We start from the raw sequence: 72,089 nt of genomic DNA, 5'->3' as shown, positions 1-72,089 counted from the left end.
TGAGGAAATCATGAGCCAATGAAAGAATAAGGAATGATCTAAATTTTGAAAGACAAATCAATGAAAGAATAAGAAATGATCTAAGATTTGAAAAGTAAATTAGTGAAAGATTGAGAAATGACCTAAACATTGAGAAGCAAATTAGTGAAAGATTGAGAAATGATTTAAACATTAAGAAGCAAATCAATGAAAGAATGATGAAATCTGAAGTAGACATGGATCAACTAAATCAAAAAAACCTCTATAGCAAAAAAGGAAATGCAAGAATTGGATACAAGGAAGAAGGTGAATCCTCCAAACAAGGTGCTCAAAAGAATCAAATGCCTACTTGAAATCACTATGGTAAGATAGGCCATACATCAAACAAATTTTGGAGTGATGGAAAAGAAAAATTCAATGGAAAATGCTACAATTGTAGTCAAGATGGTCACAAGGCTAATGAATGCAAAGAGAAACCAAAAGTTGAAGGCAACTGTCATAAATGTAAGAAACATGGACACAAGGCATTAGAATGCAAAACAAAGACATTGAATCCTATAGAATGAATTGTGAAAGCAATATTTGGATGGGACTACAATACCTGCTATAGATGTCATTAATATGGAGAATTTGGACACATTAGTATGAATTGTGTTAAACATTATATGAGGAAAAGAGATACCACTATAAGATGTTTTGTTTTTACAAAACTTAGTCATCTTGCCAAGAATTGTATGAATACTAGTGAAATTGAAGATGAAAAGAAGACAAAGGGTGATAGCATTCAAAAATAGATGAAACAACAATGGATTCCTAAGTCTACTAAGGATACTGGTTTGGGTAATGATGGTCAAGTCACTCAAGAATTGGTTGACACTACCATTTCTAATTAAGTTCTTAAAGAAGAACTGGAACTAGGCTATCAAAGAAAACATCAAAATCAGTTCTGGTTGAAAAGGTGACAAAGATCCAAATCTGCATGCAAGATATAAAGGGATCACTAAACAAGATCAATATCAGTTATTATTAAGTTACCTCCTCTACTGAGTAAGGTCAATTCATAGACTCTATTGAGCAAGGATGGGAGTAACAAGGCACTTATGGTTACCAAATCATGAAAGCATCACCGCGTGATCATTAGAAAAGTGGATGATAGACTGTCAAGCATAATGTCATCTCATCTACCTCCATATCAAGAATCAATGGTGAAATTTTAACAAAAGGCATGTAAGTAAATTCATTTTTCACTGTGAATTTTTTACTGCTATTGCGAAGAGCTATTTTCTATCCAATAAGGTGACTTGGGCAAATTTTCTCCAAATGTTTTAAAAGTTCTCTCAAGCTACCAAACGAAAATGACATCAAGGAATAGAAAAAAGGTCAAGAAATGTTTTGATATGTTGGTCCGAGGTGTTGAATGGAAGGCACCAAATTTCAAGCTTGTGCCTGCGGTTGCTAACACCCTAGACTCTAGCAAAGCTCAATCATAAATCCCTCCCAAGGTGCTTCTTGTTAATGACATTTGAACTCATTTTAAATGTGTAATTCAAGAAATTGGTACTCTAGAGATGGATGATGCCCTAGGTCAGTTATGTGTTGATGGAACCTTGAAACCCGAGCATCAACATTTCGAAACAAAAGGTTTGACATACATTTCCCATATGCCCCAAGAGTTTCAAATAAAATGAATTAGATATATCCTTAGCCAGGTGCATAATGAATAACTGTGGTTAGAACAACCAATATTAATAAACAAGAAAATGATTCATCGAATCACTAGCCTTCCCATGCTCACCAAAGTCAAAACAACTAAAACTCTAGGTTGAGTATAGATAGAGAAGAAAATCCTAGCCAAGTAGGATGACAGAGGCATCAAAATAAGTACTGTCATAGATGTAAAGTTGAAGTTTGGTATTCATGTTATAGCTCATAAAATATATAGTTCAGCCATGTTACAATGTATCATGTGAAGCAGTGGACTTGGCATATAAAGTGGTGAAAAACAACTTGTCATATGACCTCGTGAAGTTATTATTGAGGAAATTCAATAAGAATATGGAAATTATTAGAACTTCCAAGAATAACCCATGCAAATTTGGATCTTTGTTAACATATTTATTTTTTTATGTCTAGAAGTTCTTCCCTTCCAAAGGCATAGTAATCTAGAGAAAAGATGTGCATGTACTATACCAAATAAATGAATATATTTTAGAAATGAGAGAGAATTATGGCAGCATCATGGACAACTACTTCAATGTATTCAAAGATAAAATGAAAAATAGGTTCAAGATACCTAAGAACTTAGTTGAAGATTACAAGGATGATGTGTATTTCATGGTTGACTATAACAAGGTATATATCCAAGCAGTCAAGCCTAGGGTTGTATGGGTCAAACCTCTTGGCTATGAGGTGAACATTGATGAAACCAAGGATATCATTCAAGCCCTTTCCAATGAACTTGTTGATCCCAAGGCCCCTTTATTTTGGTACTTATGATGAGACAAAGACAAGAATAGAGCTAGAGATAAAGCTCCCACATGCGGTTAACAAAGGGAAGAGGAGGATAGCCAAACTAAAATCTAGTGCACCTCTCATGTTAACCAAGGGAAAAGATGAGGATGAAGAGGAATCTAAGAAAGAAAAAGGGCAAGGTGATCATCACCAAGCCTACAAAGGAATCCACTACAATCTTCATGAGGAGATCATGAAAGAAAGGAAGTGACATTATTTTTAGTAAACCTCTGCCCACCTTTTAGAAAGGATTGAAGCAAATGGAAGGAGCTAGAATAATAAATTCCAAATCTTTGAAATATGAGACTAGGATAGAGGTTGAGTAGAAACAAGTTGAAGAACTAGTGCTAAACAAAATGGGTAAATGGAAGTACTCACCAGACCAAATTGCCTCTCGAATCTTTAATGAATTGCTAGAGAAAATAAAGCCAAGATGGGATTTTTCCACGCAAACAGTAAATGACATATATGAACAAACCCTAAGGTAGTTACTACCGAGCATATTAGATGCTGAGTTAAAAGAGTCTTTAAAGAAAAATGAAGAGAAAATGACTCTAAGTTTTAATACTTGTTTAATTTTGATTAAGTATATAGAGCATGTAGTTAAGAATGCTACAAACACTTGGAAAAATGTTTGTCATCTTCATAAACCAAGTGATTATCCAATTGAAGTAAAGGATGTTGATGAAGAAGAAGATAAGGAGAAAGATGAGGAAGAAAATGTTGAAGAAGTGACTCATTTTGATAACAAGGAAGATGAAGAGGAGCAAGGTGTAGCAACTACTGAGGAAGATAAGGAAGATGATGAGGAGATTGACCTAGTCAAGAAAACTATTGTAGCCATCGCTTCACTTCATCACTCCCCAATGAAACTTTTGATCAAATCAAGTTTGCAAACAACTTCAAAAAGTTTGGTTGTGACTACAATTGATACATCAAATGTCCAATCACTCTTTGCCCCAACTCAGCTCAGAATGTCATTGATAGAAGTGACTTTCACTTCATCAACTGAGCTGCAGACTTCCTTTTCATCTGCCTAGTTGAGTTTTTTAGTCATCACCTCTCCAATTTTGACTCCTTTAGTTTAGAGCTCATCCATGGTAAGCACTCCAATTTTGTCTACTTCAGTTTTATATTCTATAGTTTTGACTTCATTAATTTTTGATTCTTCAAGCATTTCTATAAGTATTCCATTAGTCAGTGTGTTATCAATTTTTACTACAAGCCCAAGTATGTCTACTATTGTTTCCATTCTAGGTACTAAGGCAATAAGTGCAAGGATAGTTGAGCCTAAGGCTCAACCGAGTACACAATTTTTGAAAGGTAAGGAGATATAAGAAGATATAGATTTAGATGAGGAAATAGAAATTCCCAAATGGGATATCTATAATTTTTCTACAAACAAATGCACATATTTAGTGAACTCATCAGCTGAAAAGAAGTTCAATAATAAAGTGATGGAGCACATTGCTCAGGAAATTGCTATTCATCAAGTTGAGTTATCAAAAAAATTTGTCAATCTTGAGTCATCCTATTCCAATCTGCCATCACTTTTTGCAAAGCTATGTGATGTCACCAAGTATACCAAGGAAGTTAAGGAAAAATTGTCCAAAATTGATACTAATCTTAAAACAAGTACTCAACAGTTGCAACTTGACCCCAGTTCAAGCTCTGGAAATTTTCAAAAGCTCATATTTCTATCAGATATGCAATAAGAGTTAATAAGAGAAGAAGCAAGGATCTGTTCAACATTGGTTGACATACAAAATATGATCCTTCTAGTCATGGATTCTATGCAAAAATACATTGTATATTCAAAGACCATGATTCATGATAACAACTTCTCTGTGGCTGACCATGTGATTGAACTATCAATAGAAGTGCAAATTGTCATTCATACATGTAAGGTACTACAAGAAAATTAGGATAAAACTTTGGCAGTTACCCTCAATGTACACTCTAAATTCTTATCGCATTTGTGTGTCTCCATATAAATATGTTGAATAAATCTTTGGCATTACTATCAAAAAGGGGGAGATGAAATACGAGAAGAGATGAGATATGGAAGAAAAGTTAAAGGGGGAGAAGAGAAGAGTTATGGGGGGAAATATGTATATAAGAGAAAAGTTACATGTACATAGTGGATCACATGTATGGGGAAGAATTATGCTATTCTGAAGAAATACTCTATATATACTTTACAAAGATCAATTTTGAAAAATCTCAAAAATAAGACCGAGCTAGTATCACATGGTATTGAATAAAAGGTATTCATTTTTGGGCTAATAAATATTTTTGTCACTAATGAGAAAGGGGGATATTGTTGACATATTAGTCAAGTTTTTTATTAGTGACACACACTTATTTAGACTCTGTATAGCTACCTAGCTCATTTAATAGATTACAATGTTTTCCATGTAATTCAGTAGCCAATGAGCTTTACAGTTGCTATCAAGTCTTTTGGACTAATTCCAATGGTTCTCAAGAAGATTTAGTTAGTGTGAAGTTTAGTAATACAAACCATGTACTTCAATGTATACCAAGTTTATCAGTGGTTACTGAGTTCACATTTCATGTGATGCAAAGCTAGTGGTTACTAAGCATTGTAGTATCTACCAAGTTCTTAGTTCAAGTGGTAAGAAGCTAGTGTTAACCAAGCCACTTCATGGTAACCAATTGATTCAATGTTTTCCGAGTTGGAGAATATCTACTGAGTCACCAGTGTAGACTGTGTTCAAGACTACTTGTAAGTGATCAGTATGGACTGAGTTTCTACATCTACCAAGAGCATGACAATGCAAACTAGTGACAGTGGATGCCGAATATCAAAACCTCACCAAGTTAGTCTTTAGAACTCAGGTATCTTCATGTGGGTTGACTTTGTAATATTTGTGTTAACTTGTGTCATGGCCGACTTTGCAATTTTAGAAGTTTTATTGGTATATATATTTGATGTATTTTATCATATCCAATTAATGAAATGTAAGCAAGAGCAAGAAGGTGCAAGAACATGAATGTAAAGCATATACAAAAAATAGAGAATTGTAAAGGCCATATCAGCATAAGGAGTAACATTAACAAATATATCACAGAAAGGTGATTAGTACACCAAGGAATCTCTATGAGAAAACCTAGTTGCAAGTCAGAGATCTACTACTTCATCCTAATAGGTGAACCAATCAAAATCCTTTAACAAGGTAAACCTAATAGTCTCTTCTATAAATCTCTTAATAGAGTGCATACTTCATTATATGTTTGTAAATCCTCTCACAAGGTGGACCTAGTAGTCCTAATTGCTCATAACAGGGTAGATCATTAGAAGTGATCAATGTAAGCCTTAACTGGCCAACTTTATACTATGATACTAAAGTTTGTGGGTATCATCCCCACCCCAATTTTATTTTCTATTTGGAAGGTTTCTAGGTCACCAAATCATTGTCTTCAAGTGTTGTGGATGCTTTCATGTTTTTAAGTTTCTCATGCATGCAACTAGATCATATGTGATGAATTAAATGCTAAATGGTTTATTAGATTAAGAATTAAAATTGGTAGAAGTTTTAGAGGTTACTGATTCACCCATCCCCTCTCAGTAACTTACCATAGTCTTGAATATTTCTAACACTTATGACCTACTGGAATCTGCTTAGTATAGATAAATGTGAATGTCCATGAGGAGCCCTTTGTTAGTTTTGATAACTTTGGATATGATGTAGAAGTTGTTTGCTGCTTCAAAAGAGTAAACACAAAAAAAGAGCTATGTTTTTCTATTTTTCTATTTTATGATGAATGCAACTAATATGAATTCCTAATTTAACAAGGGGTTAGCAAAGAAAATAATGAAGATAAGCTGACAAGAATTTTAAGAAAATAACATGAAAAGTAAATCCTAATGGACATAAACTATAGAAACAACACATCTATGAGTTAAAATTTCAAAAATATTGGTGGCTAACCAATGAAATTAGGATCAAAACTTCCTTAATTCCACTAATGCAATCATCGATGGGAATTCAGTAACCCTAAGATGTTTCACTTTTCATCAGACTACAAGGCCACAAAAAGTGTGCTCATGCAAGACAAAAAGCTATGCAAGAATAGGACAATGATCTCTTCTCGAACTAAGTACATCAATAGAAATTAAAAAACCATAGTAAACACTAGAATTAAAAGATTGCATAACCAAAAATAATGCAATAAACTTTGGTTCAATTACATTCCATGAACATACATCCACAAAATATAACACACTTAGGCAAGAATCACCACACTCCAAATGAGAGCACCAAAAGCATATATTATTGCAAAATAATGGTGGCCTTGATTACATATTACAATCCTATATTTATAATAAATAATCTCCTCAATTTGGGTTGAGAGTGAGAGATATCTTTATTCAATCATATGCTTCTAAATTAATAAAACAAAACTAATTATGTACAAACTAACCCTTTAAGTAGTGCTTAACAGGACTTCATCCATTTTATATCATTAATTGGATGCATGAGCCTTTATGTGTCATTAAAACAAAGAAAGTATGAGAAAATAAGAAGAAGAGAGCCTTCATTTGATGTATGAGTGTCTAAAAGTGCCAAAAATAGAAGCTTCATCTTCTCTAGGCATATGTCATATTTAAACTACCATCAAAATGGATTTTTGATGCATGGAAAGCTCTAATTTTAGAACTAGCAGTTAACTATCGGTGCACCTTTGACTTCTTCAAAATCTTGTAAAACACTGGAGCAAAAAGTGCACCAGCACACCAGAGTGGCAGTGCACTTGGTGCAACAGAAAACCTTGGAAATTGGGCTCCAAAGATGTAAAATTTCATGAAATTTCAAAATTAAAATTTTGGCATTTGGGTTTAGTTCCCCTTTATACGAGAGCTATGTCTAGGTATTTGCCCTTGAATTTCTCAATTATCTCAGTTACTTGAGCCACATCTAGTAAATCTAAGACATTATATTTATCCTTTACTTTCTTCCTATAGTTATCGACTTTTATACAAGTTTCTACAAAATCCCTCAGTTTTATATCAAGCTCTAACAAAGCTTCTTCCATTCTAAATGCCTGATAGATATCCTCATCATTATAAACTTCATCAAAAGTTTTTTGAAATCTCTGAACTACTACCTCTACTAGTATTATCTTTTCCCCTGCATCATCCTCAAAAAATGTAGACATAAATCACTATATTGTCTCTCAACTTCCAAAATTCTCTCTTGGGCTTAGTGCTTGAGCAAGTGGATCTTTGTGTGTAATGTTTCCATTACTTTATTACTATCTACAACCTTCTCTATCCAATCATCTATTGTATCTAATTCCTCAACTGTATATACATCCATTAGCATTCGATACCTTTGGCTTTTTATTTCCTATAATGCCTGCAAGTCTTTCCCCCAACTATACACTTCATGCATTTATCAAAATCTTGATTAAAAACTGCTACCAACTTATCCACAATTTCTCACATAGCATGTAATAATTTAAGATTTCCTTGAATAATCAATATGCCCTTTTCCTCAAAACATTCTGACCATTGCTAACAAGCATTCAAAAATGGGTCCAACAATATTGCTCCCCTATCTCTTCTCTAAATTCCTGCATTTAAAGTTTCCTCGGGGTTAGTGGGATCCAAGGGGTGAACAAATTTGCTCCAATATCCCTTTAGGATTTATTTTTTCCAATGAAGTCTTATCAATTCCACCCCATCCTACTCTAAGCTCCTGAACACCTCTTTCATCCTTATTCTTACTATCAGCTTTGCAATCTCCAAGGTTTGCTTCCCAAGCATAACTTCCTGGATCTGATAATCCCTTGGAGTCAATTCTTCAACATTTGATTCTAGAGGAGGGATTGCTAAGTGAGAAAAGGGTCCTGATTCTGATCACTCGTGACAAAGGCTAGTGGTCATGCATCCTTTGAAGGTGAATCAAGCTTCCTTAGAAATTTTATTAATTCCATTCTATCGTCCTCCTCGGTAGTGAATTATTGTTCCTTTTTCCTTATTACTTCTTTTCTGAGACACCTTAGGATATGTTGTACTAGGGATTTTCCTTTAGAGGATGAAGGAGTTTTCTTAGCTATATTGTTCCCCTTATCACTCTTTTCTGGAGTCTTCTCCCTCTATGAGATATTAACACCTAGAGACTCTATACCTATGGATCTAATAATGCTCACCTTAGTGTCATGGGAAGTTTTTTTTGGTTGTTCACTTACCTATTCTTCTTCTGACACTTCATCATTGGATACTTGTTTTGGCTCTTCTTGATGCTCCATTTGGACCTATTCGGCTTCTATTCCTAGAGGAAGAGGGTTAGCTAATCCCTTTTCTATACAGAATGTGAATTGTACCTAGGATGCACAAACTACCTTGGATCTTGTGATTCAGAGGGCATCTAACTCTAATCCTCTTGTTGATGTTAATGGTTGACGTGTCTTTGATCTTATCCTCAACCAACTCAGTACTCAATTGCATAAAGTCAAAATTTTACATCTGAAAGACATCAGTGCCTATCACATCCTACTCATCTACCCATTAGGTATGTACAGGATCATGGTCAACCAAACTATGGCCTTAAGTGTTAGTGAAAAAACAAAAAATTATGGTTATGTCAACTTGACAAATAATTTTACTGTGGTTTTGGGCTTTATATAAAAAAGTTGTAAGAAAATAATATGTAGGAAATTGAAACTAGTTTGTAAACTACTAGGCCTTATCTAGAGAAAAAATTATTTGATTGGTCAAAAGTTTGGATTTTAATGTAGTACTACAAAAATTTTAGGGCAAAAATAAAAAGTAAGTGTACATTAAACCACCTTAATCAAAATCAAATGATAATATTTTGGAATATAATTATAGATATAAAAAAGTAGACTCATGCCTAGATGTTGATCCATATTTTTGGGAATTTTTATTCGAAATAAATAATTAATTATGAATTTTCTACTATAATATTTTTAGAATTCAAAAAATCTGGTATCTGACCACCTTAACTAGTTCAAAAAATTAAAAATTAATATTTTTTTTTGTTATACTAGTTGAAGCATAGAATGTGTCACATCTTTTGGATTTCACAAATCTTATATGATTTGAAAGTTATAGCTATTTTTCAATTAGTATGACAATCAACACTTTGTAGCTAACTCCATTAGAAAATAAGTAATAATTACTTACTTAACTCATAATTTGACAAACATTATATTGATGAAAAGATGAGAACATTCTCAAGAAACACCTTTCATTTCATCAAATTTGGATGAAAAAAAAAGTTGTCAACTGCATCAACAAAGTTAGAAACACACAACAACACACCAAAAACACATTTTTGAAAAGTTTGTGGTGTTGACCATTGAGAGTTGGCATCTAGAGAAAAACCAAGCCTAATCGGGTAGTCATTCCCAAATTAGGTATTCATTCCCAAATCAAATATGCATTCTGAAATAGGATACCTTTTTCTTTTCTTTTCTTTTTTTTCTTTTTTTAATTTATAAATTTTCAATTTTAATTATTTAAAATTCTTTTATAATAGGGTTACCTATTTTTAGGATACTTAATATGTTTTTAAAAGGCTTTAGGACCCTTAACCATACATATAATTGTTCCAAAGGATCAAAAGGGGTCAAAGGGTACATTTTGACACTTTTCAATCCATTCAATCACAAGATGTGTGCTTATGGTTCCCAAGACCCCTAACCACATAAATGATGTGATCTAATGACTCAAAAAGGCCTTTGAATATCATATAACCCTTTTTGACCCATTTGATGACATGAAGTGTGCTTACGGGTCATAAGATACTCTATTATCCCTTTTGACTCATTCATACACATAATATATATTCCTATGGCCCCTAGGAATGTATTTTCTTATTTAATAAGTCAGAAGGAGTCATAGGGAACTTCATAGTCCAATTTCACCCATTCAAAAACATAATGTATGTCCCGCGAACCTAGAAACCGTAGGAACATATGTGGTCCTACCCCTTTGGAGCCATATAAATGATTATAATATGTCCCTAGGAGTCATAGGACACCTAGACCAATATTTTGTCATGAAATGTGTCGAAAGGGGTCATAGGTTGTCCTATGACCCCTTTCGACCCATATAAATGATTATAATATCTCCTTAGGGGTCCTAGGAACCCTAGAGACATATGTTATAATTAAATATGTCAAAAGGGGTCATAGGTTATCATGTGACCCCTTTCAACCCATATTAATAATTAGAATATGTTCCTAAGGGTCCTAGGACCCATAGAGACATATATTGTAATGAAATGTGTTTAAATGGATCATAGGTTATCTTATGACTCCTTTAGACCCATATAAATGATTATAATATGTCCCTAGGTGTCTTGGGACCCTTAGAGACATGTTGTAATGAAAAGTGTCGAAAGGGTTCATAGGTTATCCCTTTGAATTCATATAAATGATTATAATATGTCCCTACGGGTCCTTGGACCCCTAGAGACATATGTTATAATGAAATGTGTCCCTTTTGACCCATATAAATGATTATAATATGTCCCTAAGGGTTCTAGGATAGTTAGAGACATATGTTGTCATGAGATGTGTTGACCATATAAATGATTATAATATGTTCCTAAGGTCTTGGGACCCCTAGAGACATGTTGTCATGAAATGTGTTGAAAGGGGTCATAGGTTGTTTTATGACACATTTTGACCCATATAAATGATTATAATATGTCCCTAGGGCTCCTGGGACCCCTAGAGACATATGTTGTAATGAAATGTGTCGAAAGGGGTCATAGGTTTTCCTATTACCCCTTTCAACCCATATAAATGATTATAATATATTCCTAGGAGTCCTAGGATCCCTAGAGACATATGTTGTAATGTAACATGTCAAAATAGGTTATAATGTTATCCTATAAGTCCTTTGGACCCATATAAATGATAATAATACGTCCCTAGGGGTCCTAGGATCCCTAGAGACATGTGTTGTAATGAAATGTGTTGAAAGTGGTCATAAGTTATCCTATAACCCCTTTCAACCCATATAAACAATTATAATATCTACCTAGGGGTTCTAGGACCCCTAGATACATATGTTGTAATTAAATATATCAAAAGGGCTCATAGGACATCCTATGGCCCATTTTGACTTATATAAATGATTATAATATGTCCACTAGAGAAATATGTTGTAATAAAATGTGTCGAAAGGGGTCATAGGTTATCCTATGACCCCTTTCAACCCATATAATTGATTATAATATGTCTCTAGGGGTCTTGAGACCCCTAGAGACATATGTTGTAATGAAATGTGTCAACAGGGGTCATAGATTATCCTATGAAACCTTTCGACCTATATAAATGATTTTAATATGTCCTTAGGGGTCCTGGGAACCCTAGAGTCATATGTTATCATGAAATGTGTCAAAATTGGTCATAGGTTATCCTATGACCCCTTTCAAACAATATAAATGATTATAATATGTCCCTAGGGGTCCTAGGACACTTTGCAAATTTAAGGATTGACTATCTCAGGTGTTGTCAAACTAAGGTTGAAGACAACAAGGGACAATCTAAACCCCATTATTTTAAGTAGAAGGGTCTTCTTGAAGGAATTCCTAAGATAATTTTTTGGTTTGAGAGTTTCTAAATATTATTAAAAAAGGAATGCAAGGGATATTCACAAAAATTTGAATCCAAGAAATGACATTAATGTCTTGGCCACACAGTCTAAGAAAGGCCAAGATACAGAAAGAAAAGAATAAGAAGAAAAAATGTTGTTAAGACTAAAAGATTCTAAGAGGTCTAAAAGGGGTAATCTGATAAATGGATATGCATTCAAAAAAAACTATCAAATATAAAAATATTTCTTCATCAAAGAATCAAATGGTGACATCATGAACTACATGGAACAACTATTTAAAGGATTGCAAGGGAATTCAAATGAAAAATTGACAACCTACCAAGAGACATCAAAAGTGATTCTCTCATCTGGTCAGACAAAGGATCGACAAACAACTTTCATGGAGATTCTCGATAAATGGATTAGATGGGGTGGAAGATTGTTTCTAAGTTGCTAGAAAATTTTTGGTAGACTTTATCTTGTGATGTTGAATGACATGAATACACAGAGCACACACAAAACTTGGAGCTCAAGATTCTAAGGTTTTGACTGTAGAGTGACTCGAAATACATGATGCGGTTGGTGCTTGGCACATGTCAGAAAAATGTTTGTTGATGAAGAAATGTCTTTGTCATTTCTTCCTTTTTGGTAGGGCTATTTGTTGTGGTTCCAAAATGCACACCCCATTTCAATCATAAAAGGGGACCCCCTACTTTATTTTTAGGCTTTTTAGAACCCTAGTCTAAGATCTGAGTCATTTTGAGGTGTTATCTAATGTCCTAGTTCTTGTTTAGGTCATGACTAAGAAGCCTAGGGGTTGAGAGATCAGAAATATAGGAAAGGAATGAGTCATTTTACAAAATTAGGAGGCATACTAATGCACCTCCCTAGGTGCACTAGTTCACCAAAACCTTGAAAATTTGGCATGTATACATCAATGATGTGCATTTGTTCAACACAAAATGTTCCCTAGGGCTATATAAATGGGGGGGTCCCCTCCCTTCTTACCTTGCTTTTCTTTACGCTCTTGTCTATGTAGTTGCATAATATCTTTGATGCGCTTCCTCCCTCCTTGCTCTGCTTAACACCCTGCACAAAACACAACCTAAATTGGGTTTGCATTAGTGAACCTCTCTAGGTGTGCTAATGTGCACCATTTTCTCCTTTAAAAACATTGATATCAATACCCAAAATAGGTGCACATCAAAGCATCTTCCTGGGTGAGCTAGTGCATAGCTATTTGTTGTGCAATTTCATTTTAAAAGACTTAAAAAATAAAAAAGGGCTAAAAAACTCAAAAAATACTTAAAATTTTTTAAAACTAAGAAAATAAAAACCTAATTCAGTTGCACATTAGTGCACCTAGTTAGGTGTGCTAATGTGCACCTTGAATTCTTTAAAACATTTGCAATCAAAATAGTTCGTGCATCAAGCACACCTATTAGGTGTGCCTAGTGCACTATATTTTTTATTCTTTCTTGCATTCAAGGTGCTAAATCAGGTTTTTTTTAAAATATTTTTTATTGGGTTTTTCAATGTTTTAATCATAATAATCTAGGCTATCATTGATCCATTGTTCTTTAATTTTGGACTAATGGACATACTTCTTTTGCAAATTCAATGGTGTCTTCATCATCCTCCCTTGGCGAGAAAATGGTACCAAAACCATATTATAATTGTTTATATTGGTCGAAAGGGGTCATATGAAAAGTTATGACCCCTTTTGACACATTTCATGACAACATATGTGTTGCACATCATTGATGCACAAATTCCAAATTTTCAAGGTTTTGGTGCACTAGCACACCAAGGGAGTTACACTGATGCACCTCCTAATTTTAAAAAAATGACTCGTTCCTTGCCTAGAATTTTGATTTCTCAACCCATGGTCTTCTTCACCAGGACCTAAACAAGAACTAGGACACTAGATAAGATCTCAAAATGACTTGGATCTCAAACTAGGGGTCTGAAAAGCCTAAAAATAAAGGGGTCCCCATTTATGATTGGAATGGGGCATGCATTGTGGAACCACAACAAATAAACCTAACAAAAAAGAAGAAATAATAAAGGCATTTCTTCATCAGCAAACATTTGTTTAACATGTGCCAAACACCAATTGCATCCTGTATTTCAAGTCACTTTATAGTCAAAACCTCAGAATCTTGAGCTCCAAGTTCAGTGTGTGTTCCATGTATTCATGTCCTTCAACATCACAGGATGAAGTCTATCAGAAATTTTCTAACAATTCAGAAACAATCTTCCACCCCATCTAATCCATTCGTGGGGAATCTCCAAGAAAGTTGTTTGTTGATCCTTTTTTTGACCAGATGAGAGAATCGGTTCTGAGGGCTCTTGGCTATTCTCAATTTTTCATTCAAATTCCTTGGCAATCCTTTGAATGCTTGCTCCATGTAGTTCATAATGTCACCATTTTATTCTTCAATGAAGCAATGTTTTGGTATTCGATAGCTTATTTTGAATGCATATCCATTTATCAAATTACCCCTATTAGACCTCTTAGAATCTTTCAGTCTTAACACCATTCTTTTTCCTTCTTATTTTCTTTTTGTATCCTGACCATGCTTAGATTGTATGGCCATGACATCGGTGTCATTGGATTCAATATTTTACAAACATCCCTTGCATTCCTCTTTTAAGAAATTTTTAGAAACTCTTTAACCAAACAATGATCCTTGCAATTCCTTCGAGAAGACCCTTCTATTTGAACCAATGGGGTTTAGATCTTCCCTTGTTGTCTTCAACCTTAGTTCAAAAACATTGGAGATATTCGATCCTTAAATTTGCAAAGTGTCAAGAACTTGTTGGTCTGCAATTTTGAATTCAATACTAAATGTCCCCTATTACTGCAAGTAGCATCTATTCTTCAATTGGTATAAGACATAAAATCATCAAAAAAATTTGACAAAGAAATACCTCTTCCTAAAATTGTAACCAAATAAGTAGTTATTCAGATTTATCAAGATAAAAATCTTAAGTAGTGATTGAGAGAAAATATGTGACCGAAAGAAAAGATGCAAATGAAAGAAACACACTTGCAAAAATAAACACACTTCTAGGTTTATTTATTTTTTGGGTCTTTTAGGCTTCAAAGTAATGTTCTAGAAAATAGGACAGGTATCTAAGTTAGTTTCACCTTTCTGAATTCATCAAGTAACGTAAATTTGTGATTATAACCCTTGAGTTTGATCTAGTTATCTATATTTTATTATGGGTTTTCATTTTTAGTCTTATGGGTCTTTGGTATATTTTCTATTATAATTAAATTAATTTAAAGGAATCATTAAGGATTTAATTTAATAGTAATTTTATAAAGAAATTTGATATTTTATTAACTAAGAAATTAATTAAATAAAAGGAATTAAATTTATAAGATTATATTAAAGTTCTATTTTTGGCATATTTATATTTATTTAATTTAATAATTATTATTTAGGAGTTCTATTTTAATAATAAACTCTAAATATTATTATTATTTAAATTAATAAATATTATATTAAAAACATCTTGTAATTTAATAAGAGTAAGAAAGTATGAATTTAATAAAGTTTATTTTAATTAAATTGCATAAAGCTTATGCATGATACTATAATGTAATGAATTAATTAAAGAGAGAAAGAAATTATTTAATAAAGATATTTTAAATAAATATCTAAAAGTTCGTGCATAAAAATATAAAAGATGTTAAAATATCAAAAGATATTGATCAACAAGCTCAAAATTAGGGGAGAATTCTTTATCAGAGATGTAGAGCTCATTTTGCAATTACACAGGTTTGGAAGAGTTGATTTTCAAAAAAAGGGTTTCAAAGGAAAAAAAGAATTATTTGTGTGTTATTGTTAGAGTAATTATTTTTGTTACGCTTATTAATTAGATCATCTTGATTTAATTAATTAAGTTGTTTATTACTCTAGTTACTTAAGTTTCTCTTAGGTGCATATAATTAATATTTTATATTAATTATAATGTGCAAACCTAGTTTATTTCTCTTTAGGGTTTTGTTCACCTTTAATGTTGAACCTTTGTACTTTTGCTTTTCATCACTTGAAGTATAATTTTTCTCTCACACCATTGAGATTTTCCAAGCTCTACTTTTTCATTTTCTAATTTCTCTTCATTGTAGGATATTTGCATGCAAGTGCTCTCTGTGATAGCAAACCTACTACTTCCTCGTCTGAAGATTCTTCAAGCCATGATTCAGAGATAGAAACCCCAACTTTTTTGAGGTTTTTTTCTTCGATAGGGAGAAGGGCGATCTTTTGGGACACTAGGCCAAAACAGAAGCTGCCATTGAATCTAGAGGGTCCGTTACAATAGGGATTCATATAAAACAGTAGGAAAATTCTTTTGGGAACCCTACAGGTGGTCGTACAAACTCTGCATGCAAACAAAATTAAAAAATTTTAAAACATGCTCCGCCCAGTAGCCACCATGCCCTACACCTACGCTGAGGCTATACCAAGCCCTAGTCACTGCCCGAGTAGAACATCCACTCTGCCTTTGCTAGTAGGCACCGTTAGGTTCTCCTCTCAGGTGTCACCACCACCGGCAGACCACCCACTATCACTACTTCGGTGGGTGACACAAGCACCATGTCATTTTTTGACAGTGACACATCATTTTTCTAATGCTGACATCACGTCCTAGTGACACACCAAATTTTTCTAGTCACTAATATAATCCCTATTATTGATTGTACTGATGTCATCTTTTTGACAATTGACATCATCTTTTTGATAGCTAATGTCATCAAACCGGTGGCTAGATTTATTCCTAGTGATGGGAAATTGATGACCATATGGCTATCAAATTTTTTTCTGAGTATATTTTTTCAATGAGTTCCTCTTTTGGACCTACACTCATTTTTTTGCCTATAACTTGACCATACGAAGATATTTTTCCTATCTAAAAGAAACATCAGAAAGCTGGTTCAGAGATAGAGACAATGGTGCTAGTTTTGTTTCATTCCAGATTAGTTTGAGCTCCCATTTTTGGTGTTGAAGTAGAGGCTTCTATTTCCTCCTTCTCTACATCTAGAATCTAGATTCTTTTCCCAATTTTTGTGTTTTTCAATAGTTGTTCCTTTGGTTTTTGAGTGATATATTTATTCATTATGGGGGGAGAGTATTTTCTTTTCTATAATTTACTTTAGAATAAGATCCTTCTACTTCTGTCTTCTTCTCTCAATGTCAGATCCTTCTATGATTAGGCTCACACCACACAACTATCACAGTTGGAAGACATAGATGAGTAGGCTTCTCATGTCAAGAGGCTTGTGGTCATGTCTAGATGTGAACCAACCTATTCTATAATGCCCTTTTGAGGTTCTTCAACATAGAAACAAAATGGATGAAGCCATAAGATTGATTGCACTAAACATCTCAGATAGTCTACTATTTGACTTGGATGGTTTGATCACTCCATTGGCTATTTGGACCAAATTCAAAACTTTGTTTGGCATAGTGAATGAGTTTTAGGCACTACAACTTGATGCAGAGTTGACTTCTTTGACACTAGCTAGCTTTCTCACTATTGAAGACTTCTTGATGAACTTCAAATTTCTATGTACAATTTTGTAGGGATGTGGGAAAACCAAAACAGGTGATGAATGTATTTTTTTGATACTTTCAAAGTTGCAAGGATAGTATAAGATATTCTCTTCTAGTTTCTACTCCACTATGGATGCCTTGAGTAATAGACATTAGATGCTCTCATTTGAGACATTTTGTGATTGGTTGACATGGGAACATGCAAAGATCTACTAGATGGATGCCTCTGGCTCTTCCAGCCAAGCATTGGTTGCTTAGACATCTCAGGGGAAACCAAAACAAAAAGCCAAACTAAAGAAAGATACATCAAAAATTGATTCCAAATCTCTGGCTAACCCTTCCAAGGATAAATCTACTTTGAAGTCTACTGAGTCTACCTCCAAGACTAAGAAGAAATTAACTGAGACTGACAATTTTTGCGGAAAGGATGGACATCCCATTTCTAGGTGTTGGAAATGTTTGGAGGCTTTAGAGGAAGCCATGCAAGAGGATCAAATTTCAGCTCCAAAGTTTTCATCCCCCTTGCAGGGAAAGGTCACACTCTTACTACACAAGCTATGACTTCTGGGCCTACTTGGATTCTTGATTCTAGTGCCTCTCACCATATGAAAAACACCCAACAGTTGGTCACCTCACTTGCCCCTTGTCCTACTTCACAGATTGTTGTTGGGAATTCATCACATCTTTTAGTCATGGGTTTTGGTTCTATTGCATTAGTTGGGGGCTCTCTTCAGGATGTTCTTCTTGTCCTTGACATATTGATGAACCTATTGTCTATTTATTAGATTCACCACTCTAACTCTGGTAAAATAGTTGAGTTCTCACCACATGATGTGGTTATCTGGGACTTAAATGATTTTGAGCTGATTATGGCTACTGGGAGTGTTGACTCTGGATCTTGCCTCTATAGAGTTGATGGATTTGAGTCTTCTAATGACATAGATTCATGTCTTTTTGCACATGTAGATTCAGTAAGTAGACTTTGGCATAGCATTTGAGCCATGTCAATTACAAATGTCTTCAATAGATGAGTACACAGGTACTTATTCTTGGGCTTCCCCTAATTTCTTGCACAGATGATGTTTGTTAGGGTTGTGCTCTTGGAAAACAACATAGGGATCCTTTTCCACATGGATGATCCACTTGTGCTTTGGCACCATTGGAGTTGATTCATAGTGACCTCATGTCATTTCCCACTCCTTTTTCTGGTGCTAGATATGTGCTTACTTTCATTGACGACTTCTCTAGACATACATCAGTGTACTTTTTGAAGTACAAGATTGATGTCTTTGACTCTTTTCGAGTCTTTAAGACATTTGTAGAGAAGCAGTTTGGTCTTTCTATTTGATGGATACACACACATAATGGGGGGGAGTATGTGAATTGATCATTTAGGTATTTTTACTCTGAACATGGTATTCTCCATCAGTTTCTAGTACCCTACACCCCTCAACAGAATGGTGTGACCAAGAGAAAGAATAGAACACTTCGGGAGATGGCCAATTGTATGATTTAGTCTAGGTCCATGGATTCATGTTTTTGGGCAAAGGCAGTGAATTGTACCAACTATACTTAGAATTGGATGCCTCACAAGGTAGCTCAACATATGACTCCTGAGGTAACTTGGTCTCATGTTAAGCCTGATGTATCTTCATTTTGAGTTTTTGGTAGTGAAGCATGGGCATTTGAACCAGATGCTCATAGGAGACAAATGGAGTAGAAGAGTTGACACCTCATTTTTGTTGGCTACAGTGAGGATGTTAAGGCCTACAAGTTGTTTGATCCTAATACCAAAGAGGTCCTATTTTGATGGGATGTCTAGTTTTATGACCGCCTTCCTGTAGTAGATACCCTACCTCTAGAGTCTACTTCACTTACCACCACTCCCTCATCCTTTCCAGTCTCTTTTTTTGATGATGAGGATGATGATCATGTTGATCCCCATTTGCCTCCACCACAAGATCCTCTCCAAATTCCTAAATGGGCTTGAGCTATATTTGAAGCTGCAGGATCTCCAACTAGTGACCCTACCACTTCTTGTTGCACCTGTTCACATACTGTGGGTTCTAGTCTTCTCATTCATGCTATTTGTGATGATCCCTAAACATTTGCAGTAGTAACGGGACATCCTAAGTGGGATAATGCAATGGAGGAGGAGTATTCTTCTTTGATGAAGAATCATACTTGGGATCTTTGTTCTCTTCCTAAGGGAAGAAAGTTAGTGTGACGCAAATGGTTGTATCATACTAAGTTGGCTACTAATGGTTCTATTGATAAGTACAAGGAACATCTTGTTGTGAAGGGTTTTTCACAGGTTGAGGGTATTGATTACACTGAGACATTTTCCCCTATCACTAAGATGAACTCTATTCACCTTGTCTTATCCCTCATAGCTTTACAGGGATGACCCATTTTTAAGATGGATGTGAAGAGAGCATTCTTGCATAGTGATCTTACTAAGGAGATTTACATGGAGTAGCCTAAGGGATTTGTGTAGGATTCCTCCTTGGTTTTCAGACTTTGACGCTCATTGTATGGTCTCAAATAGGCCCCTTGGGCTTGGTATGAGAAGATGGACTCCTTTCTATTTTCTATAGGCTTCACACGCTGCCATTCTGATCCTATAGTCTAAATTCAATGTCTTGAGTCTAACATTTTGATCCTTGTGCTATACGTTGATGATCTTCTTCTCACAGGTAGCTCATCGTCTATGATTAAGGATGTTTAGAGATCATTGATGGAACAATTTGAGATGACTTATCCTAGTCTACTACACTATTTTATTTGTCTCTAGATTGTTTAGTCCCGTACTAGAATCTTTTTTTACCAGTAGAAGTATGCTCTTGACATGCTTCAACACTTTGACATGCTTAATTGAAACCCTACTCCTACATCTTTTTAGTTGGGTGTTACTTTGTCTACCTCTTGCACTTTGCCTTCAGTGGATCCCACATTATACCGACAGTTAGTTGGTAGCTTGTTGTACCTGAAACACACTCATCTTGATGTCTCCTTCGTAGTAGGTCTTGTCTCTTAGTTTCCACATCAGCCTCATAAGATTCATTGGCAGGATGCCAAGAATATTTTGAGATACATTCAGGGCACACTAATCTATGGAATTCATTACACATTAGGGACACCTCACATTGTTGGCGACGCAGACTTAGATTGGGCCGGTGATGTTGATAATCAAAAGTCTACTTCTAGCTTTGTTTTCTGTCTTGGCTCTGGTCCTATCACATGGTCATGCAAGAAGCAGTAGGATCACGCATTTTCATCTAAAAAGGCTGAGTATTGAGCCACATTGTTTGTAGTCAAGAGATTTTATGGCTTCGGTAGTTGATGACTAAGTTTGGTTTTCCTCATGATCATCCCACTATTCTGTGGTGTGATAATCAGAGTGCTATTCATATTTCTCACAACTTGATGGAGCATCAATGCAAAAAACACATTGAGCTTCATATGCATAATTTCATCCATCATCTAATCCATGATGGGGTTCTCTCTTTGGAGTATATTCCCATAGATGCCCAAGTTGCCAACATCTTCACCAAGTCATTTGCATTGCCTCACTATCTTCAATTGTAGTCTATGCTTGGGATTACAGAAGTTGTCCTTGGGGGGTCTTGTTGAGGCCTTCCTTCCTTCATGTTTTTTCAGCATGCTTGTTCTATCACTTTTTGGAGAGGGGTTTTTCCTGTTGGGTTTTCTCCATTGTCACCATTTACAAAGATTTCCTTGTTTTGGGTATTTGATTAGGCCTTATTGCTAGGACCCATTTTCTTACTTTCATAGCTTTGCTAGGTTAGCTTTCTCTTAAGCTTTGCTCAAGGGGAGGTGTTAGAGTAATTATTTTTGTTATGCTTATTAATTAGATCATCTTGATTTAATTATTTAAGTTGTTTATTACTCTAGTTACTTAAGCTTCTCTGAGGTGAATATAATTAATATTTTATATTAATTATAATGTGCAAACCTAGTTTTCTTTCCCTTTAGGGTTTTTTTCACCTTTAAGGTTGAACCTTTGTACTTTTGTTTTTCATAACTTGGAATACAATTTTGCTCTCACACTGTTGAGTTTTTCCAAGCTTTGCTTTTTCATTTTCTGGTTTCTCTTCATTGCAGGATATTCACATCCAAGTGTTCTTGGTGATATGTGAAGTTGGTTTTCTCAAATTCTATAGTTATATGCACTCATTGTTTCAGCATCAGATATAGGTAGGATCTTCTAGGTTTTACATAGTAGATTCACTTTTAAATATATTTGACTTCTCCATGTATGATCAAAATTGTTTTAGATTATATTCGGGTTGAAACCCTTGCGTATCAATTTGATTGTTCTTCATTTTCAAAAGAAAATGTTAATGAAATAATTATCTAAAACCTTCATTTGATTAACTTGATAATTCGTAGTTTGAATCAATTAAGAAATCTATGTTTTTGGGATAGGGTTTGGGAAAGTTTCCATTTTTAGCAAGTTTTCATTTCTAGAATGTTTCTATTTTAAGTTTGTTTCCATTATGGGAATGTTTCTATTTTTAGCAAGTTTCCATAATGGGAAAGTTTCCATTTTTAGTAGGTTCCATTTTGGGAAAGTTTCTATTTTTAACATGTTTCCATTTCGAGAAGTTTTGTTTTTTAGTAGGTTTCCACTTTGGAAAAAATTTTATTCTTATTAGGTTTCCATTTCAAGAAATGTTTTATTTTTAGCAGGTTTCCATTTTGGAAATGTTTCCTTTCTAGTAGGTTTCCATTATTAGTAGGTTTCCTTTTCGAGAATGTTTATCCAAATTTTAATAAATTTTAAATTATTATGGTAATAATTGGTAAATATTATTAATAATAATTTTAATAAGTATTGTTAAAATTTTAAATTTAATTATTTGAAATTTTGATTTATTACTTTATTGTTTAAATATAACTCCAAAGTAAATTAAGAATCAAAGAAATTAATTGGGAGAATTATGTTTTCTTTTATAAATTTGGATGTGTTTATATGGTTCAGATATATGAAAATGATTTGCAACACTAGGGAAATTTTATTATTCAAAAACCCTAGTAATTATAATACTTTGAGAAAATGAAAACGTGAACCTTGATTGATATTGAAAGCTCTGTAAAAAGTAATACTTGCAAAAGAAAACTAAAACCTTGATTGTTATTAAATTTTGTGTTTCAAAAATTATTTGGGTATACCTCATAAATCATATAAGGAACAAAAGGCACAAGTACTCCAATTAGTACATAGAATATGTATTTGTATTCCATTGTCAATTTAATGGAGAAGAGTCCTTTTGGGCCAATAACATTGAGACCAGAAAGAATTGGTGCTGCCATATCATAAACAACAAAGAAGACTATACAAAATCACTAGTACAAACAATAGCACAAGTATAACTTGACGTTGTTGGAAATATTCAGGATGAAATGTGTTATTGAGAGGGGAGGGGTGAATCAGTAACATATAAAATTTTATGCATTTTAACCATTCATCATTCATTCATCTAATATACTGCATAAATGAAAGATCAATCATTCATAACACATGAACACAATGATTTGGTGACCCAGAAACCTTCCAATTAGAAAGTAAAGCTGGGGTGGGGATGATGCCCATAAAAATTCATTACTGCAGTATGAAGTTGGCCAGTTAAAGCTTACAATGATCACTTCTGGTGATATGTGCTGTTAGGAGCAAGTAGGACTGCTAGATCCACCTTGTTAGAGGATTTACAAACATACAGTGAAGTATGCACTCTGTTAGGAGATTTACAAAAGACTGTTAAGTCTACCTTGTTATAGGATTTAAAAACTGATTCAGCTGTTAGGATGAAATAGTGGATCTACTTACAACTTGTTTGCTGATAAGATCCTTTTGCATTGATCACCTGATGTGATAGATATAACTTTTCTGCTCCTTATGATGACCTTGTTGTATTCCTTTTGCTCTGTTGCTGATAGCAATACCTTCTTTTAATGTGAACAATTTTTTTTGTTGATGCCAATATGTTCATATTCCATATCATAAATCAAAATAAAATGATATCATACATTACATATATACCATTTCAATATTTTATAGTTACAAGGTCGGCCAAAACACAAGTGAACAAAACATTACTGAGTCGGCCCATTAGTAAACTCGGGTTCACATAACTGACTCAGTGACCTTATGATACTTGGCATCCACTACATTACTCAACATCATCATGGACTTGATAGAATTAGAGACTCAGTTCATACTAGTCATAGAACATTGCTTCGAACTTGGTAGCCATTAGTGACTCGATAGATGTAGTGTTACTCGGTAGAAACTATCTTCTTTGTTTACCTTGCTTAGCTTGGTAAACACTGAATCCTTTGTTTACCTTTTTCACTCAGTAAACACTGCTGAACTTCCTTTACCTTTTTTACTTGGTAAAATCTGTTGATCTTTGATTACCTTTTTCACTCAGTAAATTCTGTTGATCTTTGATTACCTTTTTCACTCGGTATCCCTGGAATGCTCAGTGAGAACTGTTTACCTATTGAACTTATAAGGTAACCATTGAATGCTCGGTATATACTTGAGACTAAGTGATGAGCAAGATAAGAATTTAGGATAGAATAAGTGTTTTCACTAATGACAAATATATCATAATTCCAACAGATGTAATGAATCTAACAAAATACAAAAGAAAGATATACAAATAGAATAACGTATATGACATGGAAATCACTTTATTCTCTCGAGTTGAAAAAAGAAACAAGAATCATGTAAAGTAATCAAATTAGGACAGATACCAAAAAAACAACATTAGAACATAGAGACTACCGTGATGAAAAAAATAGACATCAAGTGTTATGCATGCCCCCCACCCCCCATCTTAGTTAGAAATGGTAGGGAAATATGGTGACTGGTGAGAGGAACAACATCTGTTATAGTGGGAATCACATTAAGTCCTAAGTAAGAAATTTGTCACTCACTATGCTCATTACTAGAAGTGATTGTAAGGTTGACATAGAAAGTATGCTAGAAAAATCATTATCGTGGTTATTAGATCATATTTCTTTGACATTATTGCAATCAAATCATCATCAAAGAAAACTCCTAGGATAATTAATTTTCCAACATCAAATTCCCATACATTATTCAAAGGAATATCAAGTCTTCTTTCTATAAACCATTTACGAAAAAGCTCTAAGCCCCCAACAGATACTTTAGCATCTCTTAACCAATTTTCTTTGCCATAAAAACCCTCACTGACCAATAACCTAGGGTTCTTTGGTATGAATTCTTTTCCCCTAGAAAATGCATTCATGAATTGTGGCATTTGCTCTAAAAAATCATCATGCACAACCCTTTTTAAGTAATCTTCTTTCCCTAAGAAATCCCTTCATGGAGGCATGTTTAATAATTATCTTACTATGAAAAATTCTTTCTCAATTTTCAAGAGAACTAGATAGTTACCCAATTTTCCTTCTTATCTCCTCTCAAATATGTTAGCAACAAAGTCAAACCCTTGAAAAAATGCACCCTTAGCTCTAAAAGTCTTTGCTTTGTGAGAATTCTACAACTTTAGTGTTCAATAATGGAAAGTCAGAATCCTTATTGTAAAATTAACCTCACACAAAATAGAATTGATTAGAATTAGTCCCCCAAAAGTCATATTTTATGTCGTGTCATGGAGTTTAAAATTCAACCATCGATCTTCACAAATCAGATCACTTAGCTTCAAACCTAAATGACTACATTATTCTTTTCTGAAACTAGCTACATGTCAAGAAGGTGTTTCCCACAATTTGCTAAAGTTCATGCAATTTTAAATTGTAGGAAAGTGTTAGTCATTGATCTTCATGAGATCCATGATCATGAATGTAAACCTTTGGAATTGCTATGTTTGTCTTTAATATTTTTGACACACTTACATAGTCACCCTCTAACTCATTAAACACATATATTTCTCAAAAAAATGGCATAAGACATTTGGCATGCATGCCAACTCAACATTACTAGGAAAATTTTGGAATGACAAACCCCACCTAGCCATGTGTCATGAAAGTACTTCCCAACTTTCATTAATCATCAAACATACTCATAACGTAGGAAAACACTCTCCATCGATCGTCACAAGATCGATGACTCCATAAAATTTACTTGATTGAAAACCTAGTCAGCAAAAACAACCAAGGAAAATGAGTTAACTTGCCATGTATTCTAACATTTTCCAATTCTTTCAAAAGAATTTCAATTTGGTGGCCCATAAAAAAAATGACCTCACAAATACATGTGTCATGTAGGCACTTCCCTACATTCTATAAAGATGAAACATCATCAAATTACAAGAAAGCACTCACTATTGATCCTCAAATGATCTATGGTGCAATGTTATGCTTTTAAAAATAGTCCTTGTTACCTAGTTTATCTAATGAAATAGCTCAAGCTTTCAAGCGTATCCTAACAAAAATTTGACAACCTTGAACTATTCTGACAAGTCCAACTTGTATAGCTCATTAAAGAACAAACATCATCAGGGGCTATGTGTCACCAAGGTTCTTCTCAACATTTTCTAAAACTTGAACACTTTCATATTGTAGGAAAGTGCTCATCATTCATTTTTCTTTGATCAATAGTTTGTAAAAGTAGACCATACCATAGTTAAAAACACTTTCAAAGAGCAATTAGCGAGTCAACATGAGGTTGAAACCATAGTTTTTAAAAAAGGTTAATAACATTTAAAAATTTTCTAGAAAGTATTTTAAAAATAAACATGGAAAAAAATAAAAGAATATTTAAAAGTGAAAAACTTCCCATGTATTTTTAAAAATAAACCAATACCTTCCTTTTTTTGAAAACTAGGGAATACACAATAACGGTTTCATGAACCTTAAGGTTTTAATCTAGGGATTTCACCACACCTTACTTCTAAAATCATGAATCCGCTGGGTCTTCACTGTGAAATGCAAAAAAAATATTAAAAGGGAAAAAATAGGCCAGAAAACGTGAAACAATCTAGGGCTACATATAGATATGTCATACTAAATCATCTCCTATGTGGTAAGGGTAGTACAATCTTGAATAAGCCTTCTAAAATTAGTTATTGAAAGCACCAACTAGATCACATTCTTGACTACTTATCTAGATAAACTACCTATACAATTCAATAGGGGTGATAAAAAAATTGAACTTCCCTTGGAATGCATCCTTTAATTGTTGCCAAGTTTGTATTAAAACTATAGGTAGATTGATATACCAATAAAATCCTTCCTCATCGAATGAATATGGGAATAGTTTCCAAGCAATATCCTCATCTTGCACATTTCTATTCTAGAGGACATCCTTAGAAATCTTAATGTACTCATCAAGATTATGGTTCACATCATTCAAAAATAATTTAGAACAAAAGTGTTTAGGATTCTTTGGCATATTATTGTAGGTGAAAAGTGTTACAAGGAGTGATGCATTCTACAAATGCCATTGGTGGAGCTTGTTGTTGGATAATTGCAGGTGCAAAAAATTGTATAGGTATTTACACAAATAACTTTTGAATTTGTGTAGCTCCTCATGGAACTCCTCCTTGGATTGATCCTTATGCTTGATGTTGAGGTTGTGGATTTTTGAATATCCTTGTGAGATCGGCTACACTTAGTAAATTCTGACTTGTGGATGCTTTTTGATTTTTGTGCCTAGGATTTGGACCAAAATTCAACTCTTACAATTTATGCGCTCCTCAATTGAGTCTCAAGGATATATAATGTACCTTAGGAGGGGTGAATCAATGAGCTCCAGTATGTGAAATTTCTATAAAATCTTTCAGTTAGAGCCTTCCTTCTAGTGCCAATTAATATTGATGTGTGTTTTATCACCCACCACATAGTAGAAAAAAATTTAAATATCTTATCCTCTCTTGAATAAAGTCTTCTATATGATAAGATTACTAGAAGATCATACAATGAATTCAATTTTCCTTTAATGCTAGATCTTTACTATGGATAAGATCAATGGTTGATGTGATTTTCTAATGATCAAAATGGGCCTTACATGTTTATTTAAATTCATTTCAACCCATACTAGATGTGGGAGCTACCATAAAGTTTTGCAATGAAGTACTTTTTGGAGTTTTCACAAAATATGAAAGAATTAAATAGGATAGAATTCATGAATTCTATTCTAATCCTAAGGATAGTGATGACAATAAATGGTACTCTGGTGGATAAATTCCTCAATTTACCAAGCTCTACTTTGCCAAGTTATACTACAACTACACTTGAACTAGTGCAGTCTTCAAGGGTTATGCCAAAGATTTTCATACCACCACATACACCATCATAATATTCTTGTCTCTATATCCTAACTATCAAATGTCTCCATCTCTTGGACACTGGGAGTGCTACTCAGAGAAGAGGGAGTATTTCCATTTGTTGCTTCTTATTTTTGAGGCTTTTGGATGACTTCCTCAATCCTAGGATGCTTTCCTTGAGATACCTCTTTCCCTTTCTTGGTTCCTACATCCTAAAAAAAAGTTTCTCTACTTCAATAGTCCCTTCAGATATTTGTCCTGATCATTCATCCCTAAGTGGTTGGTGACTGATGTGGTAGGCTAGAATAGACTAGCTAGTCTATGCTTCTCATCCGACAATAGGATCTTTGTGTTTTCTCTACACCTATGTGTTCTATAGGATTTATTGCAACTTAGAACATCTCCTAACCTTCCCTAACCTTCCCACCAGGTGAAAATGATCAAATCTTGCTCCACGACTCACTTATCCTCCTAGGAGTGCAATTCTTCCAAAATGCATATGTAAGCCTATTAGGGTTCCACTATAATACCAAGTTCAAAAAAGGTTTTGATGAGTTTTAAGGTGCTATTGGAATACTTTTAGTATGCTTTAATGGATGGTAACAATGGGTTCATACCCAATTTCTTGGTTTCTTCACAAAAAGGCTACTAGAAGAGCCCCAAATTAGGCCTCCACCCGGATTTATAGGGCTAATAAATTATTACCCTTAAGGATTCATTAGACCTTACCTTAATAACATTTGTTTCATACATTACATAATCAAATATTTTTTAGGTTTTAGGCCACCAAAAAGCCGTACAACAATAATAGTAAAAATGAGGGTTTTGAAGGGTTTTGAGGGCTGCTTGCTGTCCTCAACTTTCAAACACCTTATTCAACTCATAGAAACTTCTCCTATACAAAAAATAACCTTCTTATATCCCTCTTGAATCCCTCCAAAGGGAAAATCTTGAATCTATATGTTTTTCTCTTGAGAACAAATTCTTTGTGTAGACACCTAAATTTGATTACACCGCTTTGGTAATCTAATTTAGCCATCTCTAAAGGCATCATTAATTAAATTCTTATTTAATTAATCATTTTCCATCCCTAAATGATTAATTTAATTAATCATCTATAGTCCTAATTGATAAATCAAATAACCTATTATTTATCAATTAAATCCTATTCTTCTATCTAATTCCAAAAATCCCCATTTATTAAATAAATCTATTTGATAAATAAAATCCTCAAATTTAAAAGCCCCTAACTTATCCCTAATCCTCCATTTAGCCTAATCCACCCCATCCACCCATACTAACCAAGCTTAGCTACTAACTCACCCACCCTCATTAATGTCATCCACTTGCACATCTCTAACATCTCTAATCTAATCCTAAACCCAAGCCTAATCCACCCCCTAATGTTGTCACATTCCCTAAGAAAGTTTAAGACTTTCCTAAACCAAACCAAAGTCTCCCCTCAAAAATCCCAACCACCAAGTCATGAGTGCTCTTACAAACTATAAAAGACTCTTACAAGCCCACTCATGACTCTTACATCCATCTTCCACACTCTTCCCTCTTTCACACTCATTCCTCTTACATCTATCTTACATACTCAACCCCACTCATCATGCCTTTAACCAACCCTTTACCCTACCCTCTCACACTCATCCTCCTTGTGACAAGTGTAACCTTCCCATTGGTGCTAAAAAAGCACAATCCATGTGCTCTCCTTTGAGTGCATCCTAGCCCTCCTTAAGCCTTCATCTCTCCTTGCATCTTATCCCTCCATCCCTCAAGCCCTTAGCCTATAAATTGAATCCCCTCCCAAGCCATTTCAACAACAATCTTTGAGCTAAAGTTACCATGCTATTTTGAGAACCAAATTCATTAATCTTAATCTTATAATGCCAAATTGAGAGCTCACGAGGCTACCAATTTTTCATTACCCATCTCCACCATTGAAGCAATTGGGGCAAGCAATTGAGTATACATCCACATCAAAGGACACATCTAAAAAATCAAGAAAGCATGGAGTGTTTTCTCTTTTGAGGTTTTCACTTCTTGTTTATTTTTCTTTATCTAAACATATATGTGAATTTAGTTTTAGTTTGTGAATGTTTACTTTAATGTTAATGTTCCTTGCACACTAAGATCTAGTTCTACACTTTGATGCTTGCTCCTAGCCAAGCATTGCCTAGCTTGCCTAGGGCTTTGTCAAAAAAATGCTTGCACACATTTTTTGGGCCCTTGCTTGCAATATTTTACACATTAGGATCTGTAGTCTTGAAATCCAAATGGCCATGGAAATCCCACTATGGAAACAAGAGCTACAGCCTGTTCATTGTTGACAACTCAAAATTGGAGCAAAAACTCTTACTTTTAAAGAAATTTACTAAAACCTTCCAAAACATGTTTACAGATCTAATCTAATTCATGGATAATGGAGAATATAAAAGATACAAACTAGAACATGCAAAAAAATGACAATGAAAATGTGATTTTCTGCCAAACAACACCATAAACTAGTAAAAATGTATTAAACACCAGTCACAGTTTGCTGTAGCAACACCATGCAATGCAAAAACATGACTTCCAACCCTTGGTTCAGGTTCTTCCAACCTTAAATAGGCTATACCATCATGTATGGGTTGAGTTAGGGAATTTTCAGCCACTTACACAATTTAACTTTCTTTCTAATACAAGTTGCTCAACACTTTTACATAAGTGACCAGCAACTTAGCAATTTTTATTTCTTTTTATCTCTCTTTTTGCAATTCCATCACCAAGACCATTTTTGGGTCTTCTCAAGGAACTTGTGGGCTTTAAACTTCCCCCAATACACCATTCCAATATTTTAGTAATAGCCTATGCACCTAGAATGCAAAAAATTCACAACATGACAATACATTGCCAATCACCTAGACCAAGAGCCTAAACTAGAGCAAAACACACCAAATGAGTTAGAAACTCTTATTCTATCCATATACTTCTAAGAAGAAGTTCATCACACCAAAATTTGATCAGGTGGGAGTCATAAAAAGGTGCTCCTCCACCAGTGACCAAGAAAACTATATGTGAATCCATTAGCCAGTGCATCTAATTTTTCAAGCTTACGCTTAATCCACCATTTTGTAAAATTAGAAGACTGGCTTTGAAAGAGCTTTAAGATCTATAACCTCTTTTCTTTTCCAATCATAGGGCTGAGCTACCATTTCTAGATTGAATCATTTTCACATCACATTTGGATCTTCCCCCATTTGGTCAAGAACCTTGAATATGTGTCATTTTATAATAATGGTTAACAATAATCTTGAATGCATGGGGAAAAGCACAAACCTGTGCCATCCCTTTACAAAGGAAAAGGCCAATGAAAGTATATTTTTTCACCTTCAATGACATAAAAGTTGTATGATTATTTAGAATTTGAAAATGAAGTAAACTAATGGAATTTGTAGAAATGGATGAAGTTTGGGACTATAATTTTTAATAATTATTTGAAATAAGAAATGATATATTCTCCTAATTTTTAAGGATAACTTTTTAGTTGTTGACAAATGCTGGAAATCAAGGGTCTAGTTCCCACCAGAAAACTACAATGATATAAAATTATTTCCCTTTGATATCATACTATGTTATAGATAACATATGTAGCTAGAACAATCAAAAATAAAAATTGGCTTTTGACATATATTTTCTCTTTTATAATGATTCAAACTTCAACTTATCCAAATCAATAGTTTTCATCTCCCACCACATTTTTCAAACTAATTCTATTCCAACCAAATGAAAACTTATAGATTCTAAAAGAGGACTCTCTCCTCTAGAAGATCATATAATTTTTAAATTTTAATGATTTGATTTAATATTTTTTTCTTTCACCAAATCGACATCTTCCCGAGTGTTAAAATAAGTTCTTGTAGACTTTTTTAATTACAAAATACTATATCTAATTAAAACATTATGAACTCTATATGTGAATATTCTTGACTTTGAGCTCTACAAAATGGTATTTATATGTTATTAAGAAAACATCATAAAAAATAGTAATAGTTATTGAAATGTCAATTTTCTAAATTAATTGTATTTCTTTAGTAATTGGATATAACTAGTATAAAACTTACACTTATTAAATGTTTCCAATTAGAAATGTGTGTGACCATATATAACTCAGCTAGAGTAAATTTATCAAGTTCATATGTTTGAACAAAATTATATTTTAGGTAGAAATACTCAAATTCAGTCGTTATGATAAGTCAGCCTAATAGGAGAGACATCTTTGTACTTTTACTTGCATCTTCTTTTGAATCTCATTCTCATCTACAACATTTATTGAAAATTATTCAAGGTGAGCATTGTGTTGGTACTTTGATCATGCTACTGATGTGATCTTGTTACAAGGGTCAAAATCCATCCTTTTTGGATATAGAAAGAGACAAAAGAAGTGAAACTCATCTGTTGATTTCTCTACAACCTTTAGACATGGGTATACCTCAATTCTTCCTTCTTCTATCGAAATTGGGCATTGTAATTCCAAGTTCTTCTTCCCTTTCTAGATCTTGTCGTAGCGTATGAGTTGTCAAGTAAGCTCTAACAAGACCAACTTAGCTATTGGGTACCTAGGAAGTTTGTATGGCTACATGGAAAATCCTTGAACTAGGATGTATGAAAAGGTAAGAAATTGAATGAACCAGGCACCATAATATTCGACCAACTTCATCACACCAACTGACAATCTCATATGTTGTCTCTTTTGTAGTATTCTCACTATGCATATGAAAAAGATATCATTAACCCTTATGTAATCATCCTTTGAATATAAATACAACTACGAATAACGTTCATGAACTTTGAGGTGTTGGGCTTTACTTCCAATTAGTCTTTTGCATCATAGTCCATCATAATTCATTCTCCATGGTAGCATGTAGATGACATAAGAGCTTATATAAAATTTCCTTGTATTCTCTAGATTCATCAATTGTTCATTCAGATTGTCACTTATGATCCTAGCCCAATCTATTCTATCACTTTCCTCTATCACCTGCTCAAAAAAATATCACATCCAATATTCAAATCTATAAGAATGAGGCATGCCAAATATGCAACTTAGCATTGTGATCATGTCACTATAATCCCTCTACAAGTTGAGCCATACTATTTCCTTAGGAATCTTGGAATGATGCAAACTCTTCTTTTTCAAACATCTTTTGTTCATTATTTCTTCATAGAAATGGACTACAAAGGTGTAGAATCTAAATGCTTTCTCCTATATTTTTGTGGCTATCATTTGGTGAGAAGACATCTCAAATTCCTTAGATATGGATGCTAGAGAAAAATATGCAAGAATATTTTGTTTAGTATCTCTAATAGTTTTGTCCCTAGGACTGTAGTGTTTGGTGCATTTCGCAATCAACTCTAGATGCTAAAATAAACAAGGGAAAATAGTTGTAGGAACAATTTCACTTCTCACAATTCTTGTAGCTAGGTGTGTTGGATGGTGGTCATTGTATCCAAACACTCTCCAATTAAATTCTTTCAAATCAAGGCCGCCAAGGCTTGTACCATTGATTTCTGCCCACTTCGACATAATTTTGGATTCAAGGTTTGAATCCTCTCCTTTCATTCTTTATCAATTATTCGCTCAGTTTTGTTGTTCCCCTGGGTTATATCATTCCTCCTTCTTGCAAAATAGAAGATGCCGATACGTAAGTATATGTAGAAAGCATAAGAAATAGATATAATTTGTCCAAAAGACAAAGATTTTGAATTTTTGTCAAAATTTCCACATTCCTCCTCAGGATTCACTTTTCAATATTTTCACAAGAAACATGCAATTTTCCACAACTCACTAAAAATGTCACTTTCTAATAAAATTCAAGATCCTTTATCATGAATTCTTAAAAAATTCCTCAATAATTTTAGAAATTCCTCCAAAAATCTTCTTTCCAAACTCTTTGAATTTCACTCTTATTCTCAATTTTCTCTTGAAATTTCTTTTTGGGAAGGATTGAATGAAAGGGTTTATTATATGATACATCCTTCAAAAAAGTTGCTTCAAAGCTGAATGTTAAAATTAAATAGTTATTTTACTTAACCATCAAGATTTCCAATTTTTTGTGCCACTTGTATTTCCATGTTTCACAAGTTTTCATGATTTTTTAAAATTTCAAATTTTTTTATTGGCATTGATTTCTACATTTTGAATTTTTTCATTGACACCCAAGAAGTCAAAAACAATTGAATATTTCAGATCAATGATTTTATTATCATGAAAAATTCATGAAGTGCATTGGGATGTTTGCGAGAAAATATATAAGGTAGACTGGTCTCCATCAAGGAGGAATAAATCCATAATAGGAGCAAATATACACCCCACCTATCTTGTGAGAGAAGTTTTGAGGAAGCGATGGATGTTTTCACAGACAAGATCTATAGTAATAGGAAAAATGTGCTCCGAACAATGCGAAGAGAGAAAGTTGAAGTGTGTCGAGGATTTTATCGACAGCAAGTCCGTTACCACAAAGTTCTACTCTCTGCATGGCAGTCTACACTTCACACAAACACAGAAACACCAGGACTACTCATGGTGGATTCATCTTTGACATTTGCCAAGGCTGTGAACAGGGGTCCCATACAAGGATGGTGGGTGACATTATGTCCCAACAGTTGCGTGTGGAAAATAACTTAATTTTTGTAGAAGTATATTTTTTCTTTTGTACAGTATAATAACAATTTTTAGCCATAAAAATTGAAACTACAATCATAAAAATAGTAAAATGTATTTTAATTACTTTACCATCTATTATGAAAGTAATACTTTAAAGTTATGATATCAATAGTTTCACATACATTGTTGGAGTGCTTATAATTCAAATTAATTATCCCAAGCATCATCAATAATACCTCTAAACATTTCTCTTTTAAAATAATATTGATATTATTTTATTATATTTTTTTATCAATGAAAATAAAACACCTATTTTAAAATTATATTCTACAATATTAGTAAAAAAATTCAAAGACATAAAAGTCCCAACTATTATGAAAACAAAAGACAAACTTTTATTTTTAATCACAAGATACACAAAGAATTAAACCTTGTGATTTAGAACAAAGGTCTATCAAACTCTCCCAATTTTGAGAAGGAAAAACTAGATCTGCAGATGTTATAGACAAGGAAAAATGGTCACTCAAAATAAATAAAGCTACAAACAATGCAACAGACAAAGAAAATGACCTTGAATCAAAATAGCAAGATACAAATGCTACAGTCAAAGGGTAACCTTCAAATAGATGCTATAGAAGAATAAAAATAGTCTTCGAAATCAAATAAAAATGCTTATCATAAAGAAACTTCAATTTGCTATGAAATGCAAATCCATATTTTATTTCCCACTGGGCAAAGACTCTAGCTCCTCCAGAGCTCTTGTTATTCCTGCTATTTACTTTCTCAATGTAATATTTGTCTAATTATTTATATTTTGAATATTAGATATAGTTTATCTTTAAAAAATTAATTTTTTTTTTTTAATATGCTAATTAGAACCCAGACAAACTAATAATAAAAAAATAAAGCATAAATCTCCCTTATACTAGATTAAATAAACAGAAATAAAAACTAAAATATTTAATAAAGAAATATATTTCGATATGGAAGACCATATATAAAGCAAAAAAATGTAAATGATGGAAAGAGACATAGATTGATACATTTTCAAAGAAAATATTGAAAGTGGAAATGTGGTCCATTTCTCCAAAAAATACATGAGGGTAAATTGTTATACTTAAATTTTTATTTACGAACAGTAAGATGACATGTTTTGGTGGCAAGTGCAAGAAGAGAGAAACGCATTGAATCTCCCTGCTTGAATTTATTTAATTTAAATGCCACGAAATTAAGTAGTCATTGTAATAATCAGTATTTGAGCTGAACACCGGCATCATAAACAGTGCCAGCTTTCCAGTAAGAGGGAAGAGGATTTGGAGCATAAATCCATTCTCCCCCTGACACCTGAAATCGGATAACCAGGCTTCCCTTGCTGGGTGGTGACATTACAATGTCCCACACACCGCCGTAACTCCTCCTCATTGCCTTCCACTCGGAACTTCCCTCCTGCCATTACAACCTCCCAGTGTCAGCGATACAAAAATATATCACAAAATCTGATATGAATTTGAAATCTAATATATGTATGCTTTTGGTTTCTATACCTGAGACAATTCAACGGCCACTACATCTCTTTGGCCACCTTGGTGCAGCAACACCAAAGATAGATAATATGGGTAATTGCTGCTCTTGTTAATCTTAAGATAAATGTTGTATCCAGGATAGTTGCAAGCCACTCTGCCAAGTATTTGCAGAATTCATTAGCATGAGCAATTGTCTAGAATATAGAGTGCAGTGTAATGCGAAAAGATCATATCTTACCGTTTGTACTCAATGTCAACAACACCCAACGCCGTCAGTTGCTTATCTTTGCCCTGCTTCGCCATAGTTGTGAAAGCGTGAGGACTCATAATGAAATCTGTTCTATCGCCTTCCCCATGATCTGTGACCACCACTGTTACTCCGCTCTGTGTACATAGATACTCATTCTTGCATCTCACCTATTTATATCAAGTAACGTCAATCAGCATTCCAGTTTATGACGAAAAAGAATGATGGTAATAATGGTTCATGTTCATTAATTACCTGATAGCAGGCGCCACATCCAGCCCCATTTCTGTACAAAAACTGACTCGCTGCAGCAACATTTCCTGCCATGACGTCTCTTCCGTACTCTTCATATCCGCAAGCACCACCTGCACATTCATATTTTGCTTAATAACATTTCTTTTGTTCAACGATAGAGTAAAACTAAATCATGATAATGGCAACATAGAATTCAAGTATGTATTACTGGAAGTTCCTAAGCCATCTGGAGACCCATAATAAGCAGCGCGTGAATGTATGAATTCGGAACTGCAGTGACCAACGCTGAAAAGTACTTGGAGCAATATGAGCGCGGCGTATAATTTAAGACAAGCCATTTGTACTCGCAGGGATATGAAATTGAATTCACCTGTATAGGCAGAGAGAGGAATGAAATAAGTTGAGATTTCTAGGAAGTATTTATAGATAAAACGATCGGCGCGGGCCTCCCGTTTGATTAAGAAACTACAACGATTCTGCGTTGTAGAGATAACTTCTATTCCTCACCTGCTACCATTTGAATTTGACCATGTCTGTACAAATCACGCGGTCATCATTTGTCTGACTTTTTCATTTAATTGATATATTCAGAGATGAGTATAAACGATTGACATTTTCTTGTAACACTTCGAGCTTGAATGTTTCATATCATGATGATGTAACTTGCACCATTAGGTGGCTGGCAGATTATTCTTTAAAACTCAAAAGAAGTGCATGGTATTCAATTTTTTCTACGCCGTTATGTCCGTCGTATTAGTTGACGGTACCACGCGCTCCCTGGTTTTTACAATTTAGACAGAGCATTGGTATTTACATTTTAATATATACTGTATTCTTGCAGCGTGACAAAAACTCGGTTATAATAAATTTGCCCGCTTTCGTATACGAAAAAGGATAAAAAGGAAAGGTTCCATAATGTTTGTAGTCAAATATTTTTCATCTTGTTTAAGTCAGACAACTACGCTACAAAATAAATATCCTATCTCAGGTAGAATTTGAATTCATTTTTTCTTCTAACCATAGATCTTGAATACTGAACAAATCAACATAACAACATGATTTTTAAATAGTTTATATTATTTATTTGGAAACTGAACAATGTGTTTACATTTCAATTTACGTAGAATGGTTGTTATCATATTTATGTGTAGTAAAAACTTAGTGCTTTCACATTTATTAGTCCTTGCGTAAGGCAGGAGACTAAAGTTATCCAGTGGTTCTTCTCAATTAGTCTAATCTTGGAAAATTGTGCACTTGATAATATTTCCTTATGTTTGGTATAGATTAATACATTAAATAATATTTTATCAATTTTTCATAATTTTAAACTTTTTTTGTGATTGGTCATTTCAGTTTTTCCTGGTAGTCTTTTTGAATTTTAGAGGAGAAAAATAGCATAATTTTTGACATCCTTATCGAGACCTCCTTCATGATGTGGTGATTTGCATGTGCTTCTAGTAGAATATTATTAATGATGGCAAGAGTCAAGCATGTGCTGCTAGGAGACAATAATTAGAGATGAAAAATTTCATGATTGTTCATATTTTATTTCTCTTAACTTATGTTGATCAATCACTCTTTCCTTATCATATTTTTTTGGCTGAAACTCAGTTTGGTGTTTTGCTTGCATTCCTAAAATGTGAAGGATAAAATGAAATTAAATTAAATCCTCTCAATTTGAAGGTTTGTCTCTGGATTTCAAGATTTCTCTACTACATAGTTAGACTTTTTTTGAAGTTTTAACCACTATGACGTAGTAGCATTTTGCAGACATCGTACAAAGCCTACTTCTCCAATGCACAAAGGACATATATGTAACCATATTGTGTGCATAGACATTAGTAATGAGGTGTGTCCATTAATAAGGAAAATTTGTGACCAAGAACAAATTATTGCACCAGCTCCTTCTACCCATGATTCTCAAGAATTATGCATATTATATATTTTTTCCTTTGAAGTTTTATATTTTCAACTAAAACTATGTTGCTTCATAGTTTGCAATCTATAGCCTAAAGTACATGTTTAGCACTCATTTTCTATAGTTCCTTTGAGTACTCAATCTTATATCTTGCTATGTGGAGAGATCTTTTCACTTTATGAAAGTCATTTTAATTGATTTCATTGTTGTGGTTCATCTCCTTTGACTATGGTTATGTAGTGATTGAGTTTTTAGATGATGTATACATTTTAGTTTGATTTGAAATGATTAATGGTTGCACAAGATATGGTGTTGCTTAAATGCTGAAATCTATAAATTCTATCCCAAAGACAAAGAAAATTTAAATCTTTGATTAAACTATATGATCATGTAATGTCCTAGCTTTAATTTCAATGGAAGATCAAAATAATTTTCTTATAACCAAAACTGCTAGAGGCTAATTTGATTTGCATTCAACAATTTTGGATGAATTTTTTATTATATGCTACTAGTAAATTACTCAATGGTATATGTAAAGAGCTGGTGATTTTAATGATTTAATTAATGATGATAATGTATTCTTCAACTAGTGAATAAAAATGTAAATTCTTATCATACAAAGGTGTGTATTATAGTTTTCTTTCTCCCTTTTGATTTGTGAATATGTTAAGAAATGAGAGTTCGACCTAGTAAGAATATATACACAAATAGTAAGTTTATCCATGCCACTATTGAATGAAAATCATGATTAGTTGCCTCGACCATAGCATTGATAATTCTCCAAAGCTTATACTGAGTCTATGCCCATTAATATGTTGAATTACTATCTTCAACTCCAGTTATAGATTTCGAGAAAGTTTTTTTATTTATTAGGTTTTCATTTCTAGAAAGTTTTTATTTTTAGTAGGTTTCCATTTTGGGAATGTTTCCTTTTTACTAGGTTTCCATTTCTGAAAAGTTTCTATTTTTAACATGTTTCCATTTTAGGAATGTTTCCATTTTAGGAATGTTTCCACTTTTAGTCAATTTCCTTTTGAGAATGTTTATCCAAATTTTAATAAATTTAAAATTATTATGGTAATAATTGATAAATATTATTAATAATAATTTTAAGAAGTATTGTTAAAAATTTAAAATTAATTATTTGGAATTTTGATTTATTACTTTGTTATTTAAATATAACTCTAAAGTAAATTGAGAATCAAAGAAATTAATTGGCCGGATTAATGTTTTCTTTTATAAACTTGGATGTGTTTATATGGTTCAAATATATGAAAATGATTTGCACTACTAGGGAAATTTTATTATTCGAAAACCCTAGTAATTATAATACTTTGAGAAAACAAAAATGTGAACCCTGATTGAGATTGAAAACTCTGTTAAAAGTAATACTTGCAAAAGAAAATTGAAACCTTAGTTGTTATTAAATCTTGTGTTTTTAAAATGAATTGAACTATGAAACAATGTTTAAACAACTTTATATGAATTGTTGAATCGTCTAGGATTTTAGTGAACTCAAATACTTTAGAGAATTTGTAATACCTGAAAAAAAAAAACAAAAACTTGAAAGCTTTAGTGAAAATTGAACTATTGTGTTTTCAAAATCTAATGTATTGAGAAAGTGACATTGTTTGTGTTGTATGCGATGTGTGGTTTACCGATGTTGGATTTTGGGGTTGACTTAGCTTTGACCAAATCAGGATGTTATCAAAGGCTTAAGGTTTGTTTTGTAATGTCATGATGATGTTTGTATACAATCTTTTATACACAACTTTGGTGATGTGTTGCATGTTTCTATGATGAGTTTGATCGTATGATGGTTATTGTTTTCTAGTGTTCTTGTGTGAAATTGAGGTGGATGATGTGTCTTTCCTAATATAACCTTTGAGTCTTTGATGAGTTATCTTTGGATAGCTTCCTAGTTGCTTGTATAGGTCTAAGGTGATTAAATGATTTTTGTTTTTTGGCAATGTCATATTATGATATGGATTTGGTTTATGTGTACTTAATTTTGGATCAATCCTATTAGGATGATCATATTGGTGGAATTTGTGACTATGATCAATAATATTGTAGTGATTTCTAGTTTCTTGTTTAAGAACTGATGTGTGGTTTATAGTCATTTGAGATGTTTTGCTTTTGCTAAGCTTAGGGTAGGTTTTTTGTATGTTATCTTTGGAAGTGGCTTGCAATGGAGGTCAAGGCCCTAATGAGGCTGATAGGTAACCTATTGTAAGTTATTTTAATACATGATAAAATTTCATTAAATGGGTTTGAAACGAATTAATAAGGTATTGGTACCACAAAAAGTCAATAGGGGGTCTGAAGTATTAAAAGACTACCATGGTAACATTAGAGCTAACTTGTTAGTATGAATTTTCTGAACAAAAGGATATTGATGTCGCAGAGAGGCACTAGGTGGTCCAAAGTATTAAAAGACTACCATGGTTACCTTAGAGTTGGTTCATGCGATCACACTTTCCCATTTGCACAGTAGTTTTCCTACATGCTTTTGTTGCCCCTAGGCTTATTTGATACTTGTGTTTTGGTACCCTTTGAGATAGTTTTCTTTTAGGTGATTTTTTGAACCTAGATGTTTGATTTGACTTTTAAGTTTGTTATGTTGTTTAGGACTTGAGTTTATCTCCTCACCATTGTGGGAATGGACCTTTTTGTGTTTCATGAGGTTGGGTGGTAGTGCATTTTTTGATACCATTGAGATCTGATAGTTCGATCTTGTGGCTAGAATTTCCTAATTTGTACCCTCTTTCATTATTTTCCTTATGTACTATGATCGATGGTTGTACTGTATTGTACTTTATTATATTTCATAGATCATATGAGATGATGTAATCTATTTCATGATGTGTATCATTTTAGCCTTTCATGCCCTGTGACCTATATAGTGGATGATTGTGCATTCTGATTATTGCCAAGTAGCATTCAAGATAATTGGATATTTTTAAAATAGGATTCATATTTGTAGTTATCATTTAAATTTGGAATTTTTTTGTATTGATTTTAGTATTAATTAAACTTAAATGTGATTCAATGTCATGGGACCCTTAAGAATTATAATATGTTTTATGGTATGTGCTTATATGTATGTTATTGCTTCCGCTATATTTATATCTATTGTTGTTAAGTTATTATCTTTAAAAAAAATTGTTTGACAAAGTTAGTGAAACTTTAGGTTAATTTATTTTGGGTCACCTGGTGGGGCTTTACAATAAGGATATGTTTGTCCTTAAGTGGTTAAAATAAAACTAAGTTTCCCATAATATTAGTAGTCAAAAGAAGGGTCAAAACAAGGATTGATCCTCCAAACTATCAATAGTTTAGAAAGAGATCCACAAATAGACCAAGGTCCGAGGAACTATCCATATTTCCTAGCAACTATAAGGAAAAATGAGAGAGTCCTAAACATGAAATGACAATGCATAGATTTGGGTATACCTCAAGAATCATATAATGCACAAAAGGCTGAAGTGCTCCAATTTGTACATAGAACATGTATCTATATTCCATTGTCAATTTAATGAAGAAAAGTCATTTTGGGCCAATAACATTGAGACCAAAAAGAATTGGTGCTACCATATCATATACAACCAAGAAGAATACAAAATCACTAGTACAAACAATAGCACAAGTATGACTTGATGTAATGTATCTAACAAAATACAAAAGAAAGAGAAACAAATAGAATAATTTATATGACATGGAAATTAGTTTATTCTCTTGAGTTGAAGAAAGAAACAAGAATAATGTAAAGTAGTCAAACTAAGATAGATACCAAAAATACAACATAAGAACATAGCAACTACCATGATGAAAAAACTCCACATCATGTGTTATGTATACTCCCCCCCCCATCTTAGTTATAAATGGTAGGGAAGTGTTGCGACTGGTGAGAGGAACATCTGTTATAGTGGGAATCACATCAAGTCCTAAGAAAGGACTTTGTGACTCACTATGCTCATTACTAGAAGTGATTGTAAGCTTGACATAAAAAGTATGTTAGAAAAATCATTATCTTGGTTATTGGATCATATTTCTTTGACATTAATGCATTCAAATCATCATTAAATAAAACGCCTAGGATAACTAATTTTCCGAAGTGAAATTTCCATACCTTATTCAAAGGAATATCAAGTCTTCTTTCTATAAACCATTTACAAAATAGCTCTAAATCCCCAACAGATACCTCAACATCTCTTAACCAATTTTTTTTTTTCATAAAAACCTTCACTGACCAATAACCTAGGGTTCTATGGTATGAATTTTTTTCCTCTAGAAAATTCATTCATGGATTATGGCATGTGCTCTAAAAGATCATCATGCACAACCCTTTCTAGGTAATCTTCTTTCCCCAAGAAATCCCTTCATGGAGGCATGTTTAATAATTATCTTACTATAAATTTTTTTTCTCAATTTTCAAGAGATCCAGTTACTTACCCAGTTTTCCTTCTTATCTCTCCAAAAATTGTTATAGCAAAGTGAAACCCTCGAAAAAATGCACCGTTAGCTTTGAAAATCTTCGCTTTGTGAGAATTCTACAACTTTAGTGTTCAATAATGGAAAATCAAAATCCTTATTACAAAATTAACCTCACACAAAATAGCATTGATCAAAATTAATGCCCCAAATTTCATATTTTATGTTGTGTCATGGAGTTTAAAATTCAACCATCAATCTTCACAAATCAGATGACTTAGCTTCAAACATAAATGACTGCATTACCCTTTTGTGAAACTGGCCACCTATTAAGAAGGGGCTTCCCCCAATAGATACCTAAGCATCTCTTAACCAATTTTCTTTGTCATAAAAACCTTCATTGACCAATAACCTAGGGTTTTGTGGTATGAATTCTTTTCGCCTAGAAAATTCATTCATGGATTGTGACATTCGCTCTAAAAAATCATCATGCACAACCCTTTCTAAGTAATCTTCTTTTCCTAAGAAATCCTTTCATGGAGGCATGTTTAATAATTAACTTACTATAAATTTTTTTTTTCTCAATTTTCAAGAGATTTAGATACTTACCCAATTTTCCTTCTTATCTCCTACAAAAATTATTAGAGCAAAGTGAAACCCTCGAAAAAATGCACCCTTAGCTTTGAAAATCTTCGCTTTGTGAGAATTCTACAACTTTAGTGTTTAATAATAGAAAATCAAAATCCTTATTGAAAAATTAACCTCACACAAAATAGCATTGATCAAAATTAATGCCCCAAATGTCATATTTTATGTTGTCTCATGGAGTTTAAAATTCAACCATTAATCTTCACAAATCATATGACTTAGCTTCAAACATAAATGACTACATTACCCTTTTGTGAAACTGGCCACCTGTCAAGAAGGTGCTTCCCCCAATTTGCTAAATTTCAAGAAATTTTAAATTGTAGGAAAGTGTTAGTCATTGATCTTCATGAGATCCATGATCATGAATTTAAACCTTTGGAATTGCTATGTTTGCCTTTAATATTTCGGACCCACTTACACAGTCACCCTCCAACTCATTAAACATGTATATTTCTCAACAAAATGGCATAAGACATTTGGCATGCATCCCAAATCAACATTAGTAGGAAAATTTTGGAATGAAAAACCCCACCTAGCCATGTGTCATGAAAGTACTTCCATACTTTCTTTAAACATCAAACATCTTCATAACGTAGGAGAGCACTCTCAATCGATCTTCACAAGATCGATGACTCCATAACATTTACTTCGTTGAAAATCTAGTTAGCAACACTAACCAACAAAAAATAGTTAACTTGCCATGTCTTCTAACATTTTCCAATTGTTTTGACAAATTTTCAACATGGTGGCCCATAAGAAAAATGAACTCACAAATAAACATGTCATGTATGCACTTCCTCGCATTCTATAAAGTTCACACATCTTTAAATTATAGGAAAGCAGTCACTGTTGATCCTGAGATGATCTATCTAGTGCAATGTTGTGCTTTTTAAAATAGTCCTTGTCACCTAGTTTATCTAATGAAATAGCTCAAGCTTTTGAGCATGTCCTAAAAATAGTCTGATGACCTTGAACTTTTTTGACAAGTCTAACCTTTGTAGCTCATTAAAGAACTAACATCATTAGGGGCTAAGTGTCACCAAGGTGCTTCCCAGCATTTGCTAAAACTTGATCACTTTCATATTGTAGGAAATTGTTGATCGTTGATCTTTCTTTGTTCAATAGTATGTAAAAGTAGACCATACCACAGTTAAGAACACTTTCGAAGAGAAATTAGTGAGTCAACATGAGGGTAAAACCACAGTTTTAAAAAATAGGTTAATAACTTTTAAAGTTTTTCTGGAAAGTAGTTTTTTTAAAGAAACATGGAAAAAAAAAAGATTTTTTAAAAGCGAAAAGCTTCCCATGTATTTTCTAAAATATACCAATACCTTCCTATTTTTTGAAAACTAGGGAATACACAATAGTGATTTCATGAACCTTAACGTTTTTATCTAGGGATTTTACCACACCCTACTTCTAAAATCATGAATCCATTGGGTTTTCACTGTGAAATGCAACAAAATTATTAAAAGTGAGAAACTAGGCCAACAAACATGAAACAATCTAGGGATACATATAGATATGGCATACTACACCATCTCCTATGTGGTATGGGTTGTACAATCTTGAATAAGCCTTCTAAAAGAAATTATTGAAAGCATTGACTGGTTCACATTCTTGCCTATTTATCTAGATAAACTACCTATAAAATTCAATAGGGGTGATAGGAAATTTGAGCTTCCCTTGGAAGGCATCCTTTAATTATTGCCAAGTCTATATTAAAATTGTAGGTAGATTGATATACCAATAAAATCCTTCCTCACCGAATGAATAAGGGATTAGTTTGCAAGCAACATCCTCATCTTGCACATTTCTATTCTAGAGGACTTCATCAAAAATCTTAATGTACTCATCAGCATTGTGGTTAACATCATTCACAAAGAATTTAAAACAAAAGTGTTCAGGATTCTTTCGCATATTATTATAGGTGGAAAGAGTTACAAGGGGTGATGCATTCTACAAATTCCATTGCTAGAACTTGTTGTTGGATAGTTGCAGATGCACAAAATTGTATAGGTATTTGCAAAAATAACTTTTTAATTTGTGTAGCTCCTCATGGAACTCCTCCTTGGATTGATCCTTGTGCTTGTTGTTGAGGTTGTGGATTTTTGAATATCCTTGTGAGATCAGCTACACTTAGGGAATTCTGACTTGTGGATGCTTTTTCATTTCCTTACCTATGATTTGGATCAAAATTCAACTCTTGCAATTTATGCGCTCCTCAAGTGAGTCTCAAGGATATTTAATGTACCTCAAGAGGGGTGAATGAATTAGCACCAATATGTGAAACTTCTATAAAATCTTTCAATTAAAGTGCTCTTTCTAGTGCTAGTTTATGTTGATGTGTGTTTTATGACCCACCACATAGTAGAACAAAATACTAAAATATCTTATCCTCTCTTGAATAAAGTCTTTTGTATGGTAAGATTGGTAGAAGATCATTCAATGACTTGAATGTTCCTTTAATGTTAGGTCTTGACTATGGATAAGATTGATGGTTGATGTGATTTGCTAATGATCAAAATGGGCCTTACATGTTTATTTAAATTCATTTCAACCCATACTAGATGTGAGAACTACCTTTAGGTTTTGCAATGAAGTACTTTTTGGAGTTTTCAAAAAATATGTAAGATTTAAATAGGATAGGGTTCATGAATTCTATTCTAATCCTAAGGATAATGATGAAAATAAATGGTACTCTAGTGGATAAATTCCTTAATTTACCAAGCTCTAGTTTGCCAAGTTAGACTACAACTACACTTGAACTGTTGCAATCTTCAAGGGTTATGCCAAATATTTTCATACCACCACATACACCATCATAAAGAAAAATGTATATGACTGATAGAATTTAAACATATGCATGAAAAAGGTTCAAGATAACTTTAGACAGTGAGTTAGAATCACTAAAACATCAAAAGTATGAACCAAAGGAATTCAGCAATACACTATCATTTTTTTCATTTTAATCACCACACATTAACTAGGCTAAACCTAATCTAATCAAGGGAATTTAAGAGAAAAAGAAAGCACTAAGACACATCAAGTATTCACCAAGATTCAATGAAAACTTTATTATCTCAGTTGCTCATAACAACAATCTCATAAAAATCCCCCTTTTACTAATGAGAAATGGGACCTTTATATAAGTTCTCAATTATAGTGGGCTACCCAGATGATAACAATAATTGGTGGCCAAGATTGTGCCACATCTACCCTTATTAGGGTTAGGGAAAAGGAAAGGAATCTACATTAATGCAACAAGGAATCTACTACTATAGTGGGTAATAAATGCCCACTATGCATACTAGTTTACGAAAGGAGTAGGGTGTAATATATGACCACTAAGAACACCCACTATGAATTAAATGCATATATCCTTGATTCCCCCACTAGAAGGCATGAAATTGATCCAATACTATTTCCAACTCCTCTCTACTGATGCTTGGTGTAGATTATTTCTTGAATTCTAGAACTACAATTGCTCTTTTTGCTTTTCCTAAGTTTTCCTCCCAATCTAGTAGCAAGTCCTAAGTAGTGTGAATTGTATTTGAGATGATGAAGAAGTTCTCAAAATCATCTCTTCCATAGACATTTAGTTGGAAGAATTCCTTTAACTTGAATTTCAAATGATCATTTTTCATTTATTCTTCCACTAATATCTATATGATCACAAGGATGCAACTGCATTGGATTTCTCTTGCTTGATGTTGTCAACAATCTTCTTCCATCAAGTGAATTCCTTGGTAAAGCTCTCAAAATTTTCCTTAGCTATGATCACTACACTATACCATCGAAGAAAATCATAGACAAACCCCTCATTAATAACATGACTAGTGATCAACGCCTGCTTTGGGGTTGCCATCAAATTTTGGATGTCGGCAGTCACTTCATCTTAGTAAATATATTCATCCTCCAATGATTCTTCCATGCACTAGATCTTGGAGAGTGTAGCTAATGCCTTACTGTGTACTTATAGTTTTCCGTCTACATGTTTGAAGGCTTTCGCTTGAATTCCTTCGACCCAAACCTTTGCACCTTGAATAATCTGCTTGATTTTGTCAATGTCATCTACCACTTCAATGGAAACACCCGTCAAAGGGATGAATGATGGACCTTCCCCTCTTACTAGATGAGGAAAGCCATTGATGTACTAATATAGGATCTTAAATTCTCTTTTCAATTTCTCATACCCCTTTTTTTACCTTCTTTAGTCTATCCTTCAAAGCATATGTAAAGTCATCAAATTCCTCTAATTTTTTTAAGGAGGCATGACCAAAATTTATTTCCATAATAGGTATTCATTTGGAGCAATATGATTTTTTCTCTTGTTGACTATAGGATTTGGAATTTGAAAGATTATAGACCCCAATTCTCCTCTAACAACTTTAGCATATCTTCATGCTTTACTTTACACTTTTCATCAGTTTGCTCGGTCCCAAATTTCTTTTAATTCAATTTTTTCATCAATCTCTTTTTGTTGAATCATCTAAAATTGTTGTCTCAACCATTTGAAATGGGTATGCTTTGGTCCCTTGGAATCACCAATTGCACTTTCCCTTGGACTGCTCAAATATTAGTATCCTCTTCACCTCTTAATCTATCTATTATTACTTCAGGAACTACAGCTTCAACAATTGGAAGATGTATTTCTATTGCAAGAGCCTCTCCTCTAGTGGACAATCTCTAGTGTTCATCATGTCTGACTCAAAGATTGTAGCACGACTTTTCTCTGTAGTGATATATTCATCTCTCCCTCTTTCTTGCATGGATTTTTCATAAGCATTTATACTTAGTCTATTTTGCACTGGCCTATCCAATTTTTTTTCTCACTCAAATCTCATTATGCTTGTCTCTACATCCTACCTTTCAAATGTTTCTATCTCTTGGACATTGGGAGTGCCACTCGAAGAAAAGGGAGCATTTCCATGTGTTTTCTTCTTATTTTGAGGCTTTTGGATGACTTCCTCAATCCTAGGATGCTTTCCTCAAGATACCTCTTTCCCTTTCTTGGTTCCTCCATCCTCCAAGAAAGTTCCTCTTCTTCAATAGTCCCTTTAGATATTCATCTCGATCATTCATCCCTAAGTGGTCGGTGACCAAGAAAACTATATGTGAATCCATTAGCTGGTGCACCTAATTTTTCAAGCTTATGCTTAATCCACCACTTTGTAAAATTAGAAGACTGGCTTTGAAAGAGCTACGAGATCTATAACCTCTTTCCTTTTCCAATCATATGGCTTAGCTACCAATTCTAGATTGAATCATTTCCACATCACATTTGGATCTTCCTCCATTAGGTCAAGAACCTTGAATATGTTGCATTTTATAATAATGTTCAATGGTAATCTTGAATGCATGGGCAAAAGCACAAACCTGTGTCATCCTATAATTTTTCACCTTCAATGACATAAAAGTTGGATGATTATTTAGAATTTGAAAATGGATTAAACTAATGGAATGTGTAGAAATGGATGAAATTTAGGACTATAGTTTTTAATAATCATTAGAAATAAGAAATGATATATTCTCCTAATTTTTAATGATAGCTTTTTAGTTGTTGACAAATGTTGAAAATCAAGGGTCTAGTTCCCACCAAAAAACTACATGGAAATAAACTTATTTCCCTTTTATCTCATATTATGTTATAGATAACATTTATAGCTAGAACAATCAAAAATAAAAATTGGCTTTAGACATATATTTTCTCTTTTATAACGATTCAAACTTCAACTTATTCGAATCGATAGTTTTCATCTCCCACCACATTTTTCAATCTAATTCTATTCCAACCAAATGAAAAATTATAGATTTTGAAAGAGGACTCTCTCCTCTAGAAGGTCATATAATTTTTAAATTTTATTGATTTGATTTAATATTTTTTTTCCTTCACCAAATTGACATCTTCCTTAGTGTTAAAATATGTACTTGTAGAATTTTTTAATTGCAAAATACTATATCTAATTAAAACACTATGAACTCTATATGTGAATATTCTTGACTTTGAGCTCTATAAAATGGTATTTATATGTTATTAAGAAAACATCATAAAAAATAGTAAGAGTTATTGAAATGTTAATTTTCTTAATTAATTGTATTTCTTTAGTAATTGGATATAGCTAGTATAAAACATACATTTAATAAATATTTCCAATTAGAAAAGCGTGAGACCATATATAACTTAGCTAAAGTAAATTTATCAATTTCATATGTTTGAACAAATTTATGTTTTAGATAGAAATACTCAAATTCAGACATTCTGATAAGTCAACCTAAAAGGTGAGACATCTTTATACTTTTACCTACATCTTTTTTCAATCTCATTCTCATCTACAACATTTGCCGAAAAGCCTTCAAGGTGAACTTTGTGTTGTTACTTTGATCATGCTATTGATGTGATCTTGTTACAAGGGTCAAAATCCATCCTTTTTGGATATAGTGGAAGACGAAAGAAGTGAAGCTCATCTGTTGATCTCTCTACAACCTTTAGACATGGGTATACCTCAATTTTTCCTTCTCCTATGGAAATTGCGCATTGCAATTCCATGTTCTTGTTCCCTTCCTAGATCTTGTCATAGGTTGTGAGTTGTCAAGTAAGCTCTAACAGAACCATCTTATATATTGGGTACCTAAGAATTTTTTATGGCTCCATGGAAAATCCCCAAATTGGGATGTATGAAAAGCTAGGAAATTGAATGAACCAGGCACCATAATAATCAACCAACTTCATCATACCACCTAACAATCTAATAGGTAGCCTCTTTTGTAGTATTCTCACTATGCATATTGAAAAGACATCATTAACCCTTATGTAATCATCCTTTGGATATAAATGCAACTACGAATAACATTCATGAACTTTGAGGTGTTGGGCTTTACTTCTAATCAGTCCTTTGCATTGTAGTCCATCATAATTCATTCTCCATGGTAGCATGTAGATGACATAATATCTCTTGTAAAATTTCCTTGTATTCTCTAGATTCATCAACTATTCATTCAGATTGTCACTTATGAGCCTAGCCCAATCCATTGTGTCACTTTCCTCAATCACCTGCTCAACAAAATACAACATCCAAGATTCAAATCTATAAGAATGAGGGATGCCAAATATGCAACTCAGCATTGTGATCATGTCATTGTAATCCCTCTACAAGTTGAGCCATACCATTTCCTTAGGAATCTTGGAATGATGCAAACTATTCTTTTTCAAACATCTTTTGTTCATTATTTCTTGATAGAAATGGACTATAGAGGTGTAGATTCTAAATGCTTGCTCCTATGTTTTCATGGCCATCATTGGGTGAGAAGAAATCTCAAATTCCTTAGATATGGACACTAGAGAAAAATATGCAAGAATATTTTGTTTAGCATATCTGATAGTTTTGTCCCTAGGATTGTAGTGTTTGGTGCATTCCATGATCAACTCTAGTTGCTAAAAGGAAGGAGGGAAAGTAGCTGTAGCAAAAATTTCACTTCTCGTAATTATTGTAGCTAGGTGTGTTGGATGATGGTCATTGTATCCAAACATTCTCCAATTAAACTCTTTCAAATCAAGGCTACCAAGGCTTGTACCTTTGATTTCTACCCACATAATTTTGGATTGAAGGTTTGAATCCTCTCCTTTCATTCTTTATCAATTGTCCACATAATTTTGTTGTTCCCATAGGTTTTGTCATTCCTCCTTCTTGAATAATAGAAGATGCCAATACATAAGAATATGTAGAAAGCATAAAAAATAGATATAATTTGTCCAAAAGACAAAGATTTTGAATTTTTGTCAAAATTTCCACGTTCCTCCTCAAGATTCACTTTTCAATATTTTCACAAGAAACATGCAATTTTCCACAACTTAGTAAAAATTTTACTTTCTAACAAAATTCAAGATCCTCTATAATGAATTCTTAAATAATTTCAAAAAATTTAACCTTAAAGCTTGTTGCAATTAATCCAATTAGTGAGACAAACAAATTAATAAGATCACTAAACAATTGACTGGACACCATAAGAAATATTCAGGATCAATTTTTTCTCAGCCAACCATCTGCCTATAGAGCTTATGATAATGGACAACAAAAATGTGATTAAATTGAGGGTTATGACAAGGTTGCTCAGATGAACTTGGTGGTTGTGCTCATGTTTAAATCATTCACTATACCAAATTATTGTAACCAAGAAATTATCAATGTGTAGGCATGAACTAAATCCTTAAAATTTATTTAATCTCTTGAAAATGTTTAGTTTTAGTTTAATGACGAGAAATTTGATCACTAGGCTGCATTGGATTGATAAATGAATGCATTTAACTTTAATAACAAAAAATTGTTATTCTAGGTATTAACAAGTCCTTAATTTTTCCTAAATCTCAAAACCATAAAATGAATTCTTCTTTAAGGATCAAATTTGAAATTTATTACAGCTGAATGTTCTTGATTGTGGAAAATAACATAATTTTTGTAGAAATAATTTTTTTCTTTTGTACAGTATAATAACAATTTTTAGCCATAAAAATTGAAACTACAATCATAAAAATAGGAAAATCTATTTTATTTACTTTACCATCTATTATGAAAGTAATAATACTTTAACTTATGACATCAATAGTTTCAGATACATTGTTGGAGTGCTTATAATTCAAATTAATTATCCCAAGCATCATCAATAATACCTCTAAACATTTCTCAATTTATATTATTTACTGATTACAAGTTTTTAAAATAATATTGATATTATTTTATATTTATTTTTATTAATGAAAATAAAACACCTATTCTAAAAGCATATTCTACAATATTAGTAAAAAAACTCAAAGACACAAAAGTCCCAACTATTATGAAAATAGAAGACAAACTTTTATTTTTAATCACAAGATACACAAAGAATTAAACTTTGTGATTTAGAACTAAGGTCTATCAAACTCTCCCAATTTTGAGAAGGAAAAACTAGATCTATAGATGTTATAGACAAGCAAAAATGGTCACTCAAAATAAATAAAGCTACAAACAATGCAACAGACAAAGAAAATGACCATGAATGAAAATAGCAAGATACAAATGCTACAGTCAAAGGGTAACCTTCAAATAGATGCTATAGAAGAATAAAAATAGTCTTCAAAATCAAATAAAAATGCTTAACATAAAGAAACTTCAATTTTCTAGGAAATGCAAATCCACATTTTATTTCTCACTAGGCAAAGACTCTAGCTCCTCCTGAGCTCTTGTTATTCCTGCTATTTACTTTCTCGATGTGAAATTTGCCTAATTTTTTATATTTTAAATATTAGATATAGTTTATTTTAAGAAAAAATTATTTTTTTTAATATGCTAATTAGAACCCAGACAAACTAATAATAAAAAAATAAAGCATAAATCTCGCTTATACTAGATTAAATAAACAGAAATAAAAACTAAAATATTTAATAAAGAAATATATTTCGATATGGAAGACCATATATAAAGCAAAAAAATGTAAATGATGGAAAGAGACATATATTGATACATTTTCAAAGAAAATATTGAAAGTGGAAATGTGGTCCATTTCTCCAAAAAATACATGAGGGTAAATTGTTATACTTAAATTTTTATTTACGAACAGTAAGATGACATGTTTTGGTGGCAAGTGCAAGAAGAGAGAAACGCATTGAATCTCCCTGCTTGAATTTATTTAATTTAAATGCCACGAAATTAAGTAGTCATTGTAATAATCAGTATAAACAGCGCCAGCTTTCCAGTAAGAGGGAAGAGGATTTGGAGCATAAATCCATTCTCCCCCTGACACCTGAAATCGGATAACCAGGCTTCCCTTGCTGGGTGGTGACATTACAATGTCCCACACACCGCCGTAACTCCTCCTCATTGCCTTCCACTCGGAACTTCCCTCCTGCCATTACAACCTCCCAGTGTCAGCGATACAAAAATATATCACAAAATCTGATATGAATTTGAAATCTAATATATGTATGCTTTTGGTTTCTATACCTGAGACAATTCAACGGCCACTACATCTCTTTGGCCACCTTGGTGCAGCAACACCAAAGATAGATAATATGGGTAATTGCTGCTCTTGTTAATCTTAAGATAAATGTTGTATCCAGGATAGTTGCAAGCCACTCTGCCAAGTATTTGCAGAATTCATTAGCATGAGCAATTGTCTAGAATATAGAGTGCAGTGTAATGCGAAAAGATCATATCTTACCGTTTGTACTCAATGTCAACAACACCCAACGCCGTCAGTTGCTTATCTTTGCCCTGCTTCGCCATAGTTGTGAAAGCGTGAGGACTCATAATGAAATCTGTTCTATCGCCTTCCCCATGATCTGTGACCACCACTGTTACTCCGCTCTGTGTACATAGATACTCATTCTTGCATCTCACCTATTTATATCAAGTAACGTCAATCAGCAGTCCAGTTTATGACGAAAAAGAATGATGGTAATAATGGTTCATGTTCATTAATTACCTGATAGCAGGCGCCACATCCAGCCCCATTTCTGTACAAAAACTGACTCGCTGCAGCAACATTTCCTGCCATGACGTCTCTCCCGTACTCTTCATATCCGCAAGCACCACCTGCACATTCATATTTTGCTTAATAACATTTCTTTTGTTCAACGATAGAGTAAAACTAAATCATGATAATGGCAACATAGAATTCAAGTATGTATTACTGGAAGTTCCTAAGCCATCTGGAGACCCATAATAAGCAGCGCGTGAATGTATGAATTCGGAACTGCAGTGACCAACGCTGAAGAGTACTTGGAGCAATATGAGCGCGGCGTATAATTTAAGACAAGCCATTTGTACTCGCAGGGATATGAAATTGAATTCACCTGTATAGGCAGAGAGAGGAATGAAATAAGTTGAGATTTCTAGGAAGTATTTATAGATAAAACGATCGGCGCGGGCCTCCCGTTTGATTAAGAAACTACAACGATTCTGCGTTGTAGAGATAACTTCTATTCCTCACCTGCTACCATTTGAATTTGACCATGTCTGTATAAACCACGCGGCCATCATTTGTCTGACTTTTTCATTTAATTGATATATTCAGAGATGAGTATAAACGATTGACATTTTCTTGTAACACTTCGAGCTTGAATGTTTCATATCATGATGATGTAACTTGCACCATTAGGTGGCTGGCAGATTATTCTTTAAAACTCAAAAGAAGTGCATGGTATTCAATTTTTTCTACGCCGTTATGTCCGTCGTATTAGTTGACGGTACCACGCGCTCCCTGGTTTTTACAATTTAGACAGAGCATTGGTATTTACATTTTAATATATACTGTATTCTTGCAGCGTGACAAAAACTCGTTTATAATAAATTTGCCCGCTATCGTATACGAAAAAGGATAAAAAGGAAAGGTTCCATAATGTTTGTAGTCAAATATTTTTCATCTTGTTTAAGTCAGACAACTACGCTACAAAACAAATATCCTATCTCAGGTAGAATTTGAATTCATTTTTTCTTCTAACCATAGATCTTGAATACTGAACAAATCAACATAACAACATGATTTTTAAATAGTTTATATTATTTATTTGGAAACTGAACAATGTGTTTACATTTCAGTTTACGTAGAATGGTTGTTATCATATTTATGTGTAGTAAAAACTTAGTGCTTTCACATTTATTAGTCCTTGCGTAAGGCAGGAGACAAAAGTTATCCAGTGGTTCTTCTCAATTAGTCTAATATTGGAAAATTGTGCACTTGATAATATTTCCTTATGTTTGGTATAGATTAATACATTAAATAATATTTTATCAATTTTTCATAATTTTAAACTTTTTTTGTGATTGGTCATTTCAGTTTTTCCTGGTAGTCTTTTTGAATTTTAGAGGAGAAAAATAGCATAATTTTTGACATCCTTATCGAGACCTCCTTCATGATGTGGTGATTTGCATGTGCTTCTAGTAGAATATTATTAAAGATGGCAAGAGTCAAGCATGTGCTGCTAGGAGACAATAATTAGAGATGAAAAATTTCATGATTGTTCATATTTTATTTCTCTTAACTTATGTTGATCAATCACTCTTTCCTTATCATATTTTTTTGGCTGAAACTCAGTTTGGTGTTTTGCTTGCATTCCTAAAATGTGAAGGATAAAATGAAATTAAATTAAATCCTCTCAATTTGAAGGTTTGTCTCTGGATTTCAAGATTTCTCTACTACATAGTTAGACTTTTTTTGAAGTTTTAACCACTATGACGTAGTAGCATTTTGCAGACATCGTACAAAGCTTACTTCTCCAATGCACAAAGGACATATATGTAACCATATTGTGTGCATAGACATTAGTAATGAGGTGTGTCCATTAATAAGGACAATTTGTGACCAAGAACAAATTATTGCACCAGCTCCTTCTACCCATGATTCTCAAGAATTATGCATATTATATATTTTTTCCTTTGAAGTTTTATATTTTCAACTAAAACTATGTTGCTTCATAGTTTGCAATCTATAGCCTAAAGTACATGTTTAGCACTCATTTTCTATAGTTCCTTTGAGTACTCAATCTTATATCTTGCTATGTGGAGAGATCTTTTCACTTTATGAAGGTCATTTTAATTGATTTCATTGTTGTGGTTCATCTCCTTTGACTATGGTTATGTAGTGATTGAGTTTTTAGATGATGTATACATTTTAGTTTGATTTGAAATGATTAATGGTTGCACACGATATGGTGTTGCTTAAATGCTGAAATCTATAAATTCTATCCCAAAGACAAAGAAAATTTAAATCTTTGATTAAACTATATGATCATGTAATGTCCTAGCTTTAATTTCAATGGAAGATCAAAATAATTTTCTTACAACCAAAACTGCTAGAGGCTAATTTGATTTGCATTCAACAATTTTGGATGAATTTTTTATTATATGCTACTAGTAAATTACTCAATGTTATATGTAAAGAGCTGGTGATTTTAATGATTTAATTAATGATGATAATGTATTCTTCAACTAGTGAATAAAAATGTAAATTCTTATCATACAAAGGTGTGTATTATAGTTTTCTTTCTCCCTTTTGATTTGTGAATATGTTAAGAAATGAGAGTTCTCACTAGTAAGAATATATACACAAATAGTAAGTTTATCCATGCCACTATTGAATGAAAATCATGATTAGTTGCCTCGACCATAGCATTGATAATTCTCCAAAGCTTATACTGAGTCTATGCCCATTAATATGTTGAATTACTATCTTCAACTCCAGTTATAGATTTCGAGAAAGTTTTTTTATTTATTAGGTTTTCATTTCTAGAAAGTTTTTATTTTTAGTAGGTTTCCATTTTGGGAATGTTTCCTTTTTAGTAGGTTTCCATTTCAGGAAATTTTCTATTTTTAACATGTTTCCATTTTAGGAAAGTTTCCATTTTAGTCAATTTCCTTTTGAGAATGTTTATCCAAATTTTAATAAATTTAAAATTATTATGGTAATAATTGATAAATATTATTAATAATAATTTTAAGAAGTATTGTTAAAAATTAAAAATTAATTATTTGAAATTTTGATTTATTACTTTGTTATTTAAATATAACTCTAAAGTAAATTGAGAATCAAAGAAATTAATTGGCCGGATTAATGTTTTCTTTTATAAACTTGGATGTGTTTATATGGTTCAGATATATGAAAATGATTTGCACTACTAGGGAAATTTTATTATTCGAAAACCCTAGTAATTATAATACTTTGAGAAAACAAAAATGTGAACCCTGATTGAGATTGAAAACTCTGTTAAAAGTAATACTTGCAAAAGAAAATTGAAACCTTAGTTGTTATTAAATCTTGTGTTTTTAAAATGAATTGAACTATGAAACAATGTTTAAACAACTTTATATGAATTGTTGAATCGTCTAGGATTTTAGTGAACTCAAATACTTTAGAGAATTTGTAATACCTGAAAAAAAAAAAACAAAAACTTGAAAGCTTTAGTGAAAATTGAACTATTGTGTTTTCAAAACCTAATGTATTGAGAAAGTGACATTGTTTGTGTTGTATGCGATGTGTGGTTTACCGATGTTGGATTTTGGGGTTGACTTAGCTTTGACCAAATCAGGATGTTATCAAAGGCTTAAGGTTTCTTTTGTAATGTCATGATGATGTTTGTATACAATCTTTTATACACAACTTTGGTGATGTGTCGCATGTTTCTATGATGAGTTTGATCGTATGATGGTTATTGTTTTCTAGTGTTCTTGTGTGAAATTGAGGTGGATGATGTGTCTTTCCTAATATAACCTTTGATTCTTTGATGAGTTATCTTTGGATAGCTTCCTAGTTGCTTGTATAGGTCTACGGTGATTAAATGATTTTTGTTTTTTGGCAATGTCATATTATGATATGGATTTGGTTTATGTGTACTTAATTTTGGATCAATCCTATTAGGATGATCATATTGGTGGAATTTGTGATTATGATCAATAATATTTTAGTGATTTCTAGTTTCTTGTTTAAGAACTGATGTGTGGTTTATAGTCATTTGAGATGTTTTTCTTTTGCTAAGATTAGGGTAGGTTTTTTGTATGTTATCTTTGGAAGTGGCTTGCAATGGAGGTCAAGGCCCTAATGAGGCTGATAGGTAACCTATTGTAAGTTATTTTAATAGATGATAAAATTTCATTAAATGGGTTTGAAACGAATTAATAAGGTATTGGTACCACAAAAAGTCAATAGGGGGTCTGAAGTATTAAAAGACTACCATGGTAACATTAGAGCTAACTTGTTAGTATGAATTTTTTGAACAAAATGATATTGATGTCGCAGAGAGGCACTAGGTGGTCCAAAGTATTAAAAGACTACCATGGTTACCTTAGAGTTGGCTCATGTGATCACACTTTCCCACTTGCACAGTAGTTTTCCTACATGCTTTTGTTGCCCCTAGGTTTATTTGATACTTGTGTTTTGGTACCCTTTGAGATAGTTTTCTTTTAGGTGATTTTTTGAACCTAGATGTTTGATTTGACTTTTAAGTTTGTTATGTTGTTTAGGACTTGATTTTATCTCCTCACCATTGTGGGAATGGACCTTTTTGTGTTTCATGAGGTTGGGTGGTAGTGCATTTTTTGATACCATTGAGATCTGATAGTTCGATCTTGTGGCTAGAATTTCCTAATTTATACCCTCTTTCATTATTTTTCTTATGTACTATGATAGATGGTTGTACTGTATTTTACTTTATTTTATTTCATAGATCATATGAGATGATGTAATCTATTTCATGATGTATATCATTTTAGCCTTTCATGCCTTGTGACCTGTATAGTGGATGATTGTGCATTCTGATTATTGCCAAGTAGCATTCAAGATAATTGGATATTTTTAAAATAGGATTCATATTTGTAGTTATCATTTAAATTTGGAATTTTTTTGTATTGATTTTAGTATTAATTAAACTTAAATGTGATTCAATGTCATGGGACCCTTAAGAATTATAATATGTTTTATGGTATGTGCTTATATGTATGTTATTGCTTCCGCTATATTTATATCTATTATTTTTAAGTTATTATCTTTAAAAAAAATTGTTTGACAAAGTTAGTGAAACTTTAGGTTAATTTCTTTTGGGTCACCTAGTGGGGCTTTACAATAAGGATATGTTTGTCCTTAAGTGGTTAAAATAAAACTAAGTTTCCCATAATATTAGTAGTCAAAAGAAGGGTCAAAACAAGGATTGATCCTCCAAACTATCAATAGTTTAGAAAGAGATCCACAAATAGACCAAGGTCCGAGGAACTATCCATATTTCCTAGAAACTATAAGGAAAAATGAGAGAGTCCTAAACATGAAATGACAATGCATAGATTTGGGTATACCTCAAGAATCATATAAGGCACAAAAGGCTGAAGTGCTCCAATTTGTACATAGAACATGTATCTATATTCCATTGTCAATTTAATGAAGAAAAGTCATTTTGGGCCAATAACATTGAGACCAAAAAGAATTGGTGCTACCATATCATATACAACCAAGAAGAATACAAAATCACTAGTACAAACAATAGCACAAGTATGACTTGATGTAATGTATCTAACAAAATACAAAAGAAAGAGAAACAAATAGAATAATTTATATGACATGGAAATCAGTTTATTCTCTTGAGTTGAAGAAAGAAACAAGAATAATGTAAAGTAGTCAAACTAAGATAGATACCAAAAATACAACATAAGAACATAGCAACTACCATGATGAAAAAACTCCACATCATGTGTTATGTATACTCTCCCCCCCCCCCCCCCCCCCCCCCATCTTAGTTATAAATGGTAGGGAAGTGTTGTGGCTAGTGAGAGGAACATTTGTTATAGTGGGAATCACATCAAGTCCTAAGAAAGGACTTTGTGACTCACTATGCTCATTACTAGAAGTGATTGTAAGCTTGACATAAAAAGTATGTTAGAAAAATCATTATCTTGGTTATTGGATCATATTTCTTTGACATTAATGCATTCAAATCATCATCAAATAAAATTCCTAGGATAACTAATTTTCCGAAGTGAAATTTCCATACCTTATTCAAAGGAATATCAAGTCTTCTTTCTATAAACCATTTACAAAATAGCTCTAAACCCCCAACAGATACCTCAACATCTCTTAACCAATTTTATTTTTCATAAAAACCTTCACTGACTAATAACCTAGGGTTCTATGGTATGAATTTTTTTCCCCTAGAAAATTCATTCATGGATTATGGCATGTGCTCTAAAAGATCATCATGCACAACCCTTTCTAGGTAATCTTCTTTCCCTAAGAAATCCATTCATGGAGGCATGTTTAATAATTATCTTACTATAAATTTTCTTTCTCAATTTTCAAGAGATCCAGTTACTTACCCAGTTTTGCTTCTTATCTCTCCAAAAATTGTTATAGCAAAGTGAAACCCTCGAAAAAATGCACCGTTAGCTTTGAAAATCTTCGCTTTGTGAGAATTCTACAACTTTAGTGTTCAATAATGGAAAATCAAAATCCTTATTACAAAATTAACCACACACAAAATAGCATTGATCAAAATTAATGCCCCAAATGTCATATTTTATGTTGTGTCATGGAGTTTAAAATTCAACCATCAATCTTCACAAATTAGATGACTTAGCTTCAAACATAAATGATTGCATTACCCTTTTGTGAAACTGGCCACCTATTAAGAAGGTGCTTCCCCCAATAGATACCTAAGCATCTCTTAACCAATTTTCGTTGTCATAAAAACCTTCACTGACCAATAACCTAGGGTTTTGTGGTATGAATTATTTTCGCCTAGAAAATTCATTCATGGATTGTGACATTCGCTCTAAAAAATCATCATGCACAACCCTTTCTAAGTAATCTTTTTTTCCTAAGAAATCCTTTCATGGAGGCATGTTTAATAATTACCTTACTATAAATTTTTTTTTCTCAATTTTCAAGAGATCTAGATACTTACCCAATTTTCCTTCTTATCTCCTACAAAAATTATTAGAGCAAAGTGAAACCCTCGAAAAAATGCACCCTTAGCTTTGAAAATCTTTTCTTTGTGAGAATTCTACAACTTTAATGTTTAATAATAGAAAATCAAAATCCTTATTGAAAAATTAACCTCACACAAAATAGCATTGATCAAAATTAATGCCCCAAATGTCATATTTTATGTTGTGTCATGGAGTTTAAAATTCAACCATCAATCTTCACAAATCATATGACTTAGCTTCAAACATGAATGACTGCATTACCCTTTTGTGAAACTGGCCACCTGTCAAGAAGGTGCTTCCCCCAATTTGCTAAAGTTCAAGAAATTTTAAATTGTAGGAAAGTGTTAGTCATTGATCTTCATGAGATCCACGATCATGAATTTAAACCTTTGGAATTTCTATGTTTGCCTTTAATATTTCGGACCCACTTACGCAGTCACCCTCCAAATCATTAAACATGTATATTTCTCAACAAAATGGCATAAGACATTTGGCATGCATCCCAAATCAACATTAGTAGGAAAATTTTGGAATGAAAAACTCCACCTAGCCATGTGTCATGAAAGTACTTCCCTAATTTCTTTAAACATCAAACATCTTCATAATGTAAGAGAGCACTCTCAATCGATCTTCACAAGATCGATGACTCCATAACATTTACTTCGTTGAAAATCTAGTTAGCAACATTAACCAACAAAAATGAGTTAACTTGCCATGTCTTCTAACATTTTCCAATTGTTTTGACAAATTTTCAACATGGTGGCCCATAAGAAAAATGAACTCACAAATAAACATGTCATGTATGCACTTCCTCGCATTCTATAAAGTTCACACATCTTTAAATTATAGGAAAGCAGTCACTGTTGATCCTGAGATTATCTATCTAGTGCAATGTTGTGCTTTTTAAAATAGTCCTTGTCACCTAGTTTATCTAATGAAATAGCTCAAGCTTTTGAGCATGTCCTAAAAATAGTCTGATGACCTTGAACTTTTTTGACAAGTCTAACCTTTGTAGCTCATTAAAGAACTAACATCATTAGGGGCTACGTGTCACCAAGGTGCTTCCCAACATTTGCTAAAACTTGATCACTTTCATATTGTAGGAAATTGTTGATCGTTGATCTTTCTTTGTTCAATAGTATGTAAAAGTAGACCATACCACAGTTAAGAACACTTTCAAAGAGAAATTAGTGAGTCAACATGAGGGTAAAACAACAGTTTTAAGAAATAGGTTAATAACATTTAAAGTTTTTTTGGAAAGTAGTTTTTTTGAAGAAACATGGAAAAAAATAAAAGAATTTTTAAAAGCGAAAAGCTTCCGATGTATTTTCTAAAATATACCAATACCTTCCTATTTTTTGAAAACTAGGGAATACACAATAGCGATTTCATGAACCTTAAGGTTTTTATCTAGGGATTTTACCACACCCTACTTCTAAAATCATGAATCCATTGGGTTTTCACTGTGAAATGCAACAAAATTATTAAAAGTGAAAAACTAGGCCAACAAACATGAAACAATCTAGGGATACATATAGATATGGCATACTAGCCCATCTCCTATGTGGTATGGGTTGTACAATCTTGAATAAGCCTTCTAAAAGAAATTATTGAAAGCATCGACTGGTTCACACTCTTGCCTATTTATCTAGATAAACTACCTATAAAATTCAATAGGGGTGATAGGAAATTTGAGCTTCCCTTGGAAGGCATCCTTTAATTATTGGCAAGTCTATATTAAAATTGTAGGTAGATTGATATACCAATAAAATCCTTCCTCACCGAATGAATAAGGGATTAGTTTGCAAGCAACATCCTCATCTTGCACATTTCTATTCTAGAGGACTTCATCAAAAATCTTAATGTACTCATCAGCATTGTGGTTAACATCATTCACAAAGAATTTAAAACAAAAGTGTTCAGGATTCTTTCACATATTATTATAGGTGGAAAGAGTTACAAGTGGTGATGCATTCTACAAATTCCATTACTAGAACTTGTTGTTGGATAGTTGCAGATGCACAAAATTGTATAGGTATTTGCAAAAATAACTTTTTAATTTGTGTAGCTCCTCATGGAACTCCTCCTTGGATTGATCCTTGCGCTTGTTGTTGAGGTTGCGGATTTTTGAATATCCTTGTGAGATCAGCTACACTTAGGGAATTCTGACTTGTGGATGCTTTTTCACTTCCTTGCCTATGATTTGGATCAAAATTCAACTCTTGTAATTTTTGCGCTCCTTAAGTGAGTCTCAAGGATATTTAATGTACCTCAAGAGGGGTGAATCAATTAGCACCAATATGTGAAACTTCTATAAAATCTTTCAATTAAAGTGCTCTTTCTAGTGCTAGTTTATGTTGATGTGTGTTTTATGACCCACCACACGGTAGAACAAAATACTAAAATATCTTATCCTCTCTTGAATAAAGTCTTTTGTATGGTAAGATTGGTAGAAGATCATTCAATGACCTAAATGTTCCTTTAATGCTAGGTCTTGACTATGGATAAGACTGATGGTTGATGTGATTTGCTAATGATCAAAATGGGCCTTACATGTTTATTTAAATTCATTTCAACCCATACTAGATGTGAGAACTACCTTTAGGTTTTGCAATGAAGTACTTTTTGGAGTTTTCAAAAAATATGTAAGATTTAAATAGGATAGGGTTCATGAATTCTATTCTAATCCTAAGGATAATGATGAAAATAAATGGTACTCTAGTGGATAAATTCCTTAATTTACCAAGCTCTAGTTTGCCAAGTTATACTACAACTACACTTGAATTGTTGCAATCTTCAAGGGTTATGCCAAAGATTTTCATACCACCACATACACCATCATAAAGAAAAATGTATATGAATGATAGGATTTAAACATATGCATGAAAAAGGTTCAAGATAACTTTGCACAATGAGTTAGAATCACTAAAACATCAAAAGTATGAACCAAAGGAATTCAGCAATACACTATCATTTTTTTCATTTTAATCACCACACATTAACTAGGCTAAACCTAATCTAATTAAGGGAATTTAAGAGAACAAGAAAGCACTAAGACACATCAAGTATTCACCAAGATTGAATGAAAACTTTATTATCTCAATTGCTCATAACAACAATCACATAAAAATCCCCCTTTTACTAATGAGAAATGGGACCTTTATATAAGTTCTCAATTATAGTGGGCTACCCAGATGATAACAATAATTGATGGCCAAGATTGTGCCACATCTACCCTTATCAGGGTTAGGGAAAAGGAAAGGAATCTACATTAATGCAACAAGGAATCTACTACTATAGTGGGTAATAAATGCCCACTATGCATACTAGTTTACGAAAGGAGTAGGGTGTAATATATGACCACTAAGAATACCCACTATGCATTAAATGCATATATCCTTGATTCCCCCACTAGAAGGCATGAAATTGATCCAATACTATTTCCAACTCCTCTCTACTGATGCTTGGTGTAGATTATTTCTTGAATTCTAGAACTACAATTGCTCTTTTTGCTTTTCCTAAGTTTTCCTCCCAATCTAGTAGCAAGTCCTAAGTAGTGTGAATTGTATTTGAGATGATGGAGAAGTTCTCAAAATCATCTCTTCCATAGAAATTTAGTTGGAAGAATTCCTTTAACTTGAATTTCAAATGATCATTTGTCATTTATTCTTCCACTAATATCTATATGATCACAAGGATGCAACCGCATTGGATTTTTCTTGCTTGATGTTGTCAACAATCTTCTTCCATCAAGTGAATTCCTTGGTAAAGCTCTCAAAATTTTCCTTAGCTATGATCACTACACTATACCATCGAAGAAAATCATAGACAAACCCCTCATTAATAACATGACTAGTGATCAACGCCTGCTTTGGGGTTGCCATCAAATTTTGGATGTCGGCAGTCACTTCATCTTAGTAAATATATTCATCCTCCAATGATTCTTCCATGCACTAGATCTTGGAGAGTGTAGCTAATGCCTTACTGTGTACTTATAGTTTTCCTTCTACATGTTTGAAGGCTTTCGCTTGAATTCCTTCGACCCAGACCTTTGCACCTTGAATAAGCTACTTGATTTTGTCAATGTCATCTACCACTTCAATGGAAACACCCGTCAAAGGGATGAATGATGGACCTTCCCCTCTTACTAGATGAGGAAAGCCATTGATGTACTAATATAGGATCTTAAATTCTCTTTTCAATTTCTCATACCCCTTTTTTTACCTTCTTTAGTCTATCCTTCAAAGCATATGTAAAGTCAACAAATTCCTCTAATTTTTTTAAGGAGGCATGACCAAAATTTATTTCCATAATAGGTATTCATTTGGAGCAATATGATTTTTTCTCTTGTTGACTATAGGATTTGGAATTTGCAAGATTCTAGACCCCAATTCTCCTCTAACAACTTTAGCATATCTTCATGCTTTACTTTACACTTTTGATCAGTTTGCTCGGTCCCAAATTTCTTGTAATTCAATTTTTTCATCAATCTCTTTTTGTTGAATCATCTAAAATTGTTGTCTCAACCATTTGAAATGGGTATGCTTTGGTCCCTTGGAATCACCAATTGCACTTTCCCTTGGACTGCTCAAATATCAATATCCTCTTCACCTCTTAATCTATCTATTATTACTTCAGGAACTACAGCTTCAACATTTGGAAGATGTATTTCTATTGCAAGAGCCTCTCCTCTAGTGGACCATCTCTATTGTTCATCATGTTTGACTCAAAGATTGTAGCAAGACTTTTCTCTGTAGTGATATATTCATCTCTCCCTGTTTCTTGCATAGATTTTTCATAAGCATTTATACTTAGTCTATTTTGCACTGGCCTATCCATTTTTTTTTCTCACTCAAATCTCATTATGCTTGTCTCTACATCCTACCTTTCAAATGTTTCTATCTCTTGGACATTGGGAGTGCCACTCGAAGAAAAGGGAGCATTTCCATGTGTTTTCTTCTTATTTTGAGGCTTTTGGATGACTTGCTCAATCCTAGGATGCTTTCCTCAAGATACCTCTTTCCCTTTCTTGGTTCCTCCATCCTCCAACAAAGTTCCTCTTCTTCAATAGTCCCTTTAGATATTCATCTCAATCATTCATCCCTAAGTGGTCGGTGACCAAGAAAACTATATGTGAATCCATTAGCTGGTCCACCTAATTTTTCAAGCTTATGCTTAATCCACCACTTTGTAAAATTAGAAGACTGGCTTTGAAAGAACTATGAGATCTATAACCTCTTTCCTTTTCCAATCATATGGCTCAGCTACCAATTCTAGATTGAATCATTTCCACATCACATTTGGATCTTCCTCCATTAGGTCAAGAACCTTGAATATGTTGCATTTTATAATAATGTTCAATGGTAATCTTGAATGCATGGGCAAAAGCACAAACTTGTGTCATCCTATAATTTTTCACCTTCAATGACATAAAAGTTGGATGATTATTTAGAATTTGAAAATGGAGTAAACTAATGGAATGTGTAGAAATGGATGACATTTAGGAATATAGTTTTTAATAATCATTAGAAATAAGAAATGATATATTCTCCTAATTTTTAATGATAGCTTTTTAGTTGTTGACAAATGTTGGAAATCAAGGGTCTAGTTCCCACCAAAAAACTACATGGAAATAAACTTATTTCCCTTTTATCTCATATTATGTTATAGATAACATTTATAGCTAGAACAATCAAAAATAAAAATTGGCTTTAGACATATATTTTCTCTTTTATAACGATTCAAACTTCAACTTATTCGAATCTATAGTTTTCATCTCCCACCACATTTTTTAATCTAATTCTATTCCAACCAAATGAAAAATTATAGATTTTGAAAGAGGACTCTCTCCTCTAGAAGGTCATATAATTTTTAAATTTTATTGATTTGATTTAATATTTTTTTTCCTTCACCAAATTGACATCTTCCTCAGTGTTAAAATATGTACTTGTAGAATTTTTTAATTGCAAAATACGATATCTAATTAAAACACTATGAACTCTATATGTGAATATTCTTGACTTTGAGCTCTATAAAATGGTATTTATATGTTATTAAGAAAACATCATAAAAAATAGTAAGAGTTATTGAAATTTCAATTTTCTAAATTAATTGTATTTCTTTAGTAATTGGATATAGCTAGTATAAAACATACATTTAATAAATATTTCCAATTAGAAAAGCGTGAGACCATATATAACTTAGCTAAAGTAAATTTATCAATTTCATATGTTTGAACAAATCTATGTTTTAGATAGAAATACTCAAATTCAGACATTCTGATAAGTCAACCTGAAAGGTGAGACATCTTTATACTTTTACCTGCATCTTTTTTCCAATCTCATTCTAATCTGCAACATTTGCCGAAAAGCCTTCGAGGTGAACTTTGTGTTGGTACTTTGATCATGCTATTGATGTGATCTTGTTACAAGGGTCAAAATCCATCCTTTTTGGATATAGTGGAAGACGAAAGAAGTGAAGCTCATCTGTTGATCTCTCTACAACCTTTAGACATGGGTATACCTCAATTTTTCCTTCTCCTATGGAAATTGCGCATTGCAATTCCATGTTCTTCTTCCCTTCCTAGATCTTGTCATAGGTTTTGAGTTGTCAAGTAAGCTCTAACAGAACCATCTTATATATTGGGTACCTAAGAAGATTTTATGGCTCCATGGAAAATCCCCAAATTGGGATGTATGAAAAGGTAGGAAATTGAATGAACCAGGCACCATAATAATCAACCAACTTCATCATACCACCTAACAATCTAATAGGTAGCCTCTTTTGTAGTATTCTCACTATGCATATTGAAAAGATATCGTTAACCCTTATGCAATCATCCTTTGGATATAAATGCAACTACGAATAACATTCATGAACTTTGAGGTGTTGGGCTTTACTTCTAATCAGTCCTTTGCATTGTAGTCCATCATAATTCATTCTCCATGGTAGCATGTAGATGACATAAGATCTCTTGTAAAATTTCCTTGTATTCTCTAGATTCATCAACTATTCATTCAGATTGTCACTTATGAGCCTAGCCCAATCTATTGTGTCACTTTCCTCAATCACCTGCTCAACAAAATACAACATCCAAGATTCAAATCTATAAGAATGAGGGATGCCAAATATGCAACTCAGCATTATGATCATGTCATTGTAATCCCTCTAAGAGTTGAGCCATACCATTTCCTTAGGAATCTTGGAATGATGCAAACTATTCTTTTTCAAACATCTTTTGTTCATTATTTCTTTATAGAAATGGACTACAGAGGTGTAGATTCTAAATGCTTGCTCCTATGTTTTCATGGCCATCATTGGGTGAGAAGAAATCTCAAATTCCTTAGATATGGACACTAGAGAAAAATATGCAAGAATATTTTGTTTAGCATATCTGATAGTTTTGTCCCTAGGATTGTAGTGTTTGGTGCATTCCATGATCAACTCTAGTTGCTAAAAGGAAGGAGGGAAAGTAGCTATAGAAACAATTTCACTTCTCGCAATTCTTGTAGCTAGGTGTGTTGGATGATGGTCATTGTATCCAAACATTCTCCAATTAAACTCTTTCAAATCAAGGCTACCAAGGCTTGTACCTTTGATTTCTACCCACATAATTTTGGATTGAAGGTTTCAATCCTCTCCTTTCATTCTTTATCAATTGTCCACATAATTTTGTTGTTCCCATAGGTTTTTTCATTCCTCCTTCTTGAATAATAGAAGATGCCAATACATAAGAATATGTAGAAAGCATAAAAAATAGATATAATTTGTCCAAAAGACAAAGATTTTGGATTTTTGTCAAAATTTCCACGTTCCTCCTCAAGATTCACTTTTCAATATTTTCACAAGAAACATGCAATTTTCCACAACTTAGTAAAAATTTTACTTTCTAACAAAATTCAAGATCCTCTATAATTAATTCTTAAATAATTTCAAAAAAATTAACCTTAAAGCTTATTGCAATTAATCCAATTAGTGAGACAAACAAATTAATAAGATCACTAAACAATTGACTGGCCACCATAAGAAATATTTAGGATTGGTTTTTTCTCAGCGAACCATCTGCCTATAGAGCTTATGATAATGGACAACAAAAATGTGATTAAATTGAGGGTTATGACAAGGTTGCTCAGACGAACTTGGTGGTTGTGCTCATGTTTAAATAATTCACTATACCAAATTATTGTAACCAAGAAATTATCAATGTGTAGGCATGAACTAAATCCTTAAAATTTATTTAATCTCTTGAAAATATTTGGTTTTAGTTTAATGACGTGAAATTGGATCACTAGGCTGCATTGGATTGATAAATGAATGCATTTAATTTTAATAACAAAAAATTGTTATTCTAGGTATTAACAAGTCCTTAATTTTTCCTAAATCTCAAAACCGTAAAATGAATTCTTCTTTAAGGATCAAATTTGAAATTTATTATAGCTGAATGTTCTTGATTGTGGAAAATAACATAATTTTTGTAGAAGTATTTTTTTCCTTTTGTACAGTATAATAACAATTTTTAGCCATAAAAATTGAAACTACAATCATAAAAATAGGAAAATCTATTTTATTTACTTTACCATCTATTATGAAAGTAATAATACTTTAATTTATGACATCAATAGTTTCAGATACATTGTTGGAGTGCTTATAATTGAAATTAATTATCCCAAGCATCATCAATAATACCTCTAAACATTTCTCAATTTATATTATTTACTGATTACAAGTTTTTAAAATAATATTGATATTATTTTATTTTTATTTTTATTAATGAAAATAAAACACCTATTCTAAAAGCATATGCTACAATATTAGTAAAAAAACTCAAAGACACAAAAGTCCCAACTATTATGAAAACAGAAGACAAACTTTTATTTTTAATCACAAGATACACAAAGAATTAAACTTTGTGATTTAGAACTAAGGTCTATCAAACTCTCCCAATTTTGAGAAGGAAAAACTAGATCTATAGATGTTATAGACAAGGAAAAATGGTCACTCAAAATAAATAAAGTTACAAACAATGCAACAGACAAAGAAAATGACCTTGAATCAAAATAACAAGATACAAATGCTACAGTCAAAGGGTAACCTTCAAATAGATGCTATAGAAGAATAAAAATAGTCTTCAAAATCAAATAAAAATGCTTATCATAAAGAAACTTCAATTTTCTAGGAAATGCAAATCCACATTTTATTTCCCACTAGGCAAAGACTCTAGCTCCTCCAGAGCTCTTGTTATTCCTTCTATTTACTTTCTCAATGTGAAATTTGCCTAATTTTTTATATTTTAAATATTAGATATAGTTTATCTTAAGAAAAAATTAATTTTTTTAATATGCTAATTAGAACCCAGACAAACTAATAATAAAAAAATAAAACATAAATCTCCCTTATACTAGATTAAATAAACAGAAATAAAAACTAAAATATTTAATAAAGAAATATATTTCGATACGGAAGACCATATATAAAGCAAAAAAATGTAAATGATGGGAAGAGACATAGATTGATACTTTTTCAAAGAAGATATTGAAAGTGGAAATGTGGTCCATTTCTCCCAAAAATACGTGAGGGTAAATTGTTATAATTAAATTTTTATTTACGAACAGTAAGATGACATGTTTTGGTGGCAAGTGCAAGAAGAGAGAAACGCATTGAATCTCCCTGCTTGAATTTATTTAATTTAAATGCCACGAAAATAAGTAGTCATTGTAATAATCAGTATTTGAGCTGAACACCAGCATCATAAACAGCGCCAGCTTTCCAGTAAGAGGGAAGAGGATTTGGGGCATTAATCCATTCTCCCCCTGACACCTGAAATCGGATAACCAGGCTTCCCTTGCTGGGTGGTGACATTACAATGTCCCAAACACCGCCGTAACTCCTCCTCATTGCCTTCCACTCGGAACTTCCCTCCTGCCATTACAACCTCCCAGTGTCAGCGATACAAAAATATATCACAAAATCTGATATGAATTTGAAATCTAATATATGTATGCTTTTGGTTTCTATACCTGAGACAATTCAACGGCCACTACATCTCTTTGGCCACCTTGGTGCAGCAACACCAAAGATAGATAATATGGGTAATTGCTGCTCTTGTTAATCTTAAGATAAATGTTGTATCCAGGATAGTTGCAAGCCACTCTGCCAAGTATTTGCAGAATTCATTAGCATGAGCAATTGTCTAGAATATAGAGTGCAGTGTAATGCGAAAAGATCATATCTTACCATTTGTACTCAATGTCAACAACACCCAACGCCGTCAGTTGCTTATCTTTGCCCTGCTTCGCCATAGTTGTGAAAGCGTGAGGACTCATAATGAAATCTGTTCTATCGCCTTCCCCATGATCTGTGACCACCACTGTTACTCCGCTCTGTGTACATAGATACTCATTCTTGCATCTCACCTATTTATATCAAGTAACGTCAATCAGCACTCCAGTTTATTACGAAAAAGAATGATGGTAATAATGGTTCATGTTCATTAATTACCTGATAGCAGGCGCCACATCCAGCCCCATTTCTGTACAAAAACTGACTCGCTGCAGCAACATTTCCTGCCATGACGTCTCTCCCGTACTCTTCATATCCGCAAGCACCACCTGCATATTCATATTTTGCTTAATAACATTTCTTTTGTTCAACGATAGAGTAAAACTAAATCACGATAATGGCAACATAGAATTCAAGTATGTATTACTGGAAGTTCCTAAGCCATCTGGAGACCCATAATAAGCAGCGCGTGAATGTATGAATTCGGAACTGCAGTGACCAACGCTGAAAAGTACTTGGAGCAATATGAGCGCGGCATATAGTTTAAGACAAGCCATTTGTACTCGCAGGGATATGAAATTGAATTCACCTGTATAGGCAGAGAGAGGAATGAAATAAGTTGAGATTTCTAGGAAGTATTTATAGATAAAACGATCGGCGCGGGCCTCCGGTTTGATTAAGAAACTACAACGATTCTGCGTTGTAGAGATAACTTCTATTCCTCACCTGCTACCATTTGAATTTGACCATGTCTGTAC

General features: G+C 33.0%; 2 protein-coding genes and 1 pseudogene across 3 annotated transcripts; all 3 read right to left on the bottom strand.

Moving 5' to 3' along the window:
• Window positions 1-35,681: 35,681 nt before the first annotated feature.
• On the bottom strand, window positions 35,682-36,986 carry LOC149578015 (expansin-like B1). The gene is made up of 5 exons (XM_089795156.1): window positions 36,821-36,986; window positions 36,613-36,722; window positions 36,349-36,527; window positions 36,132-36,264; window positions 35,682-36,033 (listed from the first exon to the last, which is right to left on the bottom strand). Exons 1-5 carry the CDS (start codon window positions 36,948-36,950, stop codon window positions 35,836-35,838), a joined length of 750 nt encoding a protein of 249 aa, XP_089651282.1. The 5' UTR covers window positions 36,951-36,986; the 3' UTR covers window positions 35,682-35,835.
• Window positions 36,987-53,275: 16,289 nt separating this feature from the next.
• Window positions 53,276-54,410, bottom strand: LOC149578014 (expansin-like B1). The gene is made up of 5 exons (XM_089798982.1): window positions 54,279-54,410; window positions 54,071-54,180; window positions 53,807-53,985; window positions 53,590-53,722; window positions 53,276-53,491 (listed from the first exon to the last, which is right to left on the bottom strand). Exons 1-5 carry the CDS (start codon window positions 54,406-54,408, stop codon window positions 53,276-53,278), a joined length of 768 nt encoding a protein of 255 aa, XP_089655108.1. The 5' UTR covers window positions 54,409-54,410.
• Window positions 54,411-70,773: 16,363 nt separating this feature from the next.
• Window positions 70,774-71,924, bottom strand: LOC149578013 (expansin-like B1; annotated as a pseudogene). Its single transcript, XR_016355009.1, has 5 exons — window positions 71,759-71,924; window positions 71,551-71,660; window positions 71,287-71,465; window positions 71,070-71,202; window positions 70,774-70,971 (listed from the first exon to the last, which is right to left on the bottom strand). The product of XR_016355009.1 is annotated as an expansin-like B1 (transcript).
• Between the last annotated feature and the right edge of the window lie 165 nt (window positions 71,925-72,089).

The sequence above is a fragment of the Cupressus sempervirens genome, chromosome 1 (assembly GCF_028749045.1).
Source record: "Cupressus sempervirens isolate cs-2001-9-10 chromosome 1, ASM2874904v1, whole genome shotgun sequence".
Taxonomy (NCBI): Eukaryota; Viridiplantae; Streptophyta; class Pinopsida; order Cupressales; family Cupressaceae; genus Cupressus; species Cupressus sempervirens.
The sequence above is the reverse complement of the archived record's forward strand: the minus strand, read 5'-3'. Positions and strand labels throughout refer to the sequence as shown.

Excerpts from the sequence above, each read along its gene's own strand:
- LOC149578015 (XM_089795156.1), bottom strand. The coding sequence starts at position 36,950 with ATGGCTTGTCTTAAATTATACGCCGCGCTCATATTGCTCCAAGTACTT. Across the intron at positions 36,265-36,348 it reads GTTGACATTGAGTACAAACG|AGTGGCTTGCAACTATCCTG; the intron begins GTAAGATATGAT and ends AATACTTGGCAG. Across the intron at positions 36,034-36,131 it reads TGGCCGTTGAATTGTCTCAG|GAGGGAAGTTCCGAGTGGAA; the intron begins GTATAGAAACCA and ends TTGTAATGGCAG.
- LOC149578014 (XM_089798982.1), bottom strand. The coding sequence starts at position 54,408 with ATGGCTTGTCTTAAATTATACGCCGCGCTCATATTGCTCCAAGTACTC. Across the intron at positions 53,986-54,070 it reads GATGTGGCGCCTGCTATCAG|GTGAGATGCAAGAATGAGTA; the intron begins GTAATTAATGAA and ends TGATATAAATAG. Across the intron at positions 53,723-53,806 it reads GTTGACATTGAGTACAAACG|AGTGGCTTGCAACTATCCTG; the intron begins GTAAGATATGAT and ends AATACTTGGCAG.